Consider the following 64,034-nt stretch of genomic DNA (forward strand, 5'->3'; position numbering starts at 1 on the left):
CCACATCACCCCCCACATACTTCTCATAATTTTCATCAAAATTTCCACCATGATGCACATACAAAGTAAAATACTCGTCCATCCTGCATGCATGAAAAATTATCTACAGAATATTTTATTTCAATAAAGACAAAACTAAACCAAACAGTCAAACATGCATTGACTTTATATATTCTAAACATAAAACAATGCCAAAACATATAACATTTACTGATAACAGGAAACACACATGGTCCACCATGATCCTTAAAGGCCAAACAGAAAAATACAAATAAAAGCATAATAAAGCACTCAAATTGTGGTCCATAATCGATGAGAGAGACAGAAAGCATTAAAAGTAAGACAGAGATAGAGACAAATATACACACATTCACACCTTTTCGAAGAGAGTCAGATACACACAAATACACACATAAATAGAAACAAACAGAGAGAAATAGCTTCGCATCTTGCAGATTATTAGCTCCGTTGTTCTAACTCAGTACGATTTCTCAGATTATGGGTTTTCAGTTTCAGGGGAATGGGTTTTCAGTTTCAGGGAAATGGGTTTCAAGTTGGATTTTGGGGAAGAACACGAGGATGAAGACGACATGGGCTGTTGGGAAAGAACACGATTTGGGATTGTTAGGGTTTCGTTTTGTTTCCAGGTGAACACGATTTGGGATTGTTTGGGGATTTTCGGTGAAGGAGTGAAAAGTGAATAGTGAAGACTGAAGGTCGTTTATGAGTTCAGTTAGTCACGAGAGGGTCACGTGTGGGCTAATTGGGCGGGAAGATGACGTGGCAGGAACACGTGAGGGTCATGTGAGGGTTAAGTCCGCGGGAGATGAGGTGGCAGGGTCACGTGGGTGTAAGTGGGACACGCTGGTTTTTTAATTATTATTTTAATAAATGGGTTTGACAGCTAGGACCTCCGTTTGCCACCTCAGCATTTTTTGTCACTGGGTTGAGGCAGGGACTATTTTAAAAATGATTTTTGAAAATCAGGGACTGACCTAGGACCTAAATCAATTTAGGGACCAAATTGTAACAAGACCCAAAATGTAGGGACCAAAAGTGCATTTTCGCCTATATTTAATTGTTGATTATTTATTTAATTGAGTGAATGTAATGATTGATTTTATTGCACTATAAAGTTTTCAATGTCCTATGTATAGTCATCTCTATTTTATTTCTTACTCCTCTTGACTACCTTTTTATTTTCCAAATAACGGTTATTAATTGACGTTTGATTTCATTTCTTTTTTTCTTCCTTCATTTATTCTTTATTACTTTGTAGGTTCCCTCACTAGTTGTAAATTTTATGGTTGTAAGGACTCTCTTTGGATCCCAAGCCCAAACGATAAAAGGAGTTAGGTCTAAAAAACCCAATACAATGAATTTATAGAGAGTGGGTTGGAAAACTAGGTTCTAATGAGTTGAATAACAGTTCAAATGGATCTAGAAGACAGTAAAGTAAAAGTAGGCTAAATTTATCTAAGGAAATTTGTCCTCAGCACAATATGAGGAAATCGGTTCATGTATATATTACTTGAAGTTGGTCACAGTTACAGTTTTGATTGCTATAGTGTTTTTTCTTAAATTCTCCGATCCTTCTCTCTTAGGGTCTCTCTTTTATTTTATACCATCTCCCCCTTTCATCCCTACCATTCACGTGCAGATCAAAATTGTTGGTGTTGGTCCCCGTCCCATCAGCACCTTCCTAAAGTCTTTGGGTAGTAGCTGGAATGTTGAAAACCACTGTTCAGGTATCACTTCCTCATTAATGCAACTGGAGAGTTAGCTGCAGAGTATTCAATGCGGTGATAGCAGCTTTTCCTTAGATATTTCATAGCTTCCCTCTATACTGTTCCTTCCTTATACTTATCCTTATCCATGGAATGGTTTGGAATGTTGCTCGTGATGGCAGACCACATCTATTGACCTCGGTTTTGCTCAGCCGAGGTGACATTCCTCCTCGGACCCCATCCTAGGCGATCATGATCGAGCCTTACCTTTTTACCTACTAACACGGATCCTTATGACATTGTTTATTCGTTCTCAGATTACTTAATGTCCTCGGATTGGGCCCTTGGCCCAATACATATGTAAATACCTACTCCTAGGCCTTTCATTCCCACAATGGTTATCAATAAGAAATAGATATCATAGTTATAGATGTAGTTACGATAACGTCAGTAGTATGTCAAAGGTTTTTTTTTTTTTTTTTCAAGGAAATATGAAAGACATTTCTCTAGTTTGGTTTCAATCAATTAAGATATCCATAATATCTTAATGGAAGTAATAGTGAGCCTTAAATTTTTTAATGTATGAATTGGTTACATTAATGATATGTCAAAGTCTTTTTTAAAAAGATTTTAAAAAAAAAATTCCAAAGAAATGTAAAAGGCCTTTTCAAAAAAGAAAAAGAAATTATGACCTTTTGAATTGTAGAAATATGATTGTTTTAATGACTTCTTTTTTTTTTTTTTTTTTTTTTTTTTTTTTTTTTTTTTTTATAGATTTCATTATTAAGTTATAAACATCTAAATTAAAGTAGATGAATATATAAATGCAAAATTATATATAAAGTTACAACCGCAGAAGATAAATATGTGTAGATTTTTTTTTTTGATTATTCATGAATCATTATTTCATTGTTTACTTATAAATATCTAAATTAAAGTTTTTTTTTTTTTTGAAAAAAAATCTAAATTAAAATAGATGAATATGTAAAAGTAAAATTATATGAAAAGTTAAAACTACCCAAGATAAACGTTTAACTACTGGTAGATATGTGTTTTTTGAAAACTAAAAGTATGCTCGATTGCTTTAGATGGAACTATATAACTATGCGAATATTGTTGTGAGTAGTTCCATCATTTGCAAATTATCAAGTTTGGTGGCCTCACAAAACAAATATTTCATTTTGGAAAAAACTTTATGCGAACTCCTCTTTTGTGAAAACCGTCTTCTTCTTTTTTTTTTTTTTTTTTTTTTTTTTGGTTTTGTGGAAACAACTTAAGAATATTAAAACTTAGGTTACCATATGTGGTAGCTGTAAAATACGTTAGTGATATGAAAAATCGAAAGGTTCAAATATTTAAAAAGCATTTTTAGTAGATTGTAATACAAAACATTTTTTTTTCTCAATGTTTTATGTAATTTTTCCCATAAGATCAATATTGTTGGCATCCTTTAAAGATGATACATAATATTTTTGAGAAGAAGAAGAAGAAGTAGAGATGATGCCAACACATAATATAAAATTATTAAGTTATTTTAGTCTAACATAATATAAAAATATGAGAAGAAGAAGAAGAAGTAGAGATAATGTATCTATGATAAATTTTTTTTATCTAAATGATATATAATAGTCCATATTTTTTTAGTCTAATTCAAAAGTCCATTCTCAATAGCCTTCTAAGTCTACAAATTTCTCAATCTATAGGCCTAGACATATTCAAAGAGTCTATCTAAATTATAAATTATATGACCTTTTATCACATAAATATTTTGATTCCCCCAATGTATGGTAAAGGAAGGCATGTTTGTGTCTAGCCATTTTCTTGATTTATGCTGCATAATTTAATAGTATGTAGGATGTGATTGAATTTAAATGTTGAATAAAATAAGATGAGAAGAAAAAGAGTAAAAATAAAATATATAGCAATAAACATCAAATTATCCAAGTCATTTTATATAATATAATAACATTATATTATTATATACTATACGTATAATGTAGTAGGATAATATTTAATCAAAGAGAATAAAAAGGATAACAACTTAAAAGACAAAACTAAATTACATCAACCTAACGTAGAATTCTAATTAACACAAAATTCAACAACCTAAAGTATGGATGCAATAAAAATAAAAAAATCAAACAAAAAATGAAAAACAAATTGAGAGAGAGAGAGAGAAGTAACCTTTTTTGTGTGAGAAAACTATGCATAGAATAAAAAAGAAAATGTCAAATTTATAGTAAGATGTTGAGAATAAGAAGAGTCAAAATAAAGGAAGATAAAAGGGTACAAAAATAATGATATTAAGGTAGAAAGTAGTGGGGAGATGAAGAGGTAAAAGGGAGGGAGAGTTTTGGAAAATTAATAATAAAAATAATGGTTAAAAGATATTTTAATTTTTAAATAATGGAATTTTTAAGTCACCTTAAATGAGAAAATATTTTGAAAAAAAAAAAAAATTGGAAACAAAAAATGATAATGATGTGGTTGTTAATGTGGCTCAACTGAAGCATAGCAATAATAAACGCTATGCTTCAGCTTTTAGATATATATAGATTTTAGAAATTTTCAGAGATAGGATTTTATTTCCTTAGATTTTAGGTATTTTTAGGGATTTGTTAGTCAAAATAGAGTGCGGTGCGCTCCTAAATCTTGAGTTAGATCTGTAATCGAATCTGGTGCAGCATTTTTGGTCCAATTGTGGAGCTCCAAGGAGCAGTTCTTGCCCCAGCCAGAGAGTGAATTGATTCATGGGCCTTCTCTAGTGCTTAATGTGAACACCTAAGAAAAGCCCCTGAAATGGGTTACATATCAAACTAAGAAGATGACAATAATTTGGGTTTAAAGGCCGTTGGACATGGCTACTTCATGGTAACTTAACCCATGTTTTGGAAAATTACATCTTGTTTTGATGGAATTTAAATCCCGGGTTTGTGACTGTTAGAGATATATTAGCTCAATAGTATAGGTTCAAGCCTAATTCTTCTATATGTGCAAGCCAAGTCTCTTGTACTAGAAGTCTATTAATCATAGTTAATATATGGTTAGTCTAGGGTTTGGCCTACTATATATGCTCATGTTATGGTTCATTGTAACACATTATTTGTACTACACTATCATATATTAAAGATGTATCCCTAAGAGTTTCCTTAGTGGACAAAGGACGTCAGGCGATAACCCTCGTTTTATTGTGCTCCCTATTTTATGCTTCTACTTCCGCATTTATTCTAGTATATTCAACATGATATATCAATGCTAGTATTTAACTGTGATCTCTAAATCCCAGCTTTAAATCCCTTTGAAATTTGTTGTACTGAAATTTTAAATCCTTGTGTTAGACACCCCCCTCCCTACGCGAAAATCCTAGCTACAAATGACGTGCCCAAACACCCGGAGAATTTGGAGAGAGTTGGCATTTTTTGGGGTCAAATATTTAGTTTTTGCAACTGAAAAGCCTCTACTCAAAGTTATTATTTTATGTAGCATTTTTTGAATTTGAGTTTCAAGTGAAAATCGATTTTAGCCAACTTTAGTTCAAAGTAGATAGCTACCATCTATTTGAAAATACTATATCAAATGTGTTGGGTTAAGATAGATTGACCTCGGTTAATTAATTCAATTACCCAAATTGATTAATTTGGTCAAATTACATGTAAATTGTGAAGGTACCAACAAATCACCAAATAACTAATATACAACGGAAAATAAATTGACATGGTAATTTGTTGACAATAGGGGAAAACCTCTCGCAAGGCAAAACCCCCACAGGGTAAATTTAAGGTCACCACTCCCAAGAATCCACTAATCAATAATCAAGCGATTACAAGTATAAGGAATTTTGTCACTACCCTGGTTTATCCCAAAATACCAACCTATAGTTGAACCTTCACTTCAATACCCGATTTAACTTAATACAGTAGTCTTCTTTCCTTTGTTGCACAAATTTTCAATTTGTGATTAACTCCTTTGCAACTCCTTTGCATGGATCCCAGTATGTGACTAACTCCAGCAACTTGATTGATTGTTATTGGCTACAAAGTTTTTCACTTCATAAACGATGAAGATCAGGAAGCATTTGGTTACAAAACCGTAAGGTGCATAAACGCAGTAACTTCACACAGATTATATGAGTTTTAGGTCTCTATTTTTGTGTTTAATGACTTTTAAAATAAGCCTTATATATGATTAGGGTTGTGAGAAAAGAAACACTAATCAAACAAGTCATCATGGGCCAAATTTTAGATTTAGAAATTTTAAAATCATAGATCTCAATAGATCAAGCTTGTGTCGAGCTTCTTCATTAATCCTTGATAGCAACATCTGTCGAGCTTGTGTCTAGACTTAATGAAACAATTTTTCTTCACTTGTTTCTTGGATCAATCTTCATGTCTTTAATGAAACCACTTGATATGTTTGAACAACATACTTCTTGATATATTAAACTCAACTTAGATCTACCCAATTACAAGTAAAATGCGTTTTGTCAAAGGATTAGCCAATTACATAAAAAATATGACCCTAACAAAACGATCTATATGAGAATGTGAAATCAATTTTCAAAATTCCAACATTAGGATTTGTAGTCCAGGATGGTTTGTTTATTAGGGTTTATAGATTTCCGATTAGGATTGTTGACATTTTTGTCAACCGAGTCTTATGTGGGTTTGCAAAAATGTGAAAGTTATGTTTTTTGTCATGTGATAATGACTAAATATTAACATTATTGTCTAATGGTCTTACACCATTTGAAGGAGTTCTAGGTTCAACCTATTTTTGGATGAGGAATTTGTAAGAATTATGGTCTATTGTTTGTAGGGGTGTGAAATGGATGGGTTTGGGTTGAGCATAATTAGGTTGGGTACATCAAATCCATTTACTCATTATTACCCATTTAACTAATTACTTCTAACCCAAACCCAACAATCCAATTACTATGGGTAAAACCCAACTCACCCAATTACAATAATCAAAATTACCAAAATGTGTCTAAAACTTTAAAATAACCAAAATACCCCTAAACCCCTTAAAAATTGCTAGAATATCCCTAAAACCATAAAATGACCAAAAAAAAACCCCTTAGAACCCAAAAAATGACCGAAATACTCTCCAAACCTAGAAAATGACCAAAATACTCCTAAAATCTAAAAAATTACAAAAATACCTCGTAAAATAACCAAAATATGCCCCTAAAAATGACAAAAATATCCCTGGAATCTGAAAAATAATCGAAATACTCCCAAGACCTAAAAAAGTAAAAATGATCAAAATACCTTTGAAACTTAAAAAATGATTAAAATACTCCTAAAACCTAAAAATGGCCGAAATACCCCTAAAACCTAAAAAGTGAGTGAGAGAGGATTATATTTGTTTGGCAACTGAGAAAATGAGAAGAAAATGAAGGAAAATCACTGAATTTGAAAACCCTAATCCCCAAATTCTTGAAGAGAGAGAAAGGAAGAGAAACTAAGGGAGAGAGAGTCGAGAGGCTGAGAGAGGGTCGAAGGGGCTAGGTTGAACTTTGGGTTTATTATTTTTGGATTATTTACGTCTAATTGGGTTTTTTCATTAAAGCTCAATTATTATTTAAGTTCACTAGGTCCATAGTTAAAGCCCAATTAGGTAGGTTTGGGTTCTTTTTGAGTGGGTGGTGTGGACACAATCGGGAGTCGTCACCTAGTTTTTGCAATGGTCTAGGAACCATATATATAGCGTCCTCTCGAGGAATGACATTTTTTATCTTACTACTAGAGATATGGGTTCGGAGTTTAGGTATGGTTTTGGGAAGATGTTAGGCACCCATTGTGTTAAGTAAGGCTAACTTCCTCTCATTGTGTCCTATGTCTTAACCTTATTAAAGGCATACTCAATATTGTATTCTAACTCACTCACACACACAGTAGCATGCATCTAAGCATATAGCATGGCATCAATCATCCCCAAAAGACCTTATCATTCATCTATCATGGCATCTCCTAACATTCATCTAGCATGGCATCTCATATCAACCTAATATACATCTACCATTATGTCATCATATCATATTCAAGGCAGAAACATGGGCAATAAACAAATCATGGTATCATCAAGAGATCATGGAAAACATTAAGAACACAACATGCTTATTCATCATATCACCTCATGTTCATCAACCCTAAACAAAATTACAAACAAAATGCATGTGCATGTGAATGCATGACTTACCTTACTTATCTTGTTGCATCTCAGCATTCATGGCATTAACGCATGAACATGTGAATGCGTGTTCATGGCATTAAAACAAAGAAACGAAAGATAAACCCTAATTTAAGCATGTGGAAAGCAAGCAAAAACAAACATGTGAAACAAAAGCTCAAAACCATATACATAAAAGAAAGGATCTACATGTGAAAAAGAAGCAAAATTAGAAAAACTAGGGTTAGGGTTTCTGGGCAGGATCATGCGCACGCACGAACAAGCCTGCATGCACAGGCAGGATTATGCGCACGTGGAATCCATCCCAGAAACCCTAGCAACACAGAAAATAGAGTAAGGCTTTAAAACGATAAATCTAGCATCATAACATGCTATACAACATAACAACTACCTAAACTTAAACTATATAAACATATTAAAACATATAATAACAAAAAAAACTAAATCAAACGAAAAGATTAAATCATAAAAAGAAAAAGAAAGTTTAGACTAATACCTCAAATACAAAACTTTCCAAGCTTTATTTTTTACTGTTTCCCTTAGTCAAATCTATTCACAGTCAATAAAAAACGTAATTAGTAATCTTAAACTCATAGATCAAGGCCAGAAAAGGTCCTAATAAAAAGAAAATTGATTTGAAGATGTTTTGTGAAAAAACTCCCTCGTTGATTCACTATTTCTAGTGAATATTAGTATTTTCTCTAAGGATTTTTGTGTGTTTTGAAAAGGTACCATGTATAGCTATTTATATTGTGAAAATGGGGGTTTGGAACGACTCCTAGACGATGTGGGATTCATTCAAAACCTCAACATTAATGCAGAAAACTTGCATTTTTTATGTTTCTGAAACCCTACATGCGTGCATAGGATTAGGCCTGCGTGCACATGCATCATGGCTACGCGTGCAAGTTAATTCCTGCGTGCGCATGCCAAGGGCTTCCTTGGCCTTATTTTTCTAAAATAGATTTATTTGCTCATTAAAAGTTATATTTTTAATTTTTACATTTCTCAAGTCAATTTAATATCTGATTGGGTCCTAAACCAACTTTGGGTCTTAGAATTTCAACATTATTGAAGAACGGGGACCCAAGTCATAAGGGGTACAAAATGCGGTGTCTACAAGTGGGTAAATAGATTTTGGTTGATTTTGCCAACCCTAATTGTTTGGTGTTTGTGGAAGGTCTATTTTTGATCTCATTCTCTTTTTATACTCTTTGTGTCTGCAAAATATTAAGGTATTTATTTTATTTTTATTTTTAAAATTATACATTCATTTTACCTAAAAGCTTTTTTTTTTTCTTAAAAAAACAAAAAAAAAAACCCTCGTGGAACGGATTCAATCGATTGAATTGAGTGGATTCAATAATGCCTCAAGTAAGAGGACATTTTAAGCAAGGAGTAATTGAAAAATATGATGACAATAAATCAATAATACAATTAATGTAATAATGTAAATAGTAAATACAATCAACGATTGAGAAACTAAAGAAACTTGTATTAATAGAAAAATGTGATACAAAACACTACTTCTACTTGTATTTTTTTTATAAATGGAATAAGGGATCCCACGTCAAAATATATTTTTCTCAACATATTTTCTAACTTGAGAAATCACTCTGTTTGTTTCTACATTAATAAAAATGAATAATTTTTCAAAAAATATTTTTTGGAAAATTATTTCATTTTCTTGTGTTTGATAGCAACATTGAAAATAAGTTGGAAAACCTCTTTTTTTTTTTTTTTTTTTTTTTTTTTTTTTTCGGTGTTTGATATACATAAAAAATTATTAACATCTTTTGTATAATTTAAAACATATATAATATGTATACTGTGTAAATCAATTAATGTAATCAATAAATTGAAAACCAACTATGAATTTGATTTTGAAACTAACAATTGGTGGGGGGGGGGGGGGACCTTTTCATTTCAATGCTACAATAATTTGTAATAGTTATTTTTATTTTTGTCATATAGAAATTTATACCATATCGGTAACCCTCTCACTTGGTAGTTTTATTAGTGTCTCTATGCCCGCCCTTCCTTGATCCATGGTCCATTAGTGGGGTGAAATGAATAATATGGATTAGTTTAATTTTATTAGTGTCACTATGCCCACCATCCCTTGATTTTATATTTGACTTCCTTGAATATGTTGAGGAGTTTGTAGCTCTATTTATATTGAATCCTAATTACACAACAGAGTATGCAACGAATTACATTTGTTATGAGGATGAGTAATTTTTCGGTACTCTTGAAACACAGATAATGGTGCTCTCCTTTCACATTTATGGTGAGATCCGTTTATTAAATTCATGTGGAATTTACCGTGAACGTGAGAGGAAAAAACACTATTTCATTATACTTCAAAAATATCTAAGAATTTTCCTATGAGGATTATACATATAAATCTTATTATTATCACTCAAAGACTACTTATCATTATTTATCTTTATCATTATCTTGGATCATGACTGGTGGTGAGATTAGCTTGGACTCTTAATTTTTTTTTCTTAATTATATTATCTCGACAATCTTGATGTTGGTTATCTCTCAATCACGAGAGAGAGAGAGAGAGAGAGAGAGAGAGAGAGAGAGAGAGAGAGAGAGAGAGAGAGAGAGAGAGAGAGAGAGAGAGAGAGAGAGAGAGAGAGAGAGAGAGAGAGAGAGAGAGTTATGCCCATCAAGATTTTCACAATAAATCCTAGTGGCAGGTTGTTATGAGTTTTTTTTTTTTTTTTTGAGTTTCGTTGTTATGAGTTGTTCGTAGAAAGAGATTATGCCCACAATTTTCACAATAAATCCTAATGGCAGGTTGTTATGAGTTTTTTTTTTTTTTTTTTTTTTGTTATGAGTTGTTCGTAGATTAAAAAAAGTAATTCTAGTGGTTATGAGTGAGAGATTGTTTTTCGAAAATTTTTAGTGGAAAACAACCTCAAGAAAAAAAAAAAGGCATATTTTTAATAAGGTTTTTTGTTAACAAAAATTAGTTTTCCTTTAACCTATTTTTTGATGTCAAAATATGGAAAACTATCTTTGTATAAAGTTTTCCATTGAAACAAACAAAGCATAGATACAACTAGAGTGAATTGAGTAGATTTAATAATATTTCAATTAAGATGACTTTTATACAACTAGAAATTTAAAAAACACAATAATAATCATGAAACTAATATAAATAGAATCCAACTAAGAAACTAAATAAATTTACTTGCATTAATTAAAGAACATGATACAAGAGATAAAAGAAAAACGTAACTTGACAGAAACTACTGCTTGCATTAAAGCAAATGGCAACAAGGGAAATGTAAATGGGCCACAAGAACTACACTACTCCTACAATAGAAATAAGGAAAAATTACACTTTACCCACCTGTGGTTTGCCCGAAAAACACTTTGCCTACCTATTGTTTAAAAATTTGCATTTTACTCACTTGTGGTTAGCTCCGTTTTTCTTTTATTACCTACCTCTGTTAAAAACAGAGATAAATTTGTATTTTTTTTTTTACCCTTTTATGTTTCTCTCCTCTCAAAAATAAAAAACTAAATAATAAAGGAAAAAGAAGATCTAAAAGTTAGGTTTTATAAAAATTAAAACCTAATTTTTACATCTTCTTTTCATGTATCAAATTTTTATCAAAACTTTATTATGTTCACATATTTCAGTGGTAAATTTAACCTATAGTTAGGTACAATATTGATCTAAAGAGCTACTTAGTTTATTGCAACTCCTATGCAAGTTAGTCGAGTCCCCTAGATAAGGCTTGATTCTGTTCTCGTGTACTTGAGTGCTGGGATTTTATGTTCTTTCTGATTGTACTAAAAAAAAATTGAGCATAGTTGACTCCCTTTCCTACAAAATTATGGGAGCAATCACATTATTTATCTGTTTTTTTTTTTTTTTTTTGGGTGCTTTAATGACGTCCAGCCTAACGATTGTAATTGTTTTAATTTAAATAAATTCAAAAATTGGACTAAGCTATCCATTTTTGTTTATTTTCCTAGAGTTTTTAAGCTAGTTTACCGTCTTGCTTATGTTGGAATATTATACATTTAGTTACATCTTCAATAAAGCTATCCATATGCGCTATATGTTGCTGTTTAGGCCCATATGTTGATGCATATGGGATCAACATCCACATATTCGCATTTCTTTATTGTTTCTTTTTACTGAATACTTGCTTTGGTAGCCAGAGGCATGGAGAATACATGCTGTTGCATTTTAGTGATATTTAGACAGCTGTGAATGCAGAAAGAATATGGCTGCCTTAGCAACTGCAGAAGCTATGCAGCGCTACTGCCTTAGATCTTCTATTTTAACACTTTACTTCCATCTTAACCTTAACCTATTCTGTGAAGTAGAGAAGATTCAATAGAAAGTTCAGGTGGGTAAGGTGGGTAAAGTGCACTGCTTTTAGATCTAAAAGTTAATACATGAAAACAAGATGTAAAAGTTAGGTTTTAATTTTTACAAAACCTAGCTTTTAGATCTTCTTCTCCTTTGGTTTTTTAGTTTTTTTATGTTTTAAGAGGAGAAAGACATAAAAGGATAATAAAATATAAATTTACCTCTGTTTTTAACAAAGGTGGGTAACGGGAGACAAACGGAGTTAACCTCATGTGGATAAAGTGCCAATTTTTAAATCATAGATAGGCAAAATGTTTTTTGGACAAACCACAGGTGGACAAAGTGTAATTTTCTCTAGAAATAAAGTTGACATGTTAAACGGTTGGTGTTGAATTGGTGATTGTTTATGTCCATTCCCCATGGATAGTTCTCCTTTTTATAGGCCAAAAAGGGAGTAATTTCCAACTAATCTACAAGAAAGGTAGTAATTTCTTAACTTCTTACTAATTAGTCCTCTTTATTTTTATTTATTTTAGAAAAATGCAATAGTAAGTTAAGGACATTCTTTAAGCCAAAAAAAATGGTCTTCCCATTCTCTTTTGCAACACTAGCAAGAGCTAGAACAAGATGATTACATTTCAAAGAAACACTAACAAAAAAACTAATTGCAAAAACTTTCACAAATCAAGGAGCAAAAGCAACATGCTTACATTCCAAACAATCCGTCCCTCATAGAAGTTGTAAAGCACTGGATACATGTTTTTATTGTGATCGTTGAGGTTGGATTGCAGCCTCCATCGATGGTGAAGCACTAGTGGTAGAAAGTTGTAGTTATTGAAAAACATGGTTTTGCATCACATACAAACCAATACAATAGGAGCAACATAAGATCTACTCCATTTATGAGAGATAACATTCAAATTTGAATTCTACAACAAAGAATAGAAAAGCATACTTTGATATGGTGAAATTCAAAATAAGAAGTAGATTAATCTTGAGAAGACCTTCAATCTTCATCCCAATTCCACTTGATACCCAAGATGTGTGGTCTCTCAATCAAGACTTGCAACAAGTTATTGAATTGAAGATTGAAGATACCACCTGTCAAAGATTTGATGAAGAGGTCAAAGAAAAGAAGGTTGAGTTTATTGTGGATAATGATATAAATCAAGAGATGGAAATTATTGAGAATATTGTGTAAGATTCAATTGAGGTTAAATATGAGGATGAGTCCATCACCCACAATCCCTAGGTTCCGGTTGATTTGTTGAAGATGACTGCATAATATGTTGATTTTCTTGAAGTAGAAAATTTTAATTTTATTATCAACCTTTTGGTGATTGATGTTGCAAATAAATTGAAGGTAGATGGGAAGAAATTTATGCTACACTTTATGAAGGATTCAAGTTTCAGTATCGGACCATGTTATTAAAGCATTAGAAGTATTTGTTTATTTGGAGCGGAAGATTTTAGATTTCAACTATCAACTCGAGGACAAGTTTTTTCCAAGTAGAGAGGTCTGATGTAGGATAAAATCTTCAAATTAATTTATGTAATTTTTTATTTTTGTTATTTATATATAATTTTCATTATTTTAGGTTTAGGGCATTTATTTCCTTGTTTTTAGGTGATTTTTATGCTTTTTAGGTCAAATTTGGTTCCTGTTATGGTTAGATATTAATTATGACTTATTTTAGAATATATTTTCTTGTCTGTCAAGTTTTATGAAACCCTTAAATAGACCCCTAAGTCTGTAAACGTTTTTTAGAGTTAATTATTAATAAAGTATAGATGTTTTGTCAATATCTTTTCTTGATGGATTCCAATTTATCACCTTGTAAATTCAAAAGACTCCTTGTGGATTTAAGGTTTACTAAGCTAACAATTTAGTTTTTGTTCTATTAAAGAAAGCATCGTGTATGCTTTCTTCAGGCTTCCGCGACATCAATAAGGTGGTGACTCCCAAAGAAAAAGAAAGTGGGCTATGCAACCTGCAAGTGCGCCCACAATTACGCACGTGCTTCATGGCCTCAAGGGAAATACGTCTCGGCCAAATGAATTGAAGGAGGAGATTTGGGAATCACCACCTAGTATAGGTCTAGGAACCAAATTGGGCATTTTGGGCCATTGTTTACATAGATCTTATTCACCAGATATTGGGTCTAAAGTTAGGATAAGGGTTAGGAAGATGATAGACACCCAAGATAGCTGGGCTCGTGGGCTGGCCTCTATATTGATAGGCCATATTTAATTAAAAAGTTTATTAAGTAAGCCCTAATCCTTAACCTAAACATATATCATGCACTAAATTAAAATAACACACACAACATGTTAAAAGATTGCATCACAGCATAAAAAGAAACGTATCAAAACACAATCAAACAAATTATTATCAAAAAGGAAAAAAGAAAATCAAAATCAAACATGCCAGGAAAGATTACAAATTAAACCTAACATGGCAAAAAGGACTAAAATAAAAAGGAAAACAATTAATCATAGTTAAATAACTTAAATTATGGTTAAACAGAATCAAAGAACACATGAAAAATAATTTTTAAAAAAAATTGTCAAATCTGGGTTTAGAGTGCGTACACATACTCAACCATATGTATGTGGGTTGAAACTCTGCATACGCATCCTCGATGATGTGTACACATCCTAATACAAAGTATAAAAAAAAATCATATTTTCATATTACATCAACCAAAAATATAGCATGTGAATTTTAATTAAAAAGAAGAACAAAAGAAACAATAAAAATAAACAAACAACTACATCATAGTCAAATTAACATCATCAAATAAATATAAAAACAACCAAATAAAACACGTGAATAATAAACTAGCATCAAAACAAAGAACATGTTAATATATCATAAAAATTAAATAAAGCCATAAAAGCACTAAGAATAGATTATAATTAACTCATAGCCATATTAAAAATTATCTAAAGAACCATAAACATCAAACAAGTCAAGAACAAGAATAAAAAGAATCACAATAAAATGATATGGATTCTATTAAGCAAATGAATAAACCATTGAAAGAATGCTCACCTTATTTTAGATTCACAAATTTGAAGCTTATTTAACCGACCCCTCAGTACCTACAACGCAGAGAATAGGTTGATAAATAAAAGATAATGAAGAACACAATTGTTTAGGTAATCACAACTCAAGAATAAGATTATTTTAAAGAGAATTAGAAAACCATTTTGAAAAACAAGTTTCTGCCTTAATTTTTTTGCTAGAAAAATGTTTTTTTAGACTTAGAAAAATGTGCAAAGGTGTTGTTTATCAGATTAGCAGAGAGAAGTAGGGTTTTTAGAAAGCATGGAGGTACAAAATAACTCACTCTTTAGCTAGGGTCTGGATTAGAGAAATAAGGTGAGTATATATATGAGTAAACTAGGGTTTTCAGGACTTTAAGAAGGGTTTTGAATGTTCTTAAGGGTCTAGGAGGCGGCCCAACCAGAAGATTGAAGCTTTGGGGCCTTAAAAATGAAGAAAACAGGTTTTGGAACGCATTATGCGCATTGGGTCGTGGGTGCACGCGCATGGTTTTAAAGATGCACAAGCAGAACCTTAAATTTGACTACAATGCTAGGCCAACTTCAAACAACAATAACTCACTCAATTTAAATCCAAATTACATAGAATTTGTATTCAAAATAAATCCTAGGATGTCTATTTTCCAATGAAACAAACCTCAATAAAATATTCTTTATAGATCAAAGGTTATGGTCAAAACAGTGAGTAAAGGTCATTTTCAGCTTCATTTTCAAAGCAATTTGAAGCACTTTTGAGTTGTAATTACCTTTGAACTATTGTGAATATTTTAATTACCTTTGGTTGAAGTATGTTAAGCTTATCATTAAGGACAAGGATTAAAGGTTATTAATAGGTATAAAACGAGGTGTCTACAGCATGCTATATAATCATTAATGAATTTTGCTTGATGAGCTAAGATATGGGCTAACTTATTGCCATCCATCTTGATGGACTTGAATTCTTGAACTGCATAAAGTCATCATACTTGAATGATATCTCTTCAACTAGAGAGAGAGATGAAAAAAAAAAACCCTCATTTTATTGTAATTCATGCATTTAGCTTAAAATACAATCTGCCTTATTATGTTCAAGGCTTCGAGCACATTTGACATGTCATTATTTATAAAAAAAATGGTTAGGATAAAATTTAATATTGTTTGCACATTATATTATATACTAACTTCATTACGTGCGTTTTGAGCCTACAATGAGTTTTTTTTTTTTTTTTGAATAAATTTGTTTTGAAGACATAGGTTTAGTAGGAGAGTGTCCTATTTTGTAGGTATTTTAGGTGAAGTTGGAGATATATTTTTACTAGGTTGTCCTCAACTTTTTTTTCCATTAAGTAAGGTTTAGGGGTATTTTTAAACCATATAAAAATCTAGTCCAAAGAGAGAAATCTTCTTATAAATAGTATAGATATATAGTATAATAAAAGTCGAACTTAGAAACTGTAGTTATGTCAATTTGTGGTATTTCTAAACCACATAAAAGTCCAATCTAAAGAGGGAAATCCTCTTATAAATAGTATTGAGATATATATATATATGTATATATATATATATATATATATATATTATAATAAAAGTTGAACTTAAAAGCTGTGGTTATATCAATTGTCAAGTGCTTATTTTCTCTTTAATCAAGATATTTCCCTTTAGGTAAAACTCTATTAGTGGGTTTAGCACAAAAATAAAAACTCTGTTAGTGGTTTTTCTAGAAGAAAAAGTCTATTTTTTTTAGTAGGAAAAAGTCTATTAACTAAGTTTTGAGATATATAAACTTCTCCTCCAACTAAAATTCTATTTTAAAAGATTTTAAGAATTTAAATAAAATTTAAAATCTATTTTAATTATTTTGTTCATCTATCATAATTTTTGTATTTTAATATAATAAAATTTACACCGTTACATGATAGTTTTATGCCAAATAGTTTATCAAAATTTTGAGTGGTTCACTAAAGTATTAATAATATTTTTAAAAGTGTGTGTGTATATATATATATATATATATATATATTAGTGAATATGTCTGTAGTCTGTGTGTGCTTTGCCCACGAAAAAAAAAAAAAAACAAAACAAAACTTCAGAGGAAAGAATCCTCTAAAAAAAACCTCCGACGAAGGGATGGTGGCTAAAAACACCCTGTAACAGTGTAATAGTAACTGTCAAAGTTTCCAACGGCGGAAAATTAACGAGCAAAACAAACAAAGTTTGACTTAAGTCAACAACCTATTTTTGGTTATAATTGTGACCCATTATTAAATTTATTTTACTGAAATTATTTTTTTGTCCAGAATTTGTTGCGACAATACAGTCTTTCACATCGATAAGGCATCTGGGGCAATTTCGGTATTGGACTTGCTTCAAAATTCGCGGGACTTCAAAACAAATTCAAACAGACCCGCATTCCGTTTCTGATTCATACTTCAAATAAGTCCTCTCTTAACAGAGAGAGAGAGAGAAAGAGAAATTGGGGGGCTGTGAGAATGGCGGCATCGAACGGGAGCGAGTTCTTTGAGATGGAGATTGAAGAACCGAGCGAGATGCTAAGGAGAGCGTCGAATGCGTCATCGGTGGCGGAGGATGAGGAGGAGCTACGGTGGGCTGCAATCGAGAGATTGCCGTCGGTGAAGCGGATGAACATGGCGTTCGTGAAGCGGTCAGCTTCGAGCTCTAGCGGAAATGAACCGATCGATGTACGGAAACTCGATCGCTTTAAACGCGAGCTCGTTGTGAAAAATGCCTACGCCACAAACGAACAAGATAACTATCGTTTGCTTTCCGCCATTAAAGAACGCCTCGATAAGTACGAACGAAATCATTGTGCTTTCAGTTAGTTTTTTTTTGTTTTGGTTCTGAAAAGTAGGCATTTGAGATTTGAGATCTTGGAGAGTAGAAATCTGGATCGAAGAAAATCGTATACATGTTTTTCTTTTCAACCATTATATTAATTCTGTAATTTTTTTTCATCATATGAAAAGAGTTGGATTGGTGATGCCGAAGATCGAAGTGAGATACGAGAACTTGAAAATTGTGGCTGATGTTCATACCGGTTCAAGAGCTTTGCCTACTCTGTTAAATTCTACTCGTGACGTGATTGAGGTTGATTATCATTCTTAATTAATTCTCTGTAGTTAATTTTTAGGCTTCAGATTTATAATTTTTATTTATTTGAATGCAGCGAATCCTAAACGAGTTAAGGATAATTCGACCAAAGAAACATTCTTTAACAATCTTGAACAATGTCAGTGGCGAAGTAAAACCGGGAAGGTAATTATTACTATAATGATGGTTATCTTGTGTACAAATTGCCAAAATATGAACCTGTACATTTTGCAATGAACCTAAATATGTAAAATTAAACAAAGACGCACTTTCAAATGCTTCACCTATGTTAATTCATTGTAAACGGATTCTGTTGATCACTAGCGTGTCATATCAGTTGGTTTCCAACGGAGAAGAAGAAAAATCTTATTATAGCTTAAACTCAAAGCTATTATATAGCTAGGAACAGTTATTAATTTTTTAAAATTAATTATTTTCATGTATTTTGTTTGAACTGACCAAACAAACCGATTGGTCCCACATTGTAGGATGACTTTGCTTTTAGGACCTCCAGGTTCCGGCAAATCCACCTTGCTTTTGGCCCTTGCGGGGAAACTTGATGGCAACTTAAAGGTTAGTAGTTGCCCACGAATACCTCATGCTTATAGAGATTAATATTCTATTAGAAAAATTATGTTTTTAAATTCACTATACACTATACTTTGTAGAGTAAACAAATGTGTTACATGAACAATGTACAATATTGTCTACATCTGGTTACAATGAGTTATTAGAGGGCTATTTGGTAGAAGAGAAAGAATGAGGGTTTTTTTTATTTTATTTTATTTATTTAAATTTTATGGGTAAAAGAAATGGCTTCGATTGGAGTTGTAAATTGTAATGGAGAAAAAGAAGACGAGATTTTTATGCTTTTGATGTTATAGGGGCTTTTCTGCTCCATTGATTTTGGATTAAGAACCAATTGTGGCTTCATTCGATAAATTGGTCATTTCAATCATTTAGCCCGTGTTAGTGAGTTGGAAGAAATTGGTAGAATTTGAACAATTAATTAAAAGACAAAATTTAGTTATAAAATTGACTGTAGCCTAAGGTTACAACCTTACTCAATATCTTTTTATTGATGGTAAATTTTGACAAATTCATCATTAGATTACATCTTCTTCTTAAATCCTCCATGCTTGCAAAATTTCTAGAAAATAAAATATCAATAATTATATCATTAATAAATTATTTAAATTACAAGTTTTTGTAGTTAAAAATTATGCATAAAATATAAGATTATAGATCATATAGTAAATAATATCCGATTAACACAAAATTTGACGTGTATTATTCAACGGTTAAATTTTCAAAATATGAAATAATATTTATTTTATTAAGTAAGGAGACTACAACTAATTTTGTAACTAAATGTTGTCCTTAATTAAATTATCCAATAACATTAGCAATATTAGACACTTCATAAAAAGGGAGTAAGGCTGTCTATCAATCATCTCTTCCAAATCCCACGTAAGAAAGAGCAAGAGCCCTGTCTGTGCCCTAGGTATGAAATTTTATTCAAGAATATTGAAAGAACTTTCTTCTCCAATAAATTGTTTTCTGTTATTTTATTTTTTGAATTCAGCTAGGAAATTCAGGGTAAGTTTTATTAGTTTACAGTCTTATCATGTGTGTATAAAATACTACTACCCCTTGTAAAGGCATTAAGGATAGTCTTATTTAATTAAAATATTCAGTCTGATGCTAGTAACTGGACCTTTCCATACTAAAAATTGATATTTTGTTTTCAGAAAACTGGTAGCATTACATATAATGGCCATAAGATGGATGAATTTTACGTTCAAAGAACTTCTGCATACATCAGCCAAACAGATAATCATCTTGCAGAGCTCACTGTACGAGAAACCTTGGATTTTGCTGCTAGATGTCAAGGTGCAAGTGATGGGTTTGCAGGTTTGTTCGCTTTTATTTATTATTTGCAATCTATGTGTAAAATTAATTTTATTTACAAAAAAATCCCTGTGTAATTCATGAATCAACCATTTATTATGTACCGAATATCTAAGTTATGGTATATTTTAAGAGTACCTATAGGTTATATGAAAGATCTGGTCCGTTTAGAGAAGGAAAGGAACATAAGGCCAAGTCCTGAGATTGATGCATTTATGAAGGTTGTTATCTTAAATCCGCTTCATTCTTTTTGTTTATGGATAAATTGTTCATGTGTTTAGCTTTTTATCCTATTTTGATGTTTTAACTGCACAGGCATCATCAGTTGGTGGTAAAAAGCACAGTATTTCAACAGATTACATTTTGAAATTGCTTGGTCTTGAAATATGTTCGGAGACATTGGTTGGTAGTGATATGGTCCGAGGCATCTCAGGTGGCCAAAGAAAAAGGGTTACCACAGGTTTCTCTCTCTCTCTCTCTGGTAGTAACAGAATACACCTCTGTTCTTAACATCACTTTTATACTGGAAGCTTCCAATCTTCAAAAGGAGTTGGACTCAAAATACTGTCTGCAAACTTGTGAGAATGAAGCATGACAATAATGAAAGCTATCCATTAAGTGCAAACAAGTCATTTAATGTCATGTTAAATTTGGCGGAAAATTTGCATTACTAATCTAATATCTAAAATTTTTCAAGTACTTGTTTATCAAAAAGCAATTTGTAAAAAACACAATATGATATACTGAAGGCTATGTTGAGTGATTTGCATGTGTCTGAATTATGAGAGTTGAAATGATAAATAATACGTGGTTGGTTGGTCTCGTTTTTATTCAGGAGAAATGATTGTTGGACCAAGAAAGACTCTATTTATGGATGAAATATCTACTGGACTCGATAGCTCTACCACACTCCAAGTTGTAAAATGCATTAGGAATTTTGTCCACCAAATGGAGGCTACTGTACTAATGGCTCTTCTTCAGCCTGCACCTGAGACATTTGAACTGTTTGATGATCTGGTTCTATTATCAGAAGGACACATTGTGTATCAAGGCCCTCGAGCAGAAGTGTTAGAATTTTTTGAGTCGTTAGGTTTTCGACTACCACCTCGTAAGGGGGTAGCTGATTTTCTTCAAGAGGTACTTTCTTAAAGACAATCAAATAGTTTGATGTTTCCTAAATGATTGTCTGACATGTTTCATTGCCAGGTGACCTCTAGAAAGGACCAAGCTCAGTACTGGGCCGATTCTTCAAAACCATACGTTTTCATTTCTGTTCCAGAAATTGCAGAGGCCTTTAAAAATTCCAGATTTGGAAGGTCGCTGCAGTCCTCATTATCTGTTCCATATGATGAATCTAAGAGTGATTCTTCGGCTTTGTCCAAAACTAAATATGCTGTACCAAGATATGGGCTTTTAGTAGCTTGTTTCGAACGAGAAATGCTGTTAATCTCCAGACATAGTTTTCTATATATATTTCGGACATGCCAGGTATGATTCACCTTGTCACTTCTGTATTTAAATGTGTCATTAATTGTGTACACATGTAGTGCGTCTATTCCATTAGCATAGGGATAATTCGCATGTCTTTCTTCTGAAACAACTAAATGCTTATTATCCGTTAGCTATAAATCATTTGATGAATATACTGTAAACTTTTAGAGTACGTATGTATCTTGTAGGTTGTACTTTCAGTTTTCTTTGTTAAATTTTCTCATATATAGTTTTGATATATCTCATATTATCTGTTACTTATGTTAAAGGTTGCCTTTGTTGGATTTATCACATGCACAATGTACTTAAGAACAAGAATTCACCCCACAAATGAGCAATATGGCACCCTTTATCTTTCTTGCCTATTTTATGGGCTGGTGCATATAATGTTCAATGGATTCTCTGAGCTACCTCTTATGATATCTCGGCTCCCAGTCTTCTACAAGCAAAGAGATAATTATTTTCATGCTGCATGGGCATGGAATATCTCAAGCTGGATTCTGCGTGTACCTTACTCTCTTGCTGAAGCTGTTGTGTGGTCATGTGTTGTTTATTACACTGTTGGTTTTGCCCCTGGTGCGGGAAGGTATCTCCTATTTACTTTAGTAGACGATGTTTTTTCTGATTGTATTTTCTGTACTAGTTACATCCCTTAAATGTTTCAGGTTTTTCCGTTTTATGCTTTTACTCTTTTCAATACACCAAATGGCATTGGGTCTTTTCCGTATGATGGCCTCTATCGCACGAGATATGGTTCTTGCTAATATATTTGGATCTGCTGCACTGCTTATTTTATTCTTGTTGGGTGGATTCGTCATTCCAAAAGGTAGGTTTCATAAAAAAATTGTTGATGACAGGAAAATTTTGTGATCTTTGGTGACTAGGTTGTTCTTCTTTCAGGAATGATTAAGTCATGGTGGATTTGGGCATTTTGGGTGTCACCTCTATCCTATGCACAACGTGCAATTTCTGTCAATGAATTTACCGCCACAAGGTGGATGGAGGTAAGGTCTTTGAGATTGGGGACACACTTCTGCCAGTTTTCTGATGCTTCATATAATGTCATATATTCATGACTGAAAAATGAAGATATCGCTTGAAGATTTTATGTTATGGATGACTTCTGAAGTTGTCTGCTGGTTTTGGAAACTTGACTCTTTGCAGAGATCGGCAATTGGGAATGATACTGTTGGATACAACATTCTCAAATCACATAGCTTACCTACTGATGATTATTGGTATTGGATTGGAGTTGCTGCACTATTAGCTTATTCGGTGCTTTTCAACAACTTAGTGACTTTTGCCTTGGCCTACCTTAATCGTATGTTTGAAAGAATTTATATTTATTTTTTTTAAATGTTCTTATCCATTCCTTTTGCTAACTAAAGTTATTCCATCTAAGTAAAAATTTTGTGTTCCTTTTAGTATGAATGTGTTTAATCTTTAGTAAATGTTATCTCTCTTATCTTTTTTCCATTTCAGCCCTTACAAAAGCCCGGACAGTGATACCAGATGATATTGCAGAAAAGAATTTGGCAACAGATGGTGGTCAGTTGTTTTTATAAATTTTATCAATAATGTTCCATTTATAAATTTACAGCATCTTTTATTGGATTTCGCTCCTCATAATGGATTGTAGCATAGATATATTTTAGAAATATCTCTTATATATGTTTACCTGCTTATGCAGTAGGTGGTAAGGGTTCTGAATTACATCAAACATCTGCCAGAGAAGGCAGCAAAAAGAAGGGAATGATCCTTCCATTTCAACCATTAACAATGACTTTCCATAATGTCAATTATTTTGTTGATATGCCGAAGGTGTGTTTTCTCTGTTGGTTTTGATCTCCTTGACCTTATTGGTACACCAAATATATTGGGAGTTCACTTTCTTCTATTTTAAACAAAGTAAGCAATTTTTTTTTTTTTTGAGTTTCTCAGGAAATGCAAAGGGAAGGTATTCCGGAGAAGAAGCTGCAACTCCTGTCCAATATTAGTGGTGTATTCTCACCTGGTGTTCTTACTGCCTTGGTTGGGGCAAGCGGAGCTGGAAAGACCACTTTGATGGATGTGCTTGCTGGTCGGAAAACTGGTGGATACATAGAGGGGGATATTAAGATATCGGGTTACTCAAAAGAGCAGAGCACTTTCGCTAGAATATCAGGATATGTTGAACAAAATGATATACATTCTCCTCAAGTGACAGTAGAGGAGTCTCTCTTGTTTTCTTCTGCTCTTCGTCTCCCAAAGGAAGTTAGCAAAGAGAAAAGACATGTGAGTTGCTGCATAAGATTTTGTATCCTATTGGAATATTTCTGTTTAATTACATCACTATAATGCATTGCAGGAGTTTGTTGAAGAAGTGATGAAATTAGTAGAGCTTGATACTATAAGACATGCTTTGGTTGGCTTGCCTGGTAGTAGTGGCCTATCGACAGAGCAGAGAAAACGTTTAACCATAGCAGTGGAACTTGTAGCAAATCCTTCCATTATTTTTATGGATGAACCTACATCTGGACTGGATGCACGCGCAGCAGCCATTGTTATGCGAACTGTTCGTAATACCGTTGATACGGGGAGAACTGTGGTCTGCACAATACATCAACCAAGTATTGATATATTTGAAGCATTTGATGAGGTTAACTATTGCTTTGCAGTCAATTGAGAACTATATTTGATGTGTTTGTCAGTTTCTTTGAATATGTCTTAATCTTTTGGGTTAAATGCACAGCTACTTCTTATGAAACGAGGGGGCCTAGTTATATATGGAGGGAAGCTTGGTGTGCACTCACAGATAATGATAGACTATTTTCAGGTAACAATTAATCGTCCTGTGCTTTACTTCTAATTCTTGATTTATACTGTTCACTCTTGTGTAATTAGAAATTTGACTAATTCGAAATTTCGAGTTCTCAATAGCTGAACCATTCATAACCTCAACAAAACAACAAACAACCATCATCCTGCACCTTATATAAGCCTATTTGTCTCCTACAAAGAGAAGCCTAGTAGACAAAAGCTACTGGAAAAGCTCTAGAAAACCAAATTGGAAAATCGATGTTGAATAATGTGGTCGATGTGTTTTTAATTTTTCAATGTTTAAAAAACATTGAAAAATTAAAAACTCACATCCGATGGTTTCAAAAAATTTGGAAAAAATCACCAAAATCAAGGAAGACCAGCTACTCAGATAATGCGGTCGCCGGATTTTGGTGATCGTGTCGGTGTAGACATCAGTTTTAACATCATCGTATGAACGATAACGTCAGCACACTTCTAGGACTGGACTGGATTGACTTGTAAAATCAGAAAAATTAGGGTAAGAGAGAGACAGAGGAAGACAAGGAGGGAGTAAAAGAAGGGGTGAATTGCACCACCACCCTCCCTTGGGATTTTACGAAATTGTACTCCCCCTCTTATATAAAGAAAAATTATTGTTTCGCACTCTCTCACAAATGCTCTATATACACATTGTTCATACTTTCACATTAGGTATTTATATTTTTTAAGAATGTCCACATTTAAAACAAGATACGTATGAAAAGTGTGTAAAGGAAGTGTGAGACAATTAAAGCCCTTGTATAAATGCAAAAGTTAAGTCTCCTCTCAACCTGATATTTTACTAATGGAATATTTCATTTTTATAAAATCTTCTTACACAAACTCTGGACAAAATGACAACCTTATCTCTTGAGGTTTGGGGATGAATGACACTCCCCACTTAAGTAAATATAAATTAACAGTAACATTTAAAAAAAATAATTTTCATTAGTAAAAACTAAACTTTACATTTACAAAATCTTTAAGGGGGAGTTTCAAGAAACATTTGAGATTGTCATATCATAGAATCTCATGGGAGGTTCCCCCCCCCACACACACACACACACTCATATCATAGAATCTCATGGGAGGTTCCCGACACACACACACACACAAAAAAACGTTTTGGTCTTAATCAACTAGTCTATCACATTTGACATATTTATATTAGAGTGATATAGCAAGATTACAAGAATACCCCTACTTAATCTAAAGTAATAAGTTAATAAAGAAACAACAAGAGTAAACAAAAAATTATGTGGGATTTATTGTACTTTGCTCATTCAACATCTTTGGAAATCACTCAAAAGAGGTCAGACTTTGGTGTGATGATAAGTGCTCTCCATCCAAGCGACTTGTCACCAGTTTGAGTATGGAAATTAGACTCTCCCTGGGGGTAAGGCTGCTTACCAACGACCTCTTCCCCATAGAAACAAGAGTCTTGTGTATTAGGTAATACCTTTTAGTACCAAAATGGGTCATGTCATTAGCTTATTTTCTGAGTTTTTTGGTTAAACTACCGGTGTGTTTGACATTGGAAAGTTTATGTTTCAATATAGTCCTTATTTTGCTACATTTCCTCCTTCCAATTTTAGTCAAATTACTTGGTGATTTTCAAGAAACTCCTTGATTTAATATAAACCATGAGGCTGATAAAATTAGAAAACTGTGTTGTTTACTTATAGCTTAAGCGAAGTTTGTCTCAGTTATCCATTTTATATGCAGGGAATTAATGGAATCCCTCCAATTCCCAATGGTTACAATCCAGCAACTTGGATGCTCGAGGTGACAACTCCTGCTGCCGAAGATAGAATTGGTGAAGACTTTGCCAACATTTACCAGAATTCTAAGCAATATAGGTAATCTTAATTTATGTTGTTGCTTACTTGCATTTTAATGTAATATCCATAACTGATATTTTTACATCCTTGTTCTAGCGATGTGGAAGCTTCCATCAAGCATTTTAGTATTCCACCTGCTGGCTCAGAACCGTTGAAGTTTTCTACCACATATTCACAAGACTTATTCACCCAATTTCTGACTTGCCTATGGAAACAAAATCTTGTATACTGGAGAAGTCCAGAATACAATGCCATGAGGTTACTTTTTACTGCAATCTGTGCAATATTACTTGGATCAATATTCTGGGATATTGGTTTAAGAAGGTAAATTTTTCTGTTATCTCATGTCTCATAGTACAAGTTAATTTTGCTTTTCTGTATTTGCCTATGATTCACCTGTTCCTGGTTAGTTTTTTCTTTTTTTTTTCTTCGTTAACATTTAGTAAAAGTGAAATGGGTATTGCTTCAAGAGGATATCTATTGATCAGTCAGCCTTGATAGAATTAGTTAGTTAGAAACCATGAATAATATTCTTAGGCTAAATTCTGTATTTCTGGAGCATCTTAACAATTTAATAGGGAAAATGTTAGGCTGAAATATGCAAATATTCAGAATTTTTGGTAACAGAAGTCTTGCATTTGAATATGAAACTTTATCATGTGACCAAAAACATTGAAATAGAATATACCTTATTTGGGAATTGTGATTAACACCTTTTTATTTTTTTAAAAATTCAAACAACCGCCTATTGTTTTTTTCTCCTCTTTTGACAAAGTATTGTGTTGACAAAATCCTGTATTTTGATTAGGCTATTTCTCTTTGATTCTTGCAATGTTGTGAAAAAGGTATTAAATCATTAAACATATATAATTTTGTTTAGGAGAACAACTCAAGATTTGTTTATGGTTATGGGAGCTCTTTTTGCTTCATGCGTATTTCTTGGAGTTAACAATGCATCCTCAGTGCAACCAATTGTTTCAATTGAGAGGACGGTATTCTATCGAGAGAAAGCAGCTGGAATGTACTCTCCAATTGCTTATGGAGGAAGCCAAGTAAGGTTCATTAATATTTGACAAATGACACTTCTTTGAAGTGGTGATTTCTGATATATATCTTGATTTGCAATATAAACAGGGTCTTGTGGAGGTTCCATACATTGTTGCGCAGACAATAATATTTGGCCTTATCACATATTTCATGATTAATTTTGAAAGGACAATCAGTAAGATTCTTTCATTGTTTTCTTCTGTGCTGCTTTTACTTTTACTTTTAGTTGTCTATTAAAGAGATTTATATAAGAATGAGTCCTACGAAATTCCTAAAAATTTTGCATCTAAGGACATTCCAACTTCACTGTTGTGTCTAAAGAGATTCTTATAAGAACGAATCCTTTGATTTGAAGGTTTCAAAAATTGTTGTCAAGGCAATATAGGTGGCTTTGTTTTCACTAGTAAAGGGCACCTGGCTTATTATATTGTTTTCTGATGTTGTTGGTGCATGAAGTTTATGCAAATTCAGTTACTTAACTTGACATTTCTCCGGTATTGCAGGCAAATTTTTTCTCTATCTATTGTTTATGTTCTTGACATTCACGTACTTTACCTTCTTCGGCATGATGGTTGTTGGTCTTACACCTTCTCAAAACCTAGCATCAGTCATTTCTTCTGCATTTTTCTCAATATGGAACCTACTTTCCGGTTTTCTCATCCCAAAACCTGTAAGTAAATATATTTTACATCTTGCAACAAAGTATTGCTTCATTCATGGATTGGGCCAATTAAATTAATAAACTGTTGGAGCTTCACTTGAAACTAATAATGATCACAAGTGGAACAAAAATCAATAAAGATTGAATTCCTAAGTGGTTTAATTATGACCACATAGATGAGCAAACATACTCCACTTCATCTTAATTTTGAAAGTATGATTGGCCATGTCTAGCTGGAACTCTATATAACATTAAAATACAATATATTGAGATGCTATACTTTTAAACTTAATTTGTTATGGAGAAAATCTGTGCATTTAGCACTTGACAAGAATATGTGGTTTACACTCCAGTAACTAATGAAACTAATTAAACACAAATTACGTTATAAAATAAAACTTCTTTAGTAAAAAGAATAAGCCTCCTGTTTAAGTCATGTCCTAAACAACAGTAGTATAATGTCCCCTCAAGCAAAAAAGCTACTGGATTTAAATAAAAAGCAATTCCCACTAGCCATGAAATCCCACCAGTAGTAAAAACTGAAAAGGGAAGGGATGAACCCCACTGCGACTAAAATAAAGTAGACGATAGAAAACATAGCAAATGATCCTTATTTTTTGTTTTTGAGGTTTTGCGCTCAAGCCCATCTGCTTATTCTTTCTCAAGTTTGCAACTCTGTTCAAAGTTTCATTGGTTTTATTACTTCAGAGTATCCCTCCATGGTGGCTGTGGGCCTACTACATCTGCCCAATTGCATGGACTCTACGAGGTATTATCAGCTCTCAGCTTGGTGATGTGGAAACCATGATTGTTGGAGATGGATTTGAGGGCACTGTGAAAGAATATTTGGACTATTTCCTTGGCTATGGTCCTGGGATGGTAGGAGTTTCAGTAGCAGTTCTTATTGGCTTTTGTCTCGTCTTCTACATGGTATTTGCTATCTCAGTCAAAGTCCTCAACTTCCAGAAAAGATGAATGGAGTTTCAAATAATGAGAAAGAGGCCAGATATACTCGCTGGGGGTCCTCTCAAGAGCATAATGACCCCTCTAATGTGGTGTTTAGTTTGGGAATATAACTGTTTCTATATTTGGTTTGATTTGATTTAAAATCTTATAAGAATTTGAGAACATGTGATGCTTTTATTTGATTTATTTCTTAGAATCTGTAAGTGTTATTTATTTTTTCCAAAATATCCTTTGATTTGTATCAAGCCTTTTTTCCCTCCAAATAAATTATAAGATACAAAAATATAAACTATAAATCATAGAATATTCAATAAATTATAATATCACATTTTCTAGATGACGTGTATAATACAAAAATAATTATTTGAATGGTCATTTTATAATCATTATTATATTTTAATTTTATTTCTATTGGTTAAAGGGTAGAGAGGAATCAGTAAAATTGTCAATTTATAAAAAAAGAAAAAAAAAATATATATATATATATATATATAACTTTTCTAAGAGAGTGTGGATACTCTCATTTTTTTAGTGGAAATTCAGATTTCCCAGGCATATAACTCTCGTGTGATTTGCAACTAAATATGAGAATATTTCAACATCCTTAGGAATTCTAGAAGATTACCTCATACCAAACGTCACATAAGTGGAATGAGAGTATATTCAAAGTGGAAGGAGCTCTACAACATGAAGATATCTTTCCACTAGTTTTTTACTTCTGGTCACTAAATGAATTTTGGTATTTCATCCGTTTCTCATGAAATATTTTCATGCTCCTCAAAAAAAATGACCTTGGAATTCTTTAGAAAACGATTTTGAGTAAACATTCACAGCAGACAGAAAGATAATCCTCTTTCCCTTGAAACAATAATATCAGTGCAATATTGATTAGTTAGTCGGTGTTCTGATGAAAAGAAAAAGAAAAACATTATTATTTAAGTTCTGTATATTAATTGTGACCGAGCAAGAATGTCACTTACGCTTATTCTTCAGTTCTATCATTTTATTTTTTGTTTTAAGCCAGACATATGAAAGAAAGGGGACAGGGGGTAAATGTTCTTGAGGTGAAGTCATATGAAGAAAGATGCAAAAATCTAATTGATTCTGAAACGCAATTTTACCAGGTGTAACATCCCTTATACTATCAGTTATCTATCGATTTTTTTAAGTTACAATCGTCAGAGGCTAAGAGCCTAACTCAATTGCACACTATGCTACTTTTCATCCTGTGAAGACGGGTTTGCATTGATGTAGTTGTTTTTTAGACTTCAATTACTGATCTCTTACTGTTCATCGCCATCCTCACCTCTTTGAATGTGCTAGCTTCATTGCTTGAGTCAGCATAGTGATGTAGGACACGATATGGGATTTAAATTTTGTTGTTTGTTAATTTTTTAATTTTCATGTAATTTTTGAAATTTTTAAGAGATGTGGTTTTATTTTCTTGATTTTAGGTGTTTTTAAAGGGTTGTTAATCAACACAGGGTGTCCTATTACGGTGTTGTATCAAGTACGATATGTTTAGAAATATTTTTACTTGAAAAATAAAACGAACTAAGGATTGACCCCGATGATATAATGGTTTTATAATAATTTCAAAGAGTTTCTTTTCTTCCTTTTTTTTGGTGGATTCCAGACTTATCCGTATGAATTTAAGGGTTTCATTAATGACAACTAGTCTTGTCTTCAATTTAAGTTCTATGTAATGGTTCTAGGATGTTTTGTAGATTTTTTTATATTAGGATTTTGCGTCTAGGATCAATGTTTATAGTTATTAGAGTCTCTCTCTTCTTCTTTTTTTTCTTTTTTATGAAAGGTTAGAAATTAATAGTTAACTTTTTTTTTATTTATTATTGGAATTAATAGTTACTAGAGTTTAGGGTTTAAAAGGGTTTGAAATTTTTCTAATTAGGTTTAGTATTTTTAGTTTAGGATGGTTTGTAGATTTTCTATTATGATTTAGGTGTTAGGATCAATTTTAAACTGCGGGGATAACACCAAAAAGTACTGGTATGGCCTAAAATGCCCTATCTCAGTGTTTTTTTCCCTGGCGTTTTGTAGCACTGCACAACAAGTGTGACAATAGGTCCACCTAACCTACACCGATGGTTTTAAAATCACCAGTACAGGTCTCGGCAATTTTGAAACCTTATTCTAACGCTTTTTTTTTTAGTGTTGGGACATCCTTCATCAGCAGTTTCAAGACCTATAATAGTGCTTTTTAAAAATGTAAACCATCGTTGTAGGTGTACCTATAACAACGGTTTTAAAGCTACCCCTACGAGGTATTTAGGGAAATAGAAATACATCCTATACCAACGGTTTTAAATCGCTGTAATAGGTACTGCCTATGCCTGTACTTTTAAAACCGCTGGTATAGGTCATTCAAGGATAGAGAAAGTTTCTTTGACCTAGGGAATGACTACCCAAAACCCTAGCAGTCAGTAGAATAGAGTGTCACCTTCCATAGTGTGGTCGCAAGTATTTTGATCAGTCTAAGAAAGTGTAGCTTTGTTCCTAGTTTCATACTACGAGGGAGATCAATGGAGGATATGTTAGCTTTGTGGGAGAAGCTCTCTCTCACAGATTCAGAAGGAAGTAAGTATGACGTGAAGGATGAACCCATTCTAGGTGAATACCTTTTGGCTGTGAAGTTCTTTACCAAGAGAGTACTTAGTCCGGCGGCTATTGCAAAAACTTTTAAAGTGGTTTGGAGGACTAAAAAAGGATTTGAAGTGAGGGATATGGGTAACCATCTAGTGCTCTTCTCGTTTTTTGATTCATCGGATGTGGTGAGAGTCATGCAGGGAGAACCTTGGTCTTTCGATAAACATCTAGTAGCCGTCCAACCGATGGATAGACACGAGGATATTACCTCCCTGGACTTTAGTAGAACAAGCTTTTGGGTCCAACTTCATGGTCCTTCTATTGGAAGTATGTCTCACAACATAGCAATGGAGATCTGCTCAGTAGTGGGAGAGGTGGATAACAGTGCAAGCGGTGAAGGGGAGAAGAGTGGGTACAACTTCTTACGGGTTAGGGTGCGTGTCAACAACTCACAACCTCTATGCTTAGGACAACAGTTATCTTTGGCAAATGGGAAAGAGGGCTAGGTTTAGTTTATGTATGAACGACTCCCCAACATCTGTTATTGGTGTGGGAGGCTTACTCATAGTGACCGGGAGTGTTCCTTATGGATACGTAACAACGGGACTCTAAAGGAAGATGACAAAAAATTTGGCTCATGGTTATGTATTGTGACCCCACACCCATCACGCAAAATGGTGGTAAGAGTGGCGGGTTACGAGAAGGAGTTTCTTGGAAATGGACGTATTGATGGTGATGACGATGTCTCAGAAAATGCAGATTTGATTGGTAGGGGTTTGGGCAATATTTCGACACCATTTGCCACCCTGGTGATGGTGGCGACCAAAGTCTTACCTAGGGCTGAGGTGGAGTCCGATATTGGAGTTGACCTTAAGCAAACAATTTTGGCAAGGCCATCCTTTCAGGGGATTGCTGGAGATACCCCTTCAATCACGGATGATGTGTATCCCTTACTTGGTGGTTCAAATTTAGGAAGAAAGGGTAATGTTGTTACTTAATTTCCAAAAACAACTAGCGAGAGTTGACTCTAAGCTGGCAAAGTTTGATATGATAATGGGCCCGAGTACTGTAGTCATAAATGGGCCAAATGTTGAACCAGTAAATGCAGGCTTTCCTCCTATGACCAACAGCCCAATACCAAGTCTTGGGCTCACTCCAATTCCAAGTCGGCTAAAGTGTTAGGACATATGTGTTTCACTTGTTAGGAATATATGTCATTCTTTTATGTAACTGGCTTATCCTTTGAAAAAACGCACTTTACTTGTATTTAGGTAGATTTAGGATGTCTTTAAATACTTCAAGAAACCTTGTTTCAAGATCAAGTATTGAAGCTCAAGTCTGTTCAAGAAAACAAGTTCATTGTGCAAAATCATTAAAGCTCGACAGCTGGCTCGACAGCTGCATTTATCGAGCTTAAGGAAGCTGTTCTACATTCGGTGTGCTCGACACCTGCTTGACACCTTCTATCTGTCGAGATTTAAGATTTTCAGAATTCCAATCTGATTTGCTTGGGATCCGTGAATTTTTCTTTGGGCTTTCTTTTCTCCTAACCCTAGACATATAAAAGGATCAGTTTAAGGGCCGTCAAACAGTTCACAAGTTACACAAGCTTTGAGCAAACTTTGTTCAAGTAAATTGTGATTGGAGACGAAATTCTTGCCCTAATTCATCTCTTTCTCTTGAAGAAGTTGCTGTGTATGTGCACCATAGGGTTTTGTGACCAGGCATCTTCTTGATCTTCATTGTGTAGATGAACTGAAGAACTTTGCAACCAACAACCTTCTTAGTTGGTGATTTAAGTTGCGTACCAGGATCCACCCAATTGGTTAGTCATGTATTTAGGAGTCATGCATCAAAAAGGGAACAATCACTACAGAACAAGTCCAATTGGGTATTGGGGTAAGGGTTCAATTGTAAGTTGGTAAGGTACTTGGATTCCTTTACTGTAACCGCTTGTTGTGATAATAGTAGAGTTTCAGGAGTGGTGAACTGAAAATCACCCGGTGGGGTTTTTGCCGTTAGGTTTTCCCCATTCATAAACAAATCACCGTATTATTTATTTTCCGCTGCATATTTAGTTTATTGGTGATTTGTTTGTGCTACCACGCGTTTGCATGATAAATTGATTAATTAATAACTTGGCTAATTAATTTTCATCACAAGAGGTCATTCAGTTTGTGGTCTATCAAGTGGTATCAGAGTGGGCACACTCTGATTAGAGTTTAATCTTTACTGTGTTGATCCATTGATCCCTGTTTGTCATGGATAGAGGACAGTCATTAATCATACCTCCTTTATTTAATGGCACTAACTATGCATACTGGAAAGTACGCATGAGAGTTTTCTTGCAGTCTTTAGATGAGAAAGTGTGGCAAGCTGTGGAGATAGGTTGGACTAAGCCTACAGAAGCGCCAGCTGACTGGGATGATGCCAAGATTAAGGCAGCAAACTTCAACAGCAGAGCATTGAATGCATTGTTCAGTGCAGTCACCAATGAAGAATTCAAGAAGATATCCTCAACTGAAACTGCCAAGGAGGCTTAGACCATTCTCCAGACAACCTATTAGGGTACTAAGGCTGTCAAGGACTCAAAGCTTTAGAGGCTCACTATAAGCTTTGAAGAGATAAAGATGGAGGAGGATGAGTCTTTCGATGAGTTCTATACCAAACTAAAGGACATAGTGAACTCAGCCTTCAATCTTGGGGAAACCATTCCTGAACCCAAGATTATGAGGAAAGTGCTCAGATCTCTGCCCGAGAGATTTCATGCCAAGATTACGATAATAGAGGAATCAAAGGATATTGACAAGATTCCTCTGACTGAGCTAGTTGGAAACTTGCAAACCTACAAGTTAGGGTTGACAAGAATAGGCAAGTCGGGTAAAAGCAAAAGTATGGCACTAAAGGCCAAGAGCAGTAAAACAGATGAATCTTTTGATGATGAAGATTCCAAGATAAAGTCCTACATTACCAGGCAGTTCAAGAAGTTTATGAAGAACGCCAATGGAAAGGGTTTTGACAAGGACCGCAGGTAATTCAGTTCTTCTCAGTTTAAAGGCCAAGACAAAGGGAAGAATGATGCTAAGGAAAGTGGTCAGTACATTGTTCCCTCAGGACCTAAGTGCTTTGGGTGTCAAGGCTTCGGTCACATGAAGCATGAGTGTCTTACATACCTCAAGAGCATTGGGAAGAGCAAGGCACTTGTTGTTACCTTAAGCGACACTGAGCCTGAGGATGATTCCGACAATGAGGATGACGGAATCTTAAATGCCTTCACGGCTAGTATCAATCCTACTGATGGGATTTTTGAAGATGTGGTTGAAGAAGAGGAATTGGTGGAATCCAAATTTGAGAAGATGGATGATCAAGATGACATCCATATAGCTTATGAGAAACTGTACAAGCTTTCTGAGAAGCATGAGAAACTGTATAGGCTAACCACCAAGAAGCTCAATGATGTGGAACTTGACCATGAAGAGCTTTCCATAAAGTTTGATGGGGCTAATCAGACTATTGGGGCACCGAGGTTCAAGAACAATTTTTTGGCTGAAAAGACCAAGAAGCTTGAAGTAGAGCTATGTCAAGTCAGAGCTCAACTGGAAAGGATTTCAAGCGCAAAGCTGGATGAGATGCTAAGCATTCAGAAATCTGCTTCAGATCAAACAGGCTTAAGGTATGGTCTTTCTTCCTCTAATACTGCTTCTTTTAGTACTACTGTATTTGTTCCTCCTGCTAATAATGTTAAAACTGAGAACAATGAGATTAAAACTGAATTAGCTAGTGAGAACATAGACAAGGGTAAATCTATCTTAGGAGCACCCCCTAAACTTGAGAAGAAAGATGTTAAAAACTCTAGGGCTAAGAAGGCTAACTCTCAAAAGCCTAAACAAAAGAAGCAGCATCTCTGTCATCATTGTGGAGCTGCCGGTCATACTCGACCAAATTGCTACAAATGGCTTGCCACTTAACAGAGCAACGACATGATAGCATCTGGGAACCAGAATCAGCTTCAATCCTCTCTTGCTCCCCTTGGAGATCTTCTCAAAGCCCTCATGTTCCTTTCAAACTTGAACGGTTTTAATTCTTCCCCTTCACCGCTGGTTCAAGGGTTTGCTAGACGGAAAGGTCCTTCCAAGGTGTGGAAGGAAAAGGGTTCCAAGTAATTCTGTCACTTTTCTCTCTCTCTTCTTGTTTTTTGTGTGTGCATTACTTATGTGTTTTGCTTTCATGTTTTGAGTCAGTCTAGTTTTTATGCTTTGGTTGTTTAACATGTTTTTGTTTGGTTATTTTTTCAGTTTTTGCTTTTTTTTTTGTTTTTCATATAAAAATAAAAAAAAAAAATTGAAAAATCAGAAAAATTCAAAAATAGTGTGTGTTTTGTGTACTTTGGTACTTGTGTACCTTGGATGGCCATTGAAATAAAGTTTTCTAAACTTTGTATCATTTGTAACTTAGATGAGCATCTCTATGCACAACTAAGCAAGTGAGTTTTGTGGCTCGTATTTGTGATGAGTACGATTAAGTTGTCTCTTAAACTTAACACTCATATCACTCGTTAAAGACTAAACAATCCTGAGAGAAAGACATAAATAACCATCTCACAACTGTTGCCCGCCAATCATAATAAGACACCTGTATGCTTCGGCATAGCAAAATTGCAGTGTCAATGACATTTGTGTGCTTAGGCATAGCAAAATTGGAATGTCAAATATCATTGGGTATTTCTTTTCTCTCTCTAATAAGCCCATGCATGATATACTTAAAAGAAAAATATGCAAAGAAAATCAAAAGCAAAAAGATCAAAAATGCTTTAAATATGATTGCAAGCGTGTATTCTAGGAGATGTGGGAGTTATAGGATGTATCTCAAAGGTGATAGTCCCCATCAAGCAGTTATGATTGTGTGTGAGTTAAAATGATTTTCTCATATCTCAAATCGTCATAACATGCATACACTTATGCAATCTTGCGATATTTTTCACACACAACATGCAATATTCTTTGCTATTCTTGATACATGTGCAGGTACGATGTGATTCGGCCATCACGAGGTTTTACATGTATTAATGTATGCTCACTAAACTGTCTTGACCTGTTTTTGAAATATAAAATTGGTTAGACGTGTTTAGTGTGTGTGTGTTTTTGAAGATCCATGTGCTTAAATTTTATTTGAGAGATGATTTTGAAAGCTTAATATGTTGATTGGATCGTTGGTTGAGTTGCATGTTGGATTGCATTCATGTCTGTGTTTTTCACATCTCGAAAAACTGCTTTTAAAAGCTGGCTTGACACCTCCTCGATAGCTAGCTATCTGTCGAGCTTCCTAAGATTTTTTTCTTATCGCAATCTCGCCTGCACCTCGATACCTGGCGGATCGATCGAGATTGGGTCTGTATGCTCGATAGCTTCTCGACACCTGGTGGATCGATCGAGCTTTTGTTCTTGATTCTGATGAGTTGTTCCTCGATACCTCCTCAACACCTCAGCTGTCGATAAGAATTTTCTCGACACCTCCTCGATAGATCCCTCGATACCTCTCAATACCTGCATCTGTCGAGATTTACTAGCTGCTCTATATAAGGCCTTTGCGCGATCCGAAAATCATTTTCTTTGATCTCTCTCTCAATACTTCTCTGTTTTCTCTCCCAAAACACTCTCATCTCACTCCAAACTTGTTCCTCAAGGATTCTTCAAGCTTTTTCAAGTTTCTCTTTACTTGGTAAGCTTTTAATCCTTTCTCATTCATGCATTTCATGTTTTGAAACCTAGGTTTTGGGGTTTTTGAAAATTTTTAGGGTTTTTCAAAATTGATAAGCTTTCATTGAAATTTTGGGATGGGTTTTCACTTAAATGTGTTTAAAACCTCATACATTGCATCACATTAGCATTATAATGATATTGTCATGCATTTAGATGTGTGCTATATGTTATGTGCTAATAGGTTTGGATTGGGTTGAGCCCATGATGCATTTTCTTTTGCATGTCACATGTTCATGCATTTGCCATGCATACGTACTTCTTTTCAATATACTTGATATATTTTGAAACTGTTTGGGACTTTTCTGATTGTCATTCTTTCTCTCCCTCTCTGTTAGTTTACGTTAGTTGTGTCTATGGCACCTAAGCATAAATTCACTCCAGCCCAGAATCCTCTTCATTCTAGTACTTCTTCATCGTCTAATCCTACTCTATCTCATATCCGGTTTTGTGATGATAATGCCTTTAAGACATTTTCAGAGAACTTTTCTAGACGAGGCATTCATTCGGAACGCCAAGTCATTTTGACGGATTTTGCCGACACCGACCTTCCCTCTGTCATTCACAGTAGGGGATGGGAGTCACTGTGTGACGTCTCGGTCACCTGTCCTCTCGTACTTATCCAGGAGTTCTACTCCAACATGTACGGGATTGATTGTTCAGTACCTCTTTTCTTCACACGCGTTCGAGGTACGCGCATTCCTATCATACCGCAGCTTGTTGCAGATGTGCTTCGGGTCCCTAGGATAGAGTTTCCTGACTATCCTAGTTGTGAGCGTCTGAGAACTGTGTCTAGGGATGAGCTCATGTCTGCTTTCTGTGAGCACCCTACTGCTTGGGGTGAGCGTCTGTTTACACCATGTCGACCTTTTGCTAAAGGTCCTAGATTCATGAACATGGTGATGAATTTTGTTTTGCATCCCCTCTCTCACTATAACGCCATCACAGAGCCTCGTGCTCGATTTTTGTTATCGCTTCTTGAGCATCTTACCATATACTTTCCTTCTCATTTCATTTTGTCTATTATAGATGTTCATCTAGATTCGGCGTCCCGTGATAAGCTCATCTTTCCTTCCGCTATCACGAGGATCTTACGCCATTTTTCCATTCATTTTCCCTCTTCCGACCATTTTACCGTCATGTGTGCCATAGATTACGCTATCGTTAAACGTAGCGAGGCCCAGCTTTAGTCGCGGCAGTCAGATTCAATAGCTCCTTTCAGCTTCATCCCGTTCTGCTCCATCCACATCGGCTCCTCCTTCTTCTTCGAGCGATGTGTCTTTAGGAGACATCATGGCGCAGCTGCAGCGCATGGATGCTCACCTAGATACACTCTTTACGGAGTTGTATCAGGTGAATGTTCGTGTTGGTCGTATTGCACGACGACAAGCGTCCATGGGTGGTTTTGCTCCTGAGGCTACTCCTTCACCACCTTCTCCCGTGGCTTCTGATTCTGAGGATGAGGATGATGATGATAGTGATGACGATGATACTTCGGATGATACTGATGGAGATGCTAACTCTACCGATGAGATATCTACTTGAAACTCTTACCTTTTGTCATTCGTGACAAAAAGGGGGAGTAGTTTTGGTATCAGAGTAGTCTATCTTAGAGGGAGAGTTAGTATAGGACCATTTTGTTAGGGGGAATGTTGATACATTTTGAGGGATGTAATGAGGATAGTATGTATCTTTTCTTTTCTTTCTTTTTAGATACATTACTCTTGTACATGAGGTCTTGTGACCATTTATAGACATACATTGTACTTATTCATTTCTTTATATTGATGTATGTTTTCTTTCACCTACCCCTTCATGTGTTGTTTCTTTTCTCCCTTTATACACATGTTTCTTATACTTGTATGCAATCTATTATTTCTATTTCATACAAAGATGCCTTGATGAGTTTTGTTTAAAGTGTTTCAGAAATACAAGTTGTCAAAGTCTACTTGCCATAAACTCTCTTCTTACAAAGTTTTTCAAGAGTTTGTGTTAGGATAGATTTTATTGTATTCAACAAGTGAATATGAGTTGAGTGATTTATGACTTCTCTCATATGTTCATTTGTTTGTTGTGGTTTTGTCACGGATTGCCAAAGGGGGAGATTGTTAGGACATATGTGTTTCACTTGTTAGGAACATATGTCATTCTTTTATGTAATTGGCTTATCCTTTAACAAAACACACTTTACTTGTATTTTGGTAGATTTAGGATGCCTTTAAATACTTCAAGAAACCTTGTTTCAAGATCAAGTATTGAAACCTTCAAGTCTGTTCAAGAAAACAAGTTCATTGTGCAAAATCATTAAAGCTCGATAGCTAGCTCGATAACTGCATCTATCGAGCTGAAGGAAGCTGTTCTACATTCGGTGTGCTTGACACCTACTCGACAGCTACTCGACACCGTCTAGTTGTCGAGATTTAAGATTTTTAAAATTCCAATATGATTTTCTTGGGATCCGTGAATTTGTCTTTGGGCTTTCTTTTCTCCTAACCCTAGACATATAAAATAATCAGTTTAAGGGCCGTCAAACAGTTCACAAGTTGCATAAGCTTTGAGAAAACTCTATTCAATCAAATTGTGACCAGAGACGAAGTTCTTACCCTAGTTCATCTCTTTCTCTTGAAGAAGTTGCTGTGTATGTACACCGTAGGGTTTTTTGACCAAGCATCTTCTTGATCTTCATCGTGTGGATGAATTGAAGAATTTTGCAACCGACAACCTTCTTAGTTGGTGATTTAAGTCGCATACTAGGGTCCGCGCAATTGGTTAGTCACGTACTTGGGAGTCGTGCATCGAAAGGGGAATTGTCACTACAGAACAAGTCCAATTGGGGTAAGGGTTCAACTATAGGTTGGTAAGGTACTTGAATTCATTTACTTGTAACCGCTTGTTGTGATAATAGTGGAGTTTCGGGAGTGGTAACTTGAAAATCACCCGATGGGATTTTTGTTGTTAGGTTTTTCCCATTCGTAAACAAATCACCGTGTTATTTATTTTCCGCTGCATATTTAGTTTATTGATGATTTATTTGTGCTACCAAGCGTTTGCATGATAAATTGATTAATAAATAACTTGGCTAATTAATTAATTAATTTTCATCACAAGGGGTCAGTCAGTTTGTGGTCTATCATAAAAGAAAATGGTAAGAGCTAGCTTGAGCTTTTTGACCAAGTCCAGCAGGAAATTTCTAGAGATGACCTTATATGTCAAAGGGTATACATGGTAAAGAAAAGGAAACACTCTAAGAGTTTAGCAGAAGAGAAAGAGCATGGGTGGCAATAGAAGAGGGAAGTTTCGGATTCTTCAAAACCAACGGTGAAGGCTGGCCATCAGCCCAGTCGATATCAATGAATGCCCTAGCTTGGAACTGTAGGGGACTTAGGACTCGCCGTGCAGTTCGAGAGCTTGTCAACATAGTACAAGTACAGGGTCCCAAGATTGTGTTTCTATTGGAAACGTGGTCTGATAAGGAGTATATGGAAAAGGTACATTGTGATATGGAATTTGATGGTTTTTTTGCTATTCCTAATAATGGCCGAGGTGGTGGATTGGCTATGTTGTGGAAATCTAAGATCATTGTGCGAATGGATAGTTTTTTGAACTATCACATTGATGCGATTATGAATGGTGGTACGGAAGATGCTTAGAGACTAACAGGGTTTTATGGGGTACCTGAAACTAGCAGAAGGAGTGAGGGGTGGAATATGTTACGGATACTGAGCTCGAAGCCGAAATTGCCATAGTGTTGTTTTGGAGATTTTAACGAGCTTTTAAAGGTTGAGGATAAGTAGGGAGGTGTGCTGCGGTCTCATAATTTGATGCAAATGTTTCGGGAGGCCTTGGATCATTGTGATTTTGTGGACCTGGGTTTTTCTGGCCTAGTATTCACTTGGCATGGTAGATGTTAGGGAGAGCTAATTTGGGAGAGATTAGATCATAGGGTTGCTAATTATGAGTGGCTTGCACGATTTCCTACAAGCAGGGTGTGGCACTTGTCCTGTTTTACTTCAGACCACAAACCGATTCTCTTGACATTGGATGCTGAAGGGGAGAAACAGAGGTGAAGATAAAAACCTTTTAGATTCGAAGCAATGTGGATGACTGACCCAGGTTGTCACAATACAGTGATTCGAGCCTGGGAGTCCAACCCGGATGGTTTACCTATGTATAGAACAACAAAAAAGCTAAAGAAGTGCAAGAAGATGCTTAAAAAATGGAGTAAAGCCCACTTTGGTTATGTTACAAGGAAAATTAAGAAGATAAAGGAGCTTTTGTGGAAGGCAGAGGAGGATTTAGTCAGAACTGGTGATATCCAAGAGGTAGTGAGATTGAAGTCTGAATTAAATTTGTTGATAGACAGGGAGGAACAAATGTGGCATCAGCGGTCTCATGTAAAATGGGTTCAAAGTGGGGATCAGAACACAAAATTCTTTCACAACACAGTAACTCAGAGAAAAAGGAGGAATTTTATAAGGGGTGTACGAGATGAAGGTGGGGTTTGGCAAAACAATGAGGAGGTTTTCTCGACTCTGTTTACTGACTACTATACTAGATTGTTTACTTCATCTAGTCCACAAGAGCTAGACTGAATGCTAAATGGTGTTCAAAAAGTGGTGACAGGGGAAATGAATGCTAGTCTTGTGATGGAGTACAAACCAGAGGAAGTGGCTTCTGCTATTAAGGAAATGGCCCCACTAAAGGCGTCGAGTCTAGATGGCATGCCACCATTGTTTTATCAGTCATATTGGCCAGATGTTGGCACGGAGGTAAAACAAGCTGTCTTATCCTATTTGAATTCTGGTTCTATTTTAAGGTCCATTAACCACACCTTCATTTCTTTAATCCTGAAAGTGACAAACCCAGAGAAAGTGACTGATTTTAGACCGATAAGTCTATGTAATGTCATCTACAAGATTGTTAGTAAAGTGATAACTAATAAGCTTAAGCCTTGGCTTAATTCTCTTATCTCAAAGACACAGAATGCCTTCACTGCTGGTAGGTTGATCTGTAGTGACCCAAAAGGGGGTCTTGCAATCCATGGAATCCCACATTGCCTAGGGAAGCACATGAGGATGTGCTTATAAGGAGTGACATTCCTTTAATGTGTAAAGGCATTTTCCCCCACTACTATGTGCTTTGGGAGAGAACAAAACCGTGAGGGGTATGGTCCCCAAAGCGGACAATATTTACACAGTTGGGGGGGTCGTTATAGATGGTATCAGAGCCATGCCCTAGTCGAAAGTATGGACCTAGTGACGGGATTAGTTTATTTCCTTTATTTTTGCAACTAAAAGGTAAGTGGTGTTTACTAATTTTGGGGGTTTTCCCCAAACAGTGTTGATTATTAAACTATTCTATATCAAAGAAATGTGTTGATATTCTATATATAAATTGATATTTTATCAATGTTTGATGTGCACATTAACTATTTGTTTTATGAAAAACTTGTGGAACAACCTAAACTTATTTAAACTTGTATGTGTGTGAGGTAAACTGTTGTGCTTCATATGCATTGTTCATGTAAACTGTCATGTTTGTTATGCATTCTTCTCAAAATTCTTGAAAGTTTTGAGTTATATTCCTAAAAATTGTTTTGAGCAGACAAAAAGGAATCAAGTTTTCAAATTTCATGTTTATAAATTTTGAGAATTTGTTAAAGACAATTTGCCATTAGCAAATATTGTTGGTTATGCTGACTTTAGGTGGTGCAATTTGGTCGAACCTCGCTAGCCACAAGTGGCTCGACTAGTTGTTTACCAACTATCTTTAGCATACTTCGACAAGTTTTATTCATGATAGATGGTTAGAGGAATTGTTTGATCCCGTTGAGCTCACGTGGTGTCTAACAAACCACTAACCATCAAGTATGGTATCAGAGCCGGCCTAATAATCTCGTGTGGGCTCAGAGACACTATCCCACAAAGTGGGCTCTAACGAGGACGCTAGGGATTTAAGTGAGGGAGATTGTGATCCCCTAATTTGATTGATTGTGTGATGTGTGTGGGTGTATGATGAGTACCACATCGGGTATTTACTGGGTAGATCTGGACTTTATTAACAATTACAAGGAGCCTCAATTGTGACTAGTCTTTTTAAGGTATAGCACAGATGTGGCTAGCGCTTTTCCTTAGGTCGTTACATGATCATTGACAACATATTGATCGCTTTTGAGTCTTTACACCACATGAAGACTGGCTGTTTTAGAAATAAAAGCTTTATAGCTCTCAAACTAGATATGAGTAAAGCATACGACAGGGTGGAGTGGTTGTTTTTGGAGAAGATCCTTTTGAAGATGGGTTTTCAAGCTTCCTGGGTTTCCCTTATCATGGAATGCATTACAACGATATCTTATTCTATCCTAGTAAATGGTGAGCCAAAGGTATGATTAAGACATCAAGGGGTCTCAGGCAAGGTGATCTCCTTTCTCCCTATCTATTCCTGTTTTGTGCAGAAGGTCTCAATGCTATTCTAAAGCAGGCTGCTGATGTTGGGGAAATCTAGGGGTTTTTGATTTGTAGGAGAGGACCTAAGCTAACCCACCTCTTTTTTGCAAACGATTGCTTACTCTTTTACAGGTCAAGCAAGGTGATCCCCTTTCTCCCTATCTATTCCTGTTTTGTGCGGAAGGTCTCAATGCTATTCTAAAGCAAGCTACTGATGTTGGGGAAATCCAGGAGTTTTTGATTTGCAGGAGAGGAATTAAGCTAACCCACCTCTTTTTGCAAACGATTGCTTACTCTTTTACAGGTCAACTCTGGAGGAGTGTGAAAAAATACAGGAATTACTAGCATTATATGAGAGTGCATCAGGGCAGATGGTAAACAAGGATAAAACTCCCTTGTTCTTGAGCAAAAATACTGAGGAAGGCATTAAAGAGACTATTAAACTCTCTCTTGGGGTCCTGGCCATCCAACACTACGAGAAGTATTTGGGGTTACCTTCCTTTGTGGGGTGGAATAAAATGGCATGTTTCACTCAAGTAAAGGAAAGGATTTTGTCGCAAATTCAGGGCTGGAAGGAGAAACTCCTCTCTCAAGCCGGTAAGGAAGTCATGATTAAAGCCGTTATCCAGTCGATCCCGGCATAATTTAAGAGCGTGTTCAAACTTCCTACTGGCCTTTGGAAGGACATTGAAGCTATGATCAGAAGATTCTGGTGAGGGAAAGGGGATAGAAAGAAAATACATTAGGTGAGATGGAGCACTTTATGCACTTCAAAGTCCATTGGTGGCATGGGTTTCAGGGATCTCCAGCAATTTAATCAAGCCTTACTGGTGAAACAAGTTTGGAGGTTAGTCCATCAAAAAGAAACTTTACTGTTCAAGGTCTTCAAGGCGAAATTCTTCCCTAATGGTACCATCTTCGATGTTGGGGTGCCAACCAACTGCTCTTATGCGTAGAGAAGTATCCTACAAGCTAGGGAGGTCATTCTAAAAGGTGCTATTTGGAGGGTAGGAGATGGTGCTTCAATTAATATTTTAGAGCATAGGTGGTTGCCAAATACTACTAGCAACAAAGTCCTCTCACCGCAAGGTAGCGCTAATGTAGTCTGGGTCAAGGAGCTCCTGGTGCCTAACTCTGGTATTTGGAATTTGGATTTGCTGGATAGGACTTTTATTCCATGGGAAGCTAAAGAAATTAAACGAATCCATGTTTGTGCCCACGGGTAGGAGGATGTCTATATCTAGCCACTTACATCGAATGGGAATTACTCTGTTTGCAGTGCTTATTGAATGCTGGCAATGGATAAGCTAAGTGGTGAACCAGCTTCCTCAAACCTAGACTCCACGAATTAGGTTTGGAAGGGTGTGTGGAAGATTTGGGCTCTAAATAAAATTAGGCACTTCATATGGAGGGCAATAAAGGACTCCCTACCCACAAAGGAAAATTTGCAGAAGTGGCAAATTCAGTTGGATGTAATTTGCTCTTTCTGTGATGAATCCCAGGAAGATATGATGCTTGCATTATGGTTGTGTGACCATGCTCAGTGTGGAAGTCCGAATCGAGCTTTGTTTACTTGTATCAAAGGAAGTATAGAACTTTCATGGATTTGTTTGAGGCTGTTCTTAACAGGGGTTTGGTGTTTAAGGTGGCTTGGTTCTCCACAATTGCATGGAGTTTGTGACAACGATGAAATAGAATTAGAGAGAGGCAACAGACGTGGCCTTTTCATAAGGTTAGTATGCGAACAAAAGAGATGGTCTTAGAGTTCTTTGAGATTAATCAGACGCCCACTCAGCAAGTGATAATACCTATTCCTACCTACTGGCATCCCCCATAAGAAGGTATGTATAAGGCCAACTTTGATGCTGCACTCTTTGATGGTCTTGGAATGGCTGGTCTGGGTGTTATTGTAAGGGATTATACGAGGCATATCATTGCCACCCTTAGTCAGAAGATTATAAGCCCTCATTCTGTGGAGATGGCTAAAGCTTTGGCCTACAACCGAGCCTTAGTTTTTGTCCAGGAGCTAAGTCTATCATAGGTGGTGTTTGAAGGAGACAGTCTTCAAATCGTATAGGCAGTAATAGTCAGGGAGCATGCTTAACCTTATGTGGCCATGTAATTGAGGAGATTCAGCGCCTACAGAGAGGCCTTCTATTTTCTTGTTTTCAGCATGTAAAGAAGGGAGGCAACAAGCTAGCCCACTCTCTCGCTAGACGAGCAGTTTCATCTACTGACACTGATGTATGGGGAGAAGAACTACCTTGTGATTTGGAAGATGTTTTCCAATTTGATTTTAATCATCAATAAAACTTCACTTACCTTTCTCTTTAAAAAAATGGATATAGAAATAAGCCCTATACCAACGTTTTTAAAACGCCGTAATAGGCCTTGCCTATACCAGGCAGTTTCAGAAACGTCCCTACAGGGTATTTAGGGAAATAGAAATACATCTTATACCAGCGGTTTTAAACCGCTGTAATAGGTCCTGCATATGCCTGTGCTTTTGAAACCGCCAGTATAGGTCATTTAAGGATATAGAAATAAGCCTTATAGTAGTGTTTTTAAAACACCGTAACAGGCCTTACTTATACCAACGATTTTAGAACCGCCACAACAGGGTAATCAACGAAATATAACAATACCCTATTCTAGCAGTTATTTACATTATTACAACTAATATTATTATTATTATTATTATTTTCCTGTCTACAACTAAGATCTAAGAACTCTTTTCTCAAAAATTATTAAAAAAAAAAAAAAATCTAAGAACCCATACCTTTTGCTTATATTGCCGACTTAGTAGTATAATTAAAAATAAATTGGTAAATTATAATTTACCCACTTGTGGTTTGGCTGAAATTTAAGTTGCCTACATGTGGTTTGAAATTTGACACTTTGACCTATCTCTGTTAAAAATAAGGCTAAATATGTAATTTTGCTCAATTTTTATGTCATTCTCCTCCAAAAACACAAAAAAAAAAAAATATATATATATATATATATATATATATAATAGAAGATCAAAAAGAATTCATCAGAACACTTGCATCATGAGATTTCAAACCACATGTAAACAACTTAAATTTCGGTCAAACTTTAGGTGGGTAAAGTGTCAAATTTTAAACCATAGGTAGGCAACTTAAATTTTGACGAAACTACAAGTAGGTAAGTTATAATTTACCCAAAATAAATAAAAATCCACACCTATTGGGCTATTACAGTAGCCTCAGCCTCAAATAGTTCTAGGCAGGAATTTAAAATTTAACTATTCAAGAAGGTAAAGAAATCCGCAAGCTTTATACAAGCGAAAGCCAGTTTGCAAATTCTGATAATTACGACTAATGAAACTTGCATCTGATCAAGACAACCATTTTAAGCATCACCTTATATGATCATCTGCAAATAACCCACTTTCAATATAACACATTTTACAAAAGAGATATAATCTAACACAGCACATAGACAGCAAAACCATCAAATATGGGTCCAAACTTCACTAGAAATGCAATATAACAATACCCATTAAGCTTTTTATCAGTAAAGAATCATAAAAATTGATTTTTTTTTTTTTCTTCTTAAAACCCATAAACAAAATCTTGATTCGTGAATGAAAGACAAAATAAAGAACACTGTTTTATCCATTTATTCCCAACCCCACCCAAAAAAAATCATGATTCCAACTATATATATCAATTTCTACAAATATAAAGCAATAATCTCTATATATAAAAAGAACCAATGATATAATTTTAAAAAAGTTTTGGGGGTCAAAATATAATTTTAGAAAAGTTTTGGGGTTGAAATATAATTTTGGAAAAGTTTTGGGTTCAACATACAATTTTGAAAAAGTTATGGGGTCAAAATATACTTATAGAATAGTTTTAGGATCAAAATACAATTTGGAAAAGGGAATAAAACTTTTTTATTTTGAAAAATCATTTCCTTTGAAAAGCATATTAAAGTAATTTGTTTACCCATGCATATGGATCTATGGCAACATTATTCATGAGAAAAGTAAAGAGCAACAATAATAAAAGTGCTATAAATTTAAAGACAAGTAAAGTGCTGAAAAGTAAATGACAAAGAAAATAAAATGCTAGAATTTAAATAACATTGAAAATAAAGTGCTGAAATTTAAATGGAGTTAAAGTAAAGAGCTTGAAATATAAAGTACTGAAATTTAACATTGAAAATAAAGTGCTGAAATTTAAATATCAAGGAAAATAAAGGGCTGAAATTTAAAGTGATGAAATATTATAAAGGTTTATAAAAAAAAAAAAGGTTTTTTTAGAAGTCCCTCTTAAATAAACCTTAATCTTTTTCAAGCCCTATGAGTTCTTCATAAAAAATAGATGGGAGTTCTAAGCCATCAACCATCCTTATGAGACATACCTATATTGTACTTTACTTTGAGGTTTAAAACCCATTTAAGAGAGATGAGTAGAAAATATTTTTTATATAGGTGTCTAGATAGTAGTATACACACACACATGTGCAATAAAGTAAAGGGGAGAGAGAGATTAAGCAATAAATTAAAGGGATGACATAAAAGTAAAGGGGGAGGGATTACTTGAAATTAAAATGGATGACATAAAAGTAAAGGGGAAGGGGAGTACTTGAAATTAAAATGGATGACATAAAAGTAAAGCAAGAAAATAAAAATTCCTAGATGCCTAGATGAAATGGGATTTCTTCCCCCTAAAGGTACTTCCCATTTAAAGTCTAGGAGATGGTCCAATACGCATCTAGGAATGTATTCACAACATCACAAAAGAACAATAACAATACAGAGATAAAGATAAAGAGATGTATACACAACAATATAGGAATTTAAAGCAAGTAAAATAAAGAGACAAGATAAATAAAAGAGCTTCATATATATAAATGGATGATGTTTACATGGGAGAAAAAAGAAAATGGGATGAGTATAGTTATGGAAAAACTATCCCATCCTTACCCACAAAAGATTGCAAGTAAAAATGGAAGAGGCTTTTTGTTTTGTGATGGGTTTCCTAAAGAGAGGAGCAATAAATTTTTTCAGAATTTCCTAGTGATTTTTCTAGTTTCTCCACTCTATTTTTCTATTTTACTTCCTATTTTCTCTCCCTTTTTTCTCATATTTTTTTACAAAAAATGGGGGTATTTATAGAAGAGTGTGGAAAATGGGAGGCTAGCTAAAGTGTAACATGTTAAACAACTTACACTTCAGCTGGCCTCCCATTTTTGCAACATCATCGGACTATTTTGTCTTTTTCTCATTTTTTTGGTCTGAACTTTGTGTAGCTGTTTGGAGGCCTTTCTAAACTCTATTTTCTTCAAACTTTATATGCCTAGAAATATTTGGATGTCTAGTTTCCAATGGTCTTAGCCTTGCCGGATTTGGAGCTACGGTTGTTGAGATATGGCGTCCAGAAAAAAGGTGACGCAATACTGAAAAATTATGTCACGTTTTTCTTTAAAAAATTTGTATCTTGTAATCTGGGGTATATACCATCGATCCCTTTTTATGAGAAGTAGCCAAGACCTTGTTCTTCAAGATGGATCAGCTGGATTGTTCTAGTTTTTGCCCAATCAGTATGGTTTATTGCGCGAAGTTGGTCCAAAAATTGCCTGTTTTTCCTTTTTTTTTTTTTTTTTAAGTGAAGATTTTATTAGGATTTTTGGTATTTTGGTGATATCTCATCCGTTTTAACTTTGATTTTGGCCCGTAAACTATCCTTTCAAAGGGAAAAATATGCCCTATGAGACAGTCCAAAATTCAACACAATCCAATGATTGGATCAAAAAGTCAACATTTTGACCATACCTAATTAGGGTTTCGGCCTTAGTTGCTAAAAAAAAGGTTTTTTAAATGTTGTACCCTTTGATCCACTATCCAATCATGTTGTATTTATTTTTACCCTTTTTGGCTTTGAAACTTGTAATTTTGCACCTTTTTTCGATTTTTTTTTTTCTTAGCATTTGTTTTGACACGTGAATCGAGACTGAACAAAATACGGTATCGACAAGTTTAATCAATTTATTTAAACTATTATCAATTTGAAACTATTCAATAGATAATTTTTTTATTTATTTATTAAAATGATCCAAACATATTTTTGCATTTCTTTGGACAGTAGAAAAATTTCTCATAATAACTACCCAACATCATATTTATAGGGATAGTAGAAATTTTTAACTATTCACTGTATTTTTCTCTCTAAAAAAACTATGTATGATTCATAAAGCTATTGGTCATCCATAGATATTCCATTTGATTGATTTATTTCAAATTTTTTAAGATCTAAATGAGATTTTTCTAAATTTTAAGAATTAAGATTAAAACATTTATACTTTTGTTATTGGGCTTTGTTTTCCCAGATTTTAGATCAAATTGGTTTATTATTGAGTTTTTTTCTTATTTAAAATTGCTAAGATATTATTAAGAGGATCATATTCAAACTTATTTCAACTGGGCTTAAAAAAATTAACTTTTGTTGTTCAAACTTTTATTTTAGGGGGGTCAAAAAAAATGAAAATAAATTATATAAAAATTTTCATTTGAACCCCTAGGCTTCAAGTGAAGCTGCCCCTATCACATATGGTTAAAGGAAACCTAAAGATTCCTTACCGATGTTGTATAAATGAAATATTGCTTTTTAATTTATTAACAAAATTTCTAACTAATTTATCCAAAAAAATATATATATATTCAAGCATATCCCTTGCATTTTTTTTTAATTGAAGTTAGTTAATTTTCATATTAGTGGTGATCGCTATGTATTTGAATATACCAATCAACAGTTTGAGTAATAAAGTAAAATAATTTTGTGATAAATTTTAATTATCATAATTATTTTCATAAGAAAATATTAGATATTATACTATTTTCATTTTTTACTTGAAAATAAATCATCATATTTCTAGCTACTAGTTGGTTTAATTGTTGTACTAGTGAAGAAAATGATGATATACTGAGTCCTAACAAATTTGGTTTTATCACCACCAAATTTTCTCCCCCAAACCAAATAGCTCAAAAGTCAAAACCAAATTCCACATTTCTCCAATTTCGATTATTTGAAAACAAACTCTTCTCACTTTTAATTTTCTGTCTCCACTTTTTTTCTTCTAATTCACCATTAATTATATCGAATTGTTAGTAAATTTTCCTCTAAAAAAATTGTTAGTAATTTCGGAAAAATGAGTGCCAAATTTTCTCTCCCCATTTCCCTCAAAAATTTCTCTCATATCTTATAATGCCCATAAATTCGTGCTTAAGCAATATGCAGCCAAATCAGTCCAACCCGGGGGAACAAAAAAATTCTTATATTAAATGTATGGTACAAAATAATTATGTATCCAAATGCAACACACAGTTAATGCAGCTCCCCCCAGATGAACATCATGGAACACAAGACACAAGTTAGGCTTAGGCTGCTACCACCTTAAGACAAGATCAGTAAAAAAAGGGGGGAACACTTCACTTATGTAGAGAACAAGGCATCTGCTTTTATTTAATTAGCCAATAACATCTGGTGGATGAACATTAAATAAAATAAAAAAGACAACAAGAAAGGCAGTCAACTAGCACATGCAATGGACAAGCTGCTCCCAGTACTAGTTTTTATTTTTTGTGAAAACCAGTTTATGGTGCTCACATCCTGCATTAACTAGTCTATCCAAGATGAAGTCAAAGCTAGCTCTAAGGAATGAGTTTCTCGCCTCTCATTAAATCAATCCAAAACAAGATTGAATTCAATGTCTTATACTTTACTGTAAAACCAAGCCGATCGGCTTTGTCTCGTGTCCCCAATAATTTAAATGGGCATCGAAACAACATGTCCAAGAAGGCCCAATTAGCCAAATCTTCCATCTCTGTTTGAACCAGCCCTTCTTTTATTACAATCTCCTTCCAAACTGTTTTCTTGTCAGCCATGCCTATTTCAAACCAAAAATCCTCCACAAGCATGTTTTCTGGTACTTCTACACCAATCTTTACACACAGAGCTGGCCAGATCTCCTTCCAAGTAAAACTGGGGCCATTGATTGCGTTAAAAGCTTGGCCATCAATGGATGATGTTGCATCATTGGTGGCTGCCCAAATGTGCTGTTCAGCTACTAATCGAGCATCTGAGCCATCAATGCAGGTCTCTTCCCAACACTCTCTTGTCCCTCCAAAGACAAAAGGGAGATGTAGATGTCTACAAATTGCTCCATAAACACATAGGCCACCCATGAAATTATACAGAGTCCTAGTAGAACTACCCATTAACAAACCAGGCCGGAGCACAGACCAAGCTACCTTACCAGCTAGCCTCTCCTTGAGCAAGTCCTCTAGGTCATAGTAAAAATTATGACTTGTACTACTTATCCTCGGACATTCTTCATTGTAGTAACGAACTTTGTGGTCAAAAGGGCCTTCTAATGAGATATAGTGCTTCATACCCGTCTGCAGTGATACATGCTTTAATGCCTTTGCTGTGGGAAGAATGGCATTCAAAGCATTGGACATCATGTCCTTGTTCTTCTCGCTACACTCTTGGCTATCCAAGGGAAACTGGCTTGCCCAAGTGATCCAGAAGATATGGGTCACATCTTGTAAGAAAAGAAGCTTTTTTCGGGTTTCTATAGGGTTTAACAAATCACATGAAATGAAATGGAAGTTAGGATTTCTTATTGGTATGCTCTCAGGGTTTCGAGCTATACCATAAACCTTCCATTTGGACTTCAAGATTAGCCTTCTCGCAAGCTCCTTTCCAACTAACCCTGTAACCCCAAATATGACTGCCACATGATTAGTGGCAGCTTCATTTCTATTAAATTCTTGAACTGCCATTAGCACAATTTGTTGGATTTCTTGCCTCAGTTGGAGCTTTGGAGACTCTTTTTATAGGAAGACATTATATACACATGAATCTTGTGTTGTGCAATAATATGACCTAACCGTCTTTTGTAAGATTCCTAACTTCCAATTAATTAATGCCTAATGTGACCTCCCTTCTTTTAATAAATCTAGTTGTAATCAAGATAAGCAGCATCCTTATTTAAATGGCTTCTTTGTGCTCTTTTTGGAAACGCCCAGAATGTAGGTTCATCAACTATAAGGCTTTTGGATGTATCTCATGGATAAAAAATAAAATAATCTTACCAAAAGCCAAAACACTACTTTCTTATACATAAGCTTCCTTTTGAAAATGAAAATAAAAGAGTAGCAAGTTATGATTTAAATTAGAAACAAACAACTTGGCTGCCATAACTGTTCAATGACTAACTTGCCGGTGGATTGTGCCCCTGGCCGTAACTTTGCTGGCCTTGTGGTTGCAACAAAGTTTAAAATATCGTGTTTTAAATTTAATTTAAACCTAAAGTTTTTCAATGGTCAACGCATTCCCTGTATTATTCAACCGGAAAAAATGGCATTCCCTATATTATAGGGGGAATCCTATATGCATGGTTTCAAGACCCCATTTCCTCAATAGCTACAGCTCGACTTTTGTATCAAGCTCAACCAACATATTTTTTTATATAATTTTTTTCGTTATACCTGGAAAGCTTTCCAGCTTTGCTATGAAAGACTTTTTTATCTTTTATTTCTTGAGACAACTGCTATGAAAGACTTGAATGTTAATTTGTTGCACCCCAAGGCATGTTGCACGCACTTAGCTATGACCTGACATGCATTTTCTGGTAGGCAGGGCCATGCGGGAGAAGGTAGGTAGCCCTTTTGCTTTAAACAAGTGTAAATCGAAATAAACAACTTTTGAGCCAGAAAATTGATTTGGAATTATCAAATTATGAGTCGCGGAAAAAAAGTGACGAGTCAAAGTGAAAATGATTGTTTATAATTCATAGTCAACAACTTTTTCAAGTTGTTGCTAATTGTGTAGTCCTATAAAAACTTTTAAATCCCCCCCCCCCCCAAGTTTATATATATATAGAGAGAGATTCAAAACTTCATTGAAAAAAAAAAACATTTTCAATATAATTATATACAAATAAGATTTGGTTCTAAACATGTCTAAGAGCCCAATGCTCCAACCACCAATAAGAATATGACATTTGTCATTGTCACTCATTTAACCCAACTAACCAAGTGAGTCATGTGTAATATACATGATAGAACACATGTCATCCTCCTATTGGTGGTTGGAGCTAAACCTTTTCCACTGTATATAGAGGGGCTCGAGACAAACAAGCCCATATTGAGCATGAAGGGTTCATTCAGCCCAGGGCTAAATTCCATCCCCGAACCTCAAAAAACAAGTCTCGCTTGGTCATGGGGATGACAATCAATCAAAAACTAGATAATAAAACCGATAACGTATACTGGTTGATTCAGACAAACTATAGGTACATAAGCTTAAGTCTAAATTCATGAAAGGCAAATACTTCAAAGCAGTCAAGATACCATCAAAAAGTTCTTGGCAATGGAAAGCAATTCTAGTACTAAAGATCTCATCGCTAAGGCAGCTTGTCTTAAGATTGGCAATCAGATTAGTAGTAATGATGGGAAATTTAATGGGTTTCAACCGTTATCGAAATCAAACCGACTCCAATTCTTTTCTACACAAATTAATTGAGTCTTAATCTAATATTGACAAATTCTATCCACCTACCATAACATCCTTTCTCCAAACTCCAATGGGAAAGTTTCCTCTATGATTGGCTTTTAAAAGTCAACCAAAAATGACTCTAGTGTTAGAAGTTGTCTCAAATTTGGAATTTTCCTTGGTTTGGGTTTGTTTGGTGTGAAAGAAAGCGTGTTCCTTTTCCACTAAAAATTTGCCATCTCTTGTCCACCGATAGATATTGGAGTATTATAAATAAACAATATTACAAAAGGTATGGTGACTTTGGCCCTTAATAGGCTATTAGGAGTAACTCTATGCACCCTTAAATTCCTAAAATTCTATTCATTAATTTTGAAGTGAGTAAATTATATGTTACTGTGGGGGTAAAGTTTGCCAGTAAACTGTGGGCCATGGTACCCGTACAAAGCCCAATCATAATAGGAAGCGAAAACACGGACAGAGGACCCCCAGCCCAACCATGTTGGGCCGGGCTTGTTTAAGGGGCGTCTGAGGAGGAGTGCCTCCTCGGACGCACCAAACGGGAGTCCAATTCACACTCTTTACATGGTGAAAGGTCATCCAAGATCAAAGGAAAATGCTAGACGTTCAGGGGGCAACCACAACAGCCGCATTAAATGCAAGGAAGCTACTTTTCCAGCCGCATTAATGTGGAGAGGACAGGAGAACAGTATTATCTTGGCCAGTGCAACTCACAGAAAAGGAGGAGAATGTCCTATAGGACAGGCACTCAAGTAGAGACCCAGATGATCAACAAGTGTAGGGTCATTATCACTCGAAAGATGCTATATAAGAGAAAAAAACCCCTATGATCAGGGGAGGGGGAGCAAGAGAGCAAAAAAAGTAAGGAAAGGAAGAGAGAGAAAAAAAGGAATTCTGTAAACGAAATTCTGGGGTACAGCCCTACGAACTGTAATCCCAGGAAGTTTAATGAAGTATTCCCACGTTCGAATGGTTGCATGGCTTACTAACAGTTACGTTTACTCTGTCAAGACCTAGTTCTACGATCTACTCCCTATAAATTCATTATTGAGGGTCTTTTGGGCTAGAATCGCTCGCTTGCTGGGCTTGGGCCTCCAAAATCCGCTCTTACAATTGGCGCCGTCTGTGGGGAGAATTTGTGTCTCAATAAGTGAAACAGTAAGAAATGGAAGGATCGGGCCCGCGCCAAACTGGACGTGCAAATTCCCAACGACAGGACAATTTTTTAAATATCGAACGAGGGAAAGACCAAGATAATCAGCGAGAGGGCAGCGTGAACACCTCTCGCACGAGTAAAAGCCACTCAAAGGGGAAGGATCATGCATCCCATAAGCAAAACGATCGAAAGGCTTTACAACAAGAGATTGACGATTTGAAGAAAAAGCTGCGCCGAGCACAGCAGAAACGTGCTTCACCCGGCTCGGGCACTAGCAGTGACGAGGATAACGAATACCGGCGAAGATCAAGAACCCCTCCGAGCGAGACCTTTTCCTACGAAGAAGAGAGGCCTCGTAAACGCGGCCACAAAAGCCCATCCTACCAAGGCCTGGCCAACGATGCCATGAGCAAGGCCCTGGATCGCATCTCCCAGTCGTCATTTACACGTAGAATAGAGAGGGCAGTGCTTCCTCGGCGGTTCCATCAACCAGCGTTTGCTATATACAATGGCCGGACCGACCCAGTGGAGCATGTAAGCCAATTCAATCAGAGGATGGCCGTCCACACCAAGGATGAGGCGTTAATGTGTAGGATATTCCCATCTAGCTTGGGACCCATGGCGATGAGATGGTTCGATTCCCTCCAGCCGAATTCCATAGATTCCTTTAAACAGCTGACGCAGGCTTTTGGTTCCCGTTTCATCACCAGCACTAGAGTCCCTCGGCCCCTCGATTCCCTCCTATCCTTGTCCATGCGGGAAGGAGAGATGCTGAAGGCCTACTCGAATAGATACTGAGAAATGTATAACGAGATAGAAGGGAAATATGATGACGTCGCCATCAGTACGTTCAAAAGGGGTTTGCCGACAGAACATGGCCTAAGAAAGTTCCTCACTGGAAAGCCAGTCACCAGCGTGCGCCAACTCATGGACCGAATTGACAAGTACAAAAGGGTCGAGGAGGACCAGCAGATGGGGAAAGGTAAAGCGAAGGTCGTCCCTCAGGAGAGGAGGGACTTCAAGTCGGAACGATTTAACAACAGCAACAGGCTGAGAAGGGACTATGTAGAGCAATCCGGATCTACTGGGGCTCAGGCAGTCCATGCTGCGTTCCGAGAACCTCTTCACAAAATCCTAGAGAAGATGAAGTATGAGCCTTTCTTTCAGTGGCCGAACAAGATGGCTGGCGACCCTTTGAAGCGTAATCAGAACCTGTATTGCGCGTACCATCAGGAGCCAGGTCACACTACTGATGATTGCAGGAACCTGAAGAACTATTTAGACCGGCTCGTCCGAGAAGGGAAGCTGAGACATTTGCTGCACCGCCCTGAAGGATGGCAAGAACCATCAAACAATGAAACCAAACAAAGTACGTTGAGGCCACCCATTGGCACAATTAATGTCATTCTCGCCGCACCTGGAAGGACAGGCTCTGTCCCCGTCAGGGTAATGTCAGTGAGCAGTTTCTCGACTAAGCCAGATGACAGGGAATCCAAGAGAGCTAGAACGAGCGCCACGCCATTAATCGGGTTCACGGAGGAAGACAAACAAGGAACTATCCAACCCCACGATGATGCCTTAGTCGTTACGCTCAGAATAGGAGGTTATGACGTGAAAAGGGTGTTAGTTGATCAAGGCAGCACAGTGGAGATAATGTACCCTGATTTGTATAAGGGACTGAACTTGAAGCAGGAAGACCTGTCGCCATACGATTCCCCCCTTGTTAGATTTGAAGGAAATGTCGTCATCCCGAGAGGCATGATTAGGTTGCCTGTGCAAACAGACTCAGATGTGATAGAAGTGAACTTCATTGTCGTAGATGCATACTCCCCTTACACAGCCATCGTGGCCCGGCCATGGCTTCATGCACTAAGGGCTGTGTCGTCAACCTTGCACCAAAAGGTGTAATATTCGTCAGGATGTCAGATCAAAGAGATAATAGGGAACCAGGGAGTAGCTAGGCAATGCATGGTGTCCGCAATCTTAAGACAGCAGAATTGCATAACTTCCACTTCGGCCGAGAACGGCTTATAGCAATTAATGACTACGGTCCCAACTGCGGGCAGTGGAGGACCAGCCATGGAGGTGAACTGTGAGGAGCTGGAGAAAGTACTCGTCGGATCAAACCCTGAAAGGTTTTTTCAAATTGGTTCAGAGCTATCGCCCGAGGAGAAGTCGCCACTTATTGCTTTCCTTCGACAGAATGTAGATGTGTTTGCTTGGGACCCCTATGAGGCTCCCGAGGTCGACCCGGATTTCATCTGCCACCACCTTAATGTGAATCCAGCTATAACCCCTAAGAGGCAGGCTCCTCGACGACTGTCGAAAGAACATACCGACGCCGTAAGAGAAGAGGTCGCGAGATTAAAGAAAGCTGGGGCTATCAAAGAGGTCTTCTATCCCAAGTGGTTAGCCAACACGGTGGTGGTCAAGAAGAAGAGCGGGAAATGGCGGGTCTGCGTAGACTTCACAGACCTAAACAAGGCGTGTCCAAAGGATCCCTTCCCAATGCCCAGGATAGACCGATTGGTAGATTCAACTGTCGGACACCCAAGGATGAGTTTTCTAGACGCCTTTCAGGGCTACCATCAGATACCCTTGGCTGCCGGAGACCAGGAGAAGACGGCTTTTGTCACCCCAGTTGGAAATTATCATTATAAGGTTATGCCATTTGGTCTGAAAAATGCCGAGTCGACCTATCAAAGGATGATGACCAAGATGTTTGAACAGCAGATGGGTAAAAGCGTTGAAGTGTACATAGACGACATGGTGGTTAAAAGCAAAGTAGTTCCCGACCATCTTGAAGACCTCGACAATGTTTTTCAAATACTGAGAAAGTACAAGCTACGACTGAACACAGCCAAGTGTTCGTTTGGAGTGGAATTAGGAAAATTCCTAGGTTATATGGTGACTCACAGGGGCATAGAGGTTAACCCTGACCAGATAAGAGCCATCCATAACATGCAACCTCCTCGGAACCCTAAAGAGGTCCAGAAGCTTACTGGCATGATAGCTGCTTTAAACCGTTTCATCTCGCGTTCAGCAGACAGATGCAGGCCATTTTTTCTCCTATTACATAAGTGGAAGGGATTTGAGTGGAATAAAGATTGCGCTGTAGCTTTCCAACAATTAAAGGAGTACCTCGCCCGACCACCAATTATGTCCAGTCCAAATTCCGACGAGATTTTGTTTGCCTACATCGCAATAGCCACACATGCAGTAAGCTTGGTGCTAATCCGAGAAGACAACGGCACACAGCGACCAGTCTATTACGTTAGTAAATCACTGCAGGAGGCAGAAACCCGTTATCTTCCCCTCGAAAAGGCTATCTTGGCCATCGTGCAGGCCACGCGAAAGTTTCCCCACTACTTTCAAGCACACACTGTGGTGGTGCTAACACAACTCCCCATAAAGTCTGTCCTACGCAGCGCCGATTACACAAGCAGAATTGCAAAGTGGGGAATGATCCTGGGCGCTTTCGATATTAAGTACATGCCTCGTACCGCTGTAAAGGGCCAAGTCCTTGCTGACCTAATAGCAGAGTTTGCGGAGCCCACGCTAGAAGAACAAAACTTGGCGAGATCACTAGGGGCTGATGAGAAGATGATCAGCACTATCTCTCAGAATGAAAAAACTCGGTGGAAGGTGCACGTCGATGGCGCGGCAAATCAAAGGGGCTCAGGGTTAGGACTTGTCCTGCTATCACCCGAAGGGATAACGATAGAGAAGTCATTGAGACTCGGTTTTTCAGCCACGAATAACGAAGCCGAATATGAGGCGCTATTGGAGGGAATGGGAATGATCCGGAAAAAGGGGGGAAAATCTGTGGACATGTTCTCGGATTCAAGACTTATTGTGGGGCAGGTAAATGGAGACATGGAGGCAAAGGATGAAAGAATGCAAGAGTATCTAGTTCGGGTTAAGCACCTGCAGACCTAATTTCATCACTTCCGCTTGACACACGTACCCAGAAGTGGGAACACTCATGCTGATTCTCTCGCGACGTTGGCTACCTCCTCAGCTCAACCCCTACCTCGAGTCATTCTGGTAGAAGAGATCCTCCGTCCACTAACAGAGAAGGCCAATGGGATTGGAATACATAACATCAGGGCAGGACCGAGCTGGATGGATCCTATCGTTCTATACTTAAAGCATGACACCTTGCCAGATGATAAGGTTGAGGCTGGCAAAATCAGGAGAAAAGCTACTCGATTCTGGTTGTCGGAGGACTCCAAGCTTTACAGACGCTCGTTCTCAGGGCCGTATTTGCTGTGTGTGCACCCGGAGGCTACAGAACTCATCCTGAAAGAGTTACACGAAGGAATTTGCGGAAGTCACACGGGGGGTAGGTCTTTGTCTCACAGAGCCTTAACGCTGGGTTATTGGTGGCCGAGCATGCATAAGGAAGCCCTGGATTATGTGAAGAAGTGCGACCAATGCCAGAGATTCGCTCTGAGCATACACCAGCCTGGTGGAGAGCTAAACCCATTGTCCAGTCCCTGGCCATTTGCGCAATGGGGCCTAGATATACTTGGTCCATTCCCCAAGGCAACAGGGAACAGAAAATTTCTTCTCGTCGGCACCGACTACTTCACCAAATGGGTGGAGGTTGAGGCGCTGGCAAACATTAGGGATGTCGATGTCAAGAAGTTTCTCTGGAAAAATATAGTCACCAGGTTCGGCACCCAGCACACCCTGGTATCGGACAACGGGCTCCAGTTTGACAGCAAAGCCTTCAGAAGGTACTGCAGTGAGCTAGGAATAGTTAACCGGTACTCCACGCCAGCTTACCCCCAGAGTAATGGACAAGTGGAAGCCGTCAATAAAACCATAATGAACGGACTGAAAAAGAGACTAGATGACGCAAAAGGAAGATGGGTAGAGGAGTTAGCCCATGTCTTGTGGACATACCGCACCACACCTCGTAGGTCCACAGGGGAAACCCCTTTTTCAATGACCTATGGGGCCGAGGCTATCATTCCACTGGAGGTGAACTTCCCAACCCAGAGGACCACCACCTTCTGCCTCGCTACCAATAACAAACTTCTGGAAAAGAGCTTGGACCTCATCGACGAAAGAAGGGAGGGCGCGATGGTCCACCTAGCTAACTATCAGTAGAAGCTTAAGCAAGGTTACGGCGCCAAGGTGAAGTCCAGACCATTAGCGCCTGGGGATCTAGTACTGAGGAAGGTCTTAGGCACTGCGAGGAACCCCGCATGGGGAAAGCTCGGACCAAATTGGGAGGGACCATACCACATCACTTCTGTAGCCGGCATAGGAGCCTACTTTTTGGAAGACTTGGACGAACGTCTAGTGCCACGCCCTTGGAATATAAACAACCTGAAAATGTACTGTTATTAATGAAAAATATAATTTTTAAATGCCGTATTGCTGTGCAGTTACTTACGTAAGTGTTAAACAGAACCCAAGTCCTGCATGGCTCCCTGTACCACAGACTTGGGGGGAAATTAACCATTAAGCTATTCTTACGAAGCGTTAAACAGAACCCAAGTCCTGCATGGCTCCTCGGCCATAGACTTGGGGGAAATTAACCGCGATGCAATTCTTACTGAATGTTAAACAGAACCCAAGTCCTACATGGCTCCCTGTACCACAGACTTGGGGGAAATTAACCATTAAGCTATTCTTACCAAGCGTTAAACAGAACCCAAGTCCTGCATGGCTCCTCGGCCACAAACTTGGAGGAAATTAACCGCGATACTATTCTCACTAAGTGTTAAACAAAACCCAAGTCCTGCATGGCTCCTCAGCCACAGACTTGGGGGAAATTAACCGCGATACTATTCTCACTAAGTGTTAAACAGAACCCAAGTCCTGCATGGCTCCTCGGCCACAAACTTGGGGGAAATTAACCGCGATGCAATTCTTATTGAGTGTTAAACAGAACCCAAGTCCTGCATGGCTCCCTGGACCACAGACTTGGGGGAAATTAACCATTAAGCTATTCTTACCAAGTGTTAAACAGAACCCAAGTCCTGCATGGCTCTTTGGACCACAGACTTGGGGAAAATTAACCATCAAGCTATTCTCCCTGAGTGTTAAGTAGGGCCCAAATCCTGTCTGGCTCTTCGGATCAGGAACTTGGGGAAAATAAGGTTCGCAGCCAGTTCGCCTAATTATTAACTGTCGTTCTTTTCACGTATTCATTCGCTTACGCTCGGTTATCAACAGTTAGTGACGGAATAGACATCCATTCGTGATGAAAACAAAAAAGAAGAAAGGGAAAAGAAGAAGACAATAATATTTGAAAGAAAACAACCTTTATCATTAAAATCCAAAAGCGGTTTCGATTACAAACGCTAACAAGGCGAAACAAAGCAAAATACAAAAAAGAAGACAAGTAAAATACTACACTACTGTCCTAAGAGCCCTGAGCAGGAGCGGGCTGATCATTTGCTGCTTGGTTCCCCGAAGCAACCTCCTTGGCCTGAGCAACGATCTCGCTAATACGAAGGCTGTCCTCGGGTAATTTGTCCTGCGCAGCCTGCTCAGTGCCCCCAGCCTCGGGAATAGAGGAGTCCGTTGGAAGAGGCTCTGCGGAGGCAACCTCGTCAGGAATTTCACGCACGTCCTCCGGGAAAAAGATGTTCTCAGCCTTCCTGAGGTCGGAGTCTGCCGAGACAGCTGCGCGATCCAGGGCTATACCCCAGGACATGGTGATATACTCCCTGCAGACGGTGGCCACTTCCTCGGCCAGCCTGACCTCAGTATCATGGACTCCGCGATCATACGAGGCCGCCACAGCCTTCTCGGCAGCCTCCCTGGCCAAGCGGGTCTCCTCTTTGGTTCTTGCAAGCTCAGCCTTGAGCGTTGAAACTGCCTGCTGCTTCGCTGTGAGTTTCTCCTCAGATTTTCGGAGCTGTATGCGCAGATCGTCAGCCTGCTTTGTGGCATTCTTAAGGCCGACTTCCGCGCTTGCATGAGCTTTCTTCGCCTCCTTCATTTCATTATTCAGGCGATCAAAGTCCTGTCTGAGATCGCCGGCGGCCTTCTCGGTAGCAGAGCGGGATTGGGCCTCCCTGTGCAAGTCCTCACGAGCCTTCTTGGCCCATTCCTCAGCAACAAAAATCTGTTGAGTGACTTGCGCCCAGAAGGGAATAAAGACCCTGCTAAAACCCGACGAGAAAAAGGTACCCAATATGAGAACAGGATAGGAGATTCCTCTTACCATGGCCATGTCCCTCTTCAAGGACATGAAAAGGTCTGGCTGTCGAGTCTTTCTAAGGCCCTCCATGTCACGAGGCAAGAGCAGAGGCTGCTGCAGGGCCTCGCCCAGGAATGATGCCTGCCCTCGTTGAGATTCCCACAGAGTAGCGTCCCATGGGATCGGAGCGCCATCTAATTCGATCCGAGGCGACCATGTTCGCTGATCCCTCCGAATGGCCGCCTCATCTCAGCTATCGACGGACCTATTTCTTTTCTCTCTGGGCTCTTTCGCCTCCTTGCCCTTCTTTTGAGGCCTAGCCTTTTCACGGCCAGTCTCTCCTTCCTCTATTTCGTCTATAGGCCTTTTTCACCTTAAGTTAGGCATAGGCTGCAGCGCCGCGTCCGACGTGGGAGGGAGAGGAGGAGCAGGAGCCTTAGTGGCAGTTTTTTCCTTCGAGACGTCCTTAGAGGACTGCCCCTTGCTCCTGTTAGATAGAAGGCCCCTGAGGCCAGTCCTGGGCTTCAAATCCATTCCTTCTTCTTTAGTTTCTTCGCTGATATCAACTTGTGCGATGACTAAACCAGTATCAGGAGCCGCTGAGGCACGGTCTAAATCAGCGTCGGAGTCCGAGAGCTCTACTACCCTGGCCGACACCTCCCCTTCCTAGGTAAATTGGAACTGGTCTATTTGTTCCTCTAAGGATGAATGCGAAGAACCAGCCTCCTCCTCCGGGATAACCACCGCGGGAAAGGCGCCTTGGGGAGGCAGCTGAACAAGAGGTAGGTCTGTTGAAGCAAGGAACCCTGGTATGGATACGTCAATACGTGCCAATCTTGGACTACCAGCCCTTATAGCTTGGTCGGCTTCTACCAAGGATCGAGTGAGGGGAACGTAGTCCAAAATCAAGGGAGCCGACCGTAATTTTCCATCCTCGCTTACGAAAATCTCAGATCTGAGGAGGTAATTTAGAGCCGGGACGTTGACCAAGCTCAGCCGAGGGGATGTTCGCTCCTTGTCTGCAAAGGCCGTTAAAGGGTTTACGTTAGTCCGAGGAGGCATGCAACCAAACCAACGACTTTAAAATAAAAAAATAAAAAAAAATAAAAAGAAAGAAAAAAAAGGGGGGAGAGCTCAAAACTAGGGTCCTCCCCACGAAATCTAGTCCTCTGACACCCCACCTGGCGTTCCCGC

At 36.7% G+C, this 64,034-nt stretch overlaps 4 protein-coding genes across 4 annotated transcripts; 3 read left to right on the forward strand and 1 right to left on the reverse strand.

Moving 5' to 3' along the window:
• The first annotated feature begins 17,779 nt into the window (after window positions 1-17,779).
• LOC115953198 (ABC transporter G family member 31-like) lies at window positions 17,780-29,319 on the forward strand. Its single transcript, XM_031070760.1, has 24 exons — window positions 17,780-18,121; window positions 18,297-18,417; window positions 18,497-18,585; window positions 18,909-18,993; window positions 20,172-20,334; window positions 20,476-20,552; window positions 20,647-20,791; window positions 21,167-21,468; window positions 21,538-21,819; window positions 22,092-22,408; window positions 22,488-22,648; window positions 22,723-22,826; window positions 22,987-23,143; window positions 23,305-23,370; window positions 23,513-23,643; window positions 23,764-24,096; window positions 24,170-24,460; window positions 24,554-24,637; window positions 26,368-26,501; window positions 26,580-26,807; window positions 27,364-27,535; window positions 27,618-27,705; window positions 28,034-28,200; window positions 28,900-29,319. The coding sequence occupies exons 1-24, from the start codon at window positions 17,802-17,804 to the stop codon at window positions 29,164-29,166; spliced, it is 4,284 nt and encodes a 1,427-aa protein (XP_030926620.1). The 5' UTR covers window positions 17,780-17,801; the 3' UTR covers window positions 29,167-29,319.
• A 12,295-nt stretch (window positions 29,320-41,614) lies between these two features.
• On the forward strand, window positions 41,615-42,112 carry LOC115953513. The gene has a single exon (XM_031071228.1). The coding sequence runs from the start codon at window positions 41,615-41,617 to the stop codon at window positions 42,110-42,112; it is 498 nt and encodes a 165-aa protein (XP_030927088.1).
• A 9,538-nt stretch (window positions 42,113-51,650) lies between these two features.
• Window positions 51,651-52,784, reverse strand: LOC115963271 (iridoid synthase CYC2). Its single transcript, XM_031082250.1, has one exon. It carries the CDS (start codon window positions 52,782-52,784, stop codon window positions 51,651-51,653), a length of 1,134 nt encoding a protein of 377 aa, XP_030938110.1.
• Window positions 52,785-56,647: 3,863 nt separating this feature from the next.
• Window positions 56,648-57,583, forward strand: LOC115953531. Its single transcript, XM_031071249.1, has one exon. It carries the CDS (start codon window positions 56,648-56,650, stop codon window positions 57,581-57,583), a length of 936 nt encoding a protein of 311 aa, XP_030927109.1.
• The last annotated feature ends 6,451 nt before the right edge of the window (window positions 57,584-64,034 follow it).

The sequence above is a fragment of the Quercus lobata genome, chromosome 1 (genome assembly GCF_001633185.2).
Source record: "Quercus lobata isolate SW786 chromosome 1, ValleyOak3.0 Primary Assembly, whole genome shotgun sequence".
Classification (NCBI taxonomy): Eukaryota; Viridiplantae; Streptophyta; class Magnoliopsida; order Fagales; family Fagaceae; genus Quercus; species Quercus lobata.

Coding starts and splice junctions, on each gene's coding strand:
- LOC115963271 (XM_031082250.1), bottom strand. CDS start 52,784: ATGGCAGTTCAAGAATTTAATAGAAATGAAGCTGCCACTAATCATGTG.
- LOC115953513 (XM_031071228.1), top strand. CDS start 41,615: ATGTGGATGACTGACCCAGGTTGTCACAATACAGTGATTCGAGCCTGG.
- LOC115953531 (XM_031071249.1), top strand. CDS start 56,648: ATGGGGAAAGGTAAAGCGAAGGTCGTCCCTCAGGAGAGGAGGGACTTC.
- LOC115953198 (XM_031070760.1), top strand. CDS start 17,802: ATGGCGGCATCGAACGGGAGCGAGTTCTTTGAGATGGAGATTGAAGAA. Junction 22,649..22,722: donor TGGATTCGTCATTCCAAAAG/GTAGGTTTCATA, acceptor TTCTTCTTTCAG/GAATGATTAAGTCATGGTGG. Junction 26,502..26,579: donor CAGAATTCTAAGCAATATAG/GTAATCTTAATT, acceptor TCCTTGTTCTAG/CGATGTGGAAGCTTCCATCA.